Below are 72,089 nucleotides of genomic sequence, written 5' to 3'. Positions count from 1 at the left end.
TCCAGCCAGTCAATGAGCGAGAGGAAGGCAGGGAGGCATCAGAGAATCAGGTGTTTTTTGCATCTTTATAATTTTTTCAACAATTATTTTATTTAATTCACTATTTCAATTCATTTTCTACTTTTATTTTCACTTAGTTTGTCCTCATTGCACCTGATTCTCTGTGATCTTTTGCCTCTGCACACAATACATCATTAACACCGTAATTATGCATTTGAATAAACACATGAACAGTGCAGTTAGTACTGTAAGTGCACATAGAATAACAACATAGTTAGTCATGCTCATTATTCATCACCTCAAACATGCACATAGTTCAACAACCCCCTTGTTTTCTGCACAGTCCGGTCTTCATCAAATACTTCAAAAATCACTATATCTACCACCTGGAGGAATTTCTACGCGAATTTTCAACCACCCGAGTTAGGATTTTCACCTGTACAGGATTTTCAGCCACTCTTCTGGCAAAACCTTGAATAAATGCACCTAACCGGGAATTTCACGCGTCGTCGCTTCTCGACTCACCTCCAGGCCCAGAGCTGCTTCTCAACTCTCTTTAATAACATTCAGTCACTTCTTGACTCTTTAAACAATATTTCTTAAATAACCCCACCTTAATTTGTTTGAAATCTGGAACTCGTTTCTATTTCAGCCAATTAGTTCGAATTATTCTATGTTCGGACTGGCAAAAGTCTCAGGAAGCCACTTACTGGGACCGCTACCACAGATCACGCAAAAACACCTTAAGCAAAGATGCTTACCTCAGTTTTGGCGCCGGTGTTTCTGTGCGATTCGTGCAGCCGTCCCACCAGCGACCTCTGTCCCCTTGACCTCAGTGCCAACCCTGCTCGTAGCGCCAAAGATATGTCGTGGAAGATTGCGATGATTTTCTCTAAGTTGAAGAAAACTCTCAGAGTCTTGAGTTCCAGATGCCAAAGTTCAGTTTATTGAGAATCAACAAGCATGAGTCCAGTCAGCTGTCTGTCCTGACTCTATCCTCCTAAGTTCTCAGTTATATACCTTTTTGTTATCTCTTTGCCCATTATCTCTGACCAATAGAATAATTACCCTTGTCTCTTTCCCTCGCCACCAATATAGTTTATTTCCTCAGCTAATTAAATATTGGTGGCAAATCCTCATCTAATTATTTTTAAAAAACATACATCAACTGGTAACTCCACTTATTTTTGACATATGTCATAGTTCATGGTAAGAGTGCATTAATTTTAGAAACACCTGTGTATGAGAAAAACAGCCATGTCCCCTTCACATACCTTTTACCTTTGCCCTACATTTCAGTATACCCTCATAATGAGGCGGCCTTGTTTGTTCATACACAGTATCATTTAATTAATGAAAGAAAATACAAGCTTCAATGATTCTCAACTCATCAAGGCAAAACACCATGCCAGAAAACATATCATATAAGAGATATCTAACTTATTAAAAGTATTTTTGTAAGAAGTGCATCCTGTGTTTTAATGAGACACACCATATATTTTAGAGATACGTGTCGGTATAAAGGAAATACATCAAGAATATATGTCAAAATACTACTAATTAACAGAAACAGCAAAACACCAGCTGCAAGAATACAAGACACCATTCATATAATAACTGATTAAAGAAGTACACCCTGTATTTCAAGGTTGTATACCATTCTTTGTGTTTTCTGCAGCATCAACACTTTTAGTAACCTCATATGCTCTCTCCTGGCTCACACAAAGGCCTACAAACTCATATAAGTATTTTGATATATAAAAACACACTAGAAGATTTTGAAAAATATACAATAAGAGGAACAAACAGTCAGGAGTTTGTGTTTATGTACAGTGCTAAGACGCTTCTGTCTCTCTGCTTCCTCATTAGCTGATTTAGTAATCTGTTCTAAGATTAAGTCATCAGTCACTGTCAAGTCAGAGATGTAAAGCTTAATGTCCATTCTGATATTACCATTTTTCTCATTTAGCCCCTGATACAGTGTATGAAGAAATACTCCCTGCACCAGACTTTTGTCATAGTTAAACTCTGACCCACCATGTTGTGATGCCGAGATAATTTTCTGTTTCAACCCCATTAGTCTATAGACAAACTGCTGTGGAGTTTCTTTATCTTGCTGCTTAGCATTGCTAAGCTCCTGAAACAATTCAGTGCTACTTCGTTCTCTCATATGCGACTTTAAGAACCGTTTCAGTTCTGCAACAGTGAGATCATCTTTGTTGGTCAACATGTCTTTAAAGTTACCTGGTTTAATCATTCTTAACACTGTGCGGATGATTTCAGCTTCAGAGAATTTTTCTTTCAAACCCTCATCAATTTGTTTGCATACACTGTTGTAACTCATGTCTGAACTAGCATCTGAAATTACACCACCATGCATTTTGAAATCTCTGCGGGGCAACAAAGCAGCAACGTCAGTCAGTCTAACCAACCCAGATGCCTGTTCTGTTAGTGATGACCCACCACTAACATCTTTACCATTGTTTGCAGTGTCCATGTATGATTCACTCTTCTTGCTGGATTTTAGATCATCAATCTTGTCTTTGATGATCAGCAAAGAAGACATACCTTCATCTTCAAGCGTTCTAAGCTGATCGCTTTTCATGTAGTCCACGATGAATTCGAAAAGTTCAGGTTCATTGGTACCTGTCACTTCAGGAACCTCCAAGCCTCTCTCATCTTCCAGTGACGAAGCAAGACTATACACCTGTTCTTCACTCAGGAGATGAAGCTGTTTTTGGATATCCCATAGCAACGCACGAAGAGGAGCTGAAGACGCCATCTTGACTGGAACCCAGAAGACTTGCACTCACAAGGTGAACACACTCACAGCATTCCTTGTAGCTCAATCCAGAGGGTCACACTGGTCTCCTACGTCATCAGTCTCGCAGCTGATACCAAGATCCTAGATCCCGGACGAGCCCCCAAAATGTTACCGGTCTCAAACAGGGAAGGATGAGATGTAGTAACTGTAGAAAATGATGAGAAACACACATTAGTGTCTGCAGCGTTCTGGCGCTTTCTTTTAATGACTTTGCCCTTTTTTTTTAACCTTTTCAGGTAACAGGTTAGTATAACTCATTCAAAACAGGTCATGCATACATAATTCAACTCACAGCATTTAAATGTGTCAATCGAGTCAGCTAATGTAATATATTTGACCATTTCTATTCTATATTATACTTTTACGCAACTTCAATAACATCTGGATACAACTTTACATGTTTTTTTTTGTCTTGTACCATCACACTGTGTTTCCACTCAACACTTTCAAGTTTTGCTTTATCTATTTTATAGATATATTGAAGTTCTGAACAAAGAGAAATCAGGATACATTCTATGAAACAAACAGAATGACTTCGATGGAATAACCAATCAATAATGATTAACAGTCTCACTTGATGTAAATATGTTTTCTTCACTTACTAGTGTTCGTTTTTAAAGAAAAACATCATTTTGAATTTCACTTTTCCACATAAACAAAATGGTGTGACTAACACAATATAGCACATTATACAGCTCAACCTGGAAAATCTATCAAGATTACACAGGAAATAGAGTTGTTGTTGAATAATTGCTTCAATTCTCTCACTTGCACATCACATTTTCTACGAGCATCGTGAATTTGGACTGTTTACTCAGCTGGAGATTGCATCGACGAAATCACAAATAAAATAATCATCTGAACACTTACAATCAGTAAAACTGAACAAACAGAGTCTAAAAGCATTTATGAATGTCTCAAGTATCACTACTGATCGATATTGATCCACACAAAACATTTTACAAACCTGTAGAAAATGATGAGAAACACACATTAGTGTCTGCAGCGTTCTGGCGCTTTCTTTTAATGACTTTGCCCTTTGACCAGAACGTCATTTCTCATCACTCTAGTGCAATGCGCCATCTACAGGCCTATTTCAGAATAACCTTAAATCTATATAACATTAGAATAACTTTTTTTTTTAGACTCTTGTAAATACTTAAACTACGGAGCCCCCGAAGTGACCTGTGCAAAAAAAAAAATCTAAGAGACTTTCGCGTGCGTACGAGATACTTTCGCGTGCGTACGAGCTTATCGCGTCGCGTACGAGAAACTTTCGCGTGCGCACGAGATACTTTCGCGTGCGCACGAGAAACGTGAAACGAAAGTCTCTTAGATTTTTTTTTTTGCACAGGTCACTTCGGGGGCTCCGTACAATGGAGTTGTCGCAACTCTCTCTTATATGGCTCTGGTGCAGTCATAATGTTGTGTTCATCCTTTTTTATATTGTTTACGAGTTGACTGACAGGCGATGTCTGAATGTAAAATGTGATTGGATCTCTTACCTTTAAGGCGGGACTTTCTTTTCTACATCTAGACCGTTGGTTGTTTAAATTTAAACTGCTGTTCCCGCCGAATGTGGATCGAAACTACACAGGCTTGTGCGTCTGATGCTGCGTTCACACCGGACGCGAATAGCGCGTCAAATTCGCGCCTACCGCGTCTAGTTATACGCTTGACCACTTCGAATCCATTCGCGCGTCAAGAGCGAAATTGACGCGCGTAAAAAACAAAAGTTTGAAGCGAAATTTACGCGCGTGACGCGCGTCAGAGGCGAAATCCGTTGACGGCCATCTTTTTACAAGATGGCTGATGTTGATCGAGCATTCGTGGAGAGAGTCACCGCTCTGTATTTGCTCTGGAGAGCAGAACAGCGGCGTATGGGTCGTCGTCGCCGCCGTACTTGGGTCCACCAGACCCTCCGGAGGCGTTCCCAGTTCGGCGAATTTCATCATTTGCTCCAGGATCTGCGCCTGGATGACGGCCGCTTTCAGCGGTACTTCCGCTTGTCCCGCGCCCAGTTTGATGACCTGTTGTCCCGCATCGGAGCGAGGATACAGGCGCTCTATCCCAGCTGCGGAGCGCCTGTCCATCTGTCTTCGGTTAGTAAATGTATATAAAATGTTAAATACAGTATATTAAATATATGTTAATTTACGCTATGCTAGCAATGTTTTTCAAACTGTGTGAGTACGGATACCACTGTTGGTGCTCTTTCTAGTGATACTCAGTTAACTGCTGTAACGTTAACCAAAAAAAATATTATTTTGGCAGACGTGATAATGTCTCTATCTGTAAGCAATATGTAGTGCTCTTTCTAGTGATAACGTTACTCGGTTAACTGCTATAACCTAAAAATGATACTGTCATGTCTCTATCTGTAAGCAATTGTAGTAACGTTACTCTTTCTTTTGATAATCAGTTGGTTATTGGCACACTAGTGATTTAAACCATATACACATATACCCTTTTGTTTTGAAGATTCAAAACTTTGTTAAATTGCTTGCAAAATTGCTAGCAAACAAACAAATATGGTGCATTAAAGTAAAACAGACTGGTTATTGTATATAGTTGAATATGTAACTACAAGTGTACTTATAAAAATATTTTCTAGGTTTCTTGCCACAGGGGACTCATTCAGGACCATAGCGTCCAGCTTCAGGGTTGGTGTCTCAACAGTGAGCCAGATCGTCCACCAGGTTGTGACTGCAATCTGGGACTGTCTTGTGGAGGAGTACATGGCTGTGCCCACCACTGATGACTGGCGTGTCTTCAATTACCGCCTCTCCAGAGCCAGGCGCGGGACATGCTGGAGAGGAGCCACTGCCAGGTCTGGGTCGGGTTGCGGCCAACAACTCCTCCAGAGAGGCACTCCGGGTGAGGGATGTCTTCATGGCACACTTCTCGGCGGAGGGAGCAGTACCATGGCAGCCGACGGAGTAGCGTTTGAAGTCCTCCTCATGACTTCCCCACAACGGCTCTTTTAAGAGCCACCCACAAACCTATAAAGAGCTAAACTATCTAAAAATAGTCCATTATTATTATATATATATTTTTTTTCCCAGGTTGTCAGCCCCAGTTCCAGGATGTCAGGTCCACAACATGCACATTTATTAAGTTGAGACTTTTTAAAAACGTCAGGTTTTCCATGGTAGTATATCAGGTTAAATTATTTATTTATTTTTGTTTTGATGATAAATGGAGCCAGCCTCAAAAGTAATTAACCTGTCCTGTGTTTTTTCCTTATTCAACACTGTCCAGACACTAATGTTGGTTGTCTTTACATTACAATAATAATGTTTCATATAATCTAGATTTAGATATGGAATAAATAGCAATCAATACAAAATCAAAATGTCTCATATATTGAAATCAAGTTATGTGATAAAAGATTTGCTTTGTTTGTGCATTAGAACCACACCAGGCATTTAGTCATATTACAAAATAATTTATTGAGGCCAAACATATGAAGTAATTTTAGGTATAACTTAAAAAACATATTTAGGCAAAACGTAAAAAAAATTATTTAGGCAAAACATAAAATAACAATATGAACTGAAAAAAAATGAACAATATGTGCAAACTATTTACATTAAGAGACAGGAACAAAAAGGACCTCGCTTGGAAGGTGGAAGAGCCACAGGGAATGGCATAGGAGAAGAGGAAGGAGGGCAGCAGGCAGCTAGGCTCCTGATTGGTTAACGCGGCGCGAATTGACGCCAAAGTTCAGATTTTTCAACTCGGGCGGCAGACGCGAATTCGCGTCAAACGCGTGAATGCACAAAATGCACCATTCGCGCGTAACGCGCGTAACGCGCCAGACGCTCAATTCGCGCGAACTTGACGCGCGAATGAGGCGTATTCGCGTCTACCGCGCCGCGCTCTACGCCTCATTCGCGCCGCAGGAATTTTTTACGCGCGTAACGCGTCTTTGCATTGACTTAACATTGAAATCACTCGCGCCTGACGCGCTATTCGCGTCCGGTGTGAACGTAGCATGAGTGCCTCTTTTTTCTTCCATGAGTGCTGCGAGGTGAGCTATGTTTCTATGACGACACTGCACTGCGACATTATCCTGGTGTCTTCTTGTAAGTTGATATTTCTGTTGTCACGAAATCACACAAGGCCTACTAAACAAATTAATTAAAAAGCTACTAATTTATTGCGGTGTAATATATAATGTAATCATAATGAAACAGTAATCGATTTTATTATTCATATGTAATCTGTTGCACCCAACACTGACCATAAGTAACTTTATCTCACATTTCCAGTGATGTAATTGTTATAATTTACAGTGTTTTATTGTGTATCTTATTTTTAGCAGGTTCTGATAATGCAGAATGATTTCAAAATAACAAGTGCAGAAATGTATTTATGTTTTAGTATGCATCTATGTAGTACTCCGGACATTATTGTGATTATAATTATGATTCATAAGGATCAGTGTCTTAAAACAAAACAGTTTAGTGATATTTTTTTTTTTTATGTATATCTTTCAGTTTTTGGGCTCAATGAAAATTCACTTTGGTATGGAGAGTAATTGGACTTCTAATAACAGGACCAACATGAGAGGACAATCATTAAACAAAGTTTAATATAATGTACATATGAATGTACTGTATGTGTCCACCTAACAAAATAGAAGTCGTCAAGGTGATTAAAAATTAGGAAGAATCTGGAGAAGGATGCACACCGTGCTAGAATATTCACAATGCAATCTTATCTGTTTATGTTGAGCTAATCAAGTGATATATCTGTGTATTCACCAGTAAACATGTCTTGTCCCACACATGTAGAATAATATCTTACCTTGATATATCGTAAAGACATACTGTATAATTTCACGTTATGTCAGAGTTCTGTCAAATTGATTAATCTGAAATGTTGCCTGTGCAAAACAATTGACTGTATGGGATGTGACGGACTGAAAATATTACAGGGAAAGAAAATAGTATTGAATTATAATAGGTACCCCCAAAATTATTATTTTTCTCTCTGTCTTCAGTTTAAGTATTTACAAGAGTCTAAAAAAAAAAGTTATTCTAATGTTATATAGATTTAAGGTTATTCTGAAATAGGCCTGTAGATGGCGCATTGCACTAGAGTGATGAGAAATGACGTTCTGGTCAAAGGGCAAAGTCATTAAAAGAAAGCGCCAGAACGCTGCAGACACTAATGTGTGTTTCTCATCATTTTCTACAGGTTTGTAAAATGTTTTGTGTGGATCAATATCGATCAGTAGTGATACTTGAGACATTCATAAATGCTTTTAGACTCTGTTTGTTCAGTTTTACTGATTGTAAGTGTTCAGATGATTATTTTATTTGTGATTTCGTCGATGCAATCTCCAGCTGAGTAAACAGTCCAAATTCACGATGCTCGTAGAAAATGTGATGTGCAAGTGAGAGAATTGAAGCAATTATTCAACAACAACTCTATTTCCTGTGTAATCTTGATAGATTTTCCAGGTTGAGCTGTATAATGTGCTATATTGTGTTAGTCACACCATTTTGTTTATGTGGAAAAGTGAAATTCAAAATGATGTTTTTCTTTAAAAACGAACACTAGTAAGTGAAGAAAACATATTTACATCAAGTGAGACTGTTAATCATTATTGATTGGTTATTCCATCGAAGTCATTCTGTTTGTTTCATAGAATGTATCCTGATTTCTCTTTGTTCAGAACTTCAATATATCTATAAAATAGATAAAGCAAAACTTGAAAGTGTTGAGTGGAAACACAGTGTGATGGTACAAGACAAAAAAAAACATGTAAAGTTGTATCCAGATGTTATTGAAGTTGCGTAAAAGTATAATATAGAATAGAAATGGTCAAATATATTACATTAGCTGACTCGATTGACACATTTAAATGCTGTGAGTTGAATTATGTATGCATGACCTGTTTTGAATGAGTTATACTAACCTGTTACCTGAAAAGGTTAAAAAAAGGGCAAAGTCATTAAAAGAAAGCGCCAGAACGCTGCAGACACTAATGTGTGTTTCTCATCATTTTCTACAGTTACTACATCTCATCCTTCCCTGTTTGAGACCGGTAACATTTTGGGGGCTCGTCCGGGATCTAGGATCTTGGTATCAGCTGCTGAGACTGATGACGTAGGAGACCAGTGTGACCCTCTGGATTGAGCTACAAGGAATGCTGTGAGTGTGTTCACCTTGTGAGTGCAAGTCTTCTGGGTTCCAGTCAAGATGGCGTCTTCAGCTCCTCTTCGTGCGTTGCTATGGGATATCCAAAAACAGCTTCATCTCCTGAGTGAAGAACAGCTGTATAGTCTTGCTTCGTCACTGGAAGATGAGAGAGGCTTGGAGGTTCCTGAAGTGACAGGTACCAATGAACCTGAACTTTTCGAATTCATCGTGGACTACATGAAAAGCGATCAGCTTAGAACGCTTGAAGATGAAGGTATGTCTTCTTTGCTGATCATCAAAGACAAGATTGATGATCTAAAATCCAGCAAGAAGAGTGAATCAGACATGGACACTGCAAACAATGGTAAAGATGTTAGTGGTGGGTCATCACTAACAGAACAGGCATCTGGGTTGGTTAGACTGACTGACGTTGCTGCTTTGTTGCCCCGCAGAGATTTCAAAATGCATGGTGGTGTAATTTCAGATGCTAGTTCAGACATGAGTTACAACAGTGTATGCAAACAAATTGATGAGGGTTTGAAAGAAAAATTCTCTGAAGCTGAAATCATCCGCACAGTGTTAAGAATGATTAAACCAGGTAACTTTAAAGACATGTTGACCAACAAAGATGATCTCACTGTTGCAGAACTGAAACGGTTCTTAAAGTCGCATATGAGAGAACGAAGTAGCACTGAATTGTTTCAGGAGCTTAGCAATGCTAAGCAGCAAGATAAAGAAACTCCACAGCAGTTTGTCTATTGACTAATGGGGTTGAAACAGAAAATTATCTCGGCATCACAACATGGTGGGTCAGAGTTTAACTATGACAAAAGTCTGGTGCAGGGAGTATTTCTTCATACACTGTATCAGGGGCTAAATGAGAAAAATGGTAATATCAGAATGGACATTAAGCTTTACATCTCTGACTTGACAGTGACTGATGACTTAATCTTAGAACAGATTACTAAATCAGCTAATGAGGAAGCAGAGAGACAGAAGCGTCTTAGCACTGTACATAAACACAAACTCCTGACTGTTTGTTCCTCTCAGTCCCAAGAGGATACTGAGAAAATCTATGACACATTGCAAAAGAGAGTGGAAGGTGAAGCTCGAGCAAATCGCACTGCCTTAATGGAACTGACAGCTCAGGTTTCTGCTCTCACTAAAAACCTTGAAAAGATGATGAGACCCTCTGCTGCAATTGAAAGCCAAACTGCCGCACCATTAATGAATGTTAAAGTTTCAGACAAACCTGAAAGCAAGCGTAGATGTGACGACTGCATCCAGCGAGGAAACCAGGACTGCTGCCATTGTTTCCGCTGCGGCCAGGAAGGACACAGAGTGGTTGGCTGCCTAAAGAAGGAACGAAGGTGGGAAGCGGAGACGGTCACTGGTACGGGACAACCAGTGACCCCATCAAGCAGTCCGTCCCATGTAAAGGTAAACCGTCCACACCATCCTGAAAATTTAATTTGGAAAAATCGTCAGTCAAAAAAGAACAAGCAGCACAACTGATTGGCAGAAAATGTATGCTGTCATGTTGGTTAAATGGGGTTCTTACTGAAATGCTGTTGGACACGGGGGCTCAAGTAAGCATGGTAGGAAAGACATGGGTAGAAAAGTTCCTTCCAAATGTGCCTATTAAGCCTATAGAAGACTTACTTTCCGACCAGCAGCTTTACATTACTGCTGCCAATGGCTGTGTGATTCCATTTGTTGGATGGATTGAAGTACTCTTTGAACTCAAAAGTAGTGGATCTGGAACCTTTTCCATTCATGTACCAATGCTAGTAAGCGACTGCTGTAACGAAAATCCACTTCTGGGTTTTAATGTCATTGAAGAATTGATCAGAGAAAGCAGTGACCGGCCGAACAGCACGGAAAATCTAACCATTCTGCTGAGTAAAGCTATGAACGTAAGGCAGAGTATAGCTAACAATATTGTCAATGATGTCGTTCAATTAGCAGATTCAGAGGAAATGTTGGACAGTTGTGTGGTAAAAGTTGGGAAGAAAGGACTCACAGTTAAAAAAGGCGAACTTTGCGAAGTCAAATGCAGAATTAGAGGGGGGCCTGAAGGATTAGTCATGCCATTCGAACCACTTCCAGAATGGCCAGTCCAAGATGGCCTTGAACTATTCCCTACTGTGGTTGATGTGCCAAATGGTGTGTCTAAAGTAGTGAAGATTCCTGTCCTGAATTCCACTCAACATGACATTTACCTCCCTGCAAGGACAGTGTTGGGTACTATCACTCCGATATCTGAAGTCCTACCCCTCGTTCTAAGTGGTGGTGTTAGAACAGAAAACAACCAGGAGGAAAGTGAGGTTCATGTAAATCAGTTGAGCCAAGTGGATAAGGGAAGTCAGTTACCCATAAACAAAACAATTAAGTGGCACCCACCTGTCGAGTTGGAACACCTGTCTAAATCAGAGCAGGAGATAGTTAGGCGAATGCTTTACGAAGAATCCGATGTCTTTGCTCACGATGATGGAGATATAGGATGCATTCCAAATCTGAAGTTGAAGATAAATTTAAAAGATGACACTCCAGTTCAGAAATGCTACAATTCCATTCCAAAACCCCTATACAAGGAAGTTAAAGAGTACGTACAAAAACTCCTCGAGCGTGGCTGGATTAAGAAATCGTCCTCTGCATATTCCTCACCAGTGGTCTGTGTCCGGAAGAAGGACAGTAGCTTACGGCTATGTGTTGACTTTCGAGAGTTGAACCGGAAGACTATTCCAGATAGACACCCACTACCGAGGATACAAGATTTGCTGGACAGTCTAGGAGGATTCACATGGTTCTCAATTCTTGACCAGGGTAGTGCATATCATCAAGGATTTGTAGATGAGGAGTCAAGGCAGATGACGGCATTTAGCACTCCCTGGGGACTCTGTGAGTGGAAGCGTATCCCTTTTGGATTAACTAATGCCCCAGCAGCCTTCCAGAGGTGTATGGAGAGTGTTCTAGAGGGCATAAGAGACAAATGCTGTTCTCCTTACCTGGATGATGTTCTTTGCTATTCAAAAACCTTTCACGAGCATGTCGAAGACCTTAGGCAAGTGCTCTGCCGAATGCGTGAGTATGGCATCAAACTCCGACCAAAGAAATGTGAACTTTTCAAGACGCAAGTCAGATACCTTGGTCGGATGGTGTCAGGAGAAGGCATTGAGATTGACCCGAAGGATCTTGAGGCTGTATTGCAATTGAAAAAGAAGGAACCAAAAACAGTGGGGGAAGTTAGAACTCTATTAGGGTTTCTAAGTTACTACATGAGCTCCTGCAGAACCCTAAGGAAAAGACTGTGTTGAAAGTAGCAAAGACCAGCCAAAGTAAACAGAAGGTGAGGAAGGAGACCAAAGCACAAATGCCATCGAGAACCCCTATTCAGTGGACATCGGAACATCGGGCCATTGTGTCAAAATTCATAGGGATTCTTACCAATCCACCAATTCTGGCATACCCTGATTTTGACTTGCCTTTCGTGTTGCACACCGATGCATCAAATGAGGGTTTAGGAGCGGTACTTTACCAGCGACAAGCCGGTAAACTTCGTGTCATCGGATTTGGCTCAAGAACGTTGACTCCAGCAGAGCGCAGTTACCATTTACATTCAGGTAAACTTGAGTTTCTAGCTCTCAAGTGGGCGATCTGTGACAAATTCAGGGATTATTTGTACTATGCGCCAACATTTACAGTGTACACAGACAATAATCCATTGACTTATGTCTTGAGTACCGCCAGATTAAATGCTGTGGGTCATCGTTGGGTCGGTGAGTTGTCCGATTTCCATTTCGATATAAAGTACAGACCAGGTAAACAGAACGCAGACGCAGATACACTCTCACGATTTCCAGTAGACATCACAGGTCACCTGAGTGATTACACGGAGACTGTGCCATCTTAGGTTGTGTCAGCCATGTGGCAAGGGAGTGAAGCTGTCGTTGAAGAAGAGGTACCGTGGGTGGCTTCACTGGCTCTTTACTCAGCAAGTGTTGGGGAAGAGGAAATGTTGAAAGGGCAGATGGTATCTCCAATAGCCCAGGTGGATATCAGAGCTGCACAACAGGATGACATAAGTATCAAGGAAGTGATCAAGCTTAAAGAAAGCAGCTGGATCCCAAATAGCAAAGAAAAAAGGTCATGACCAGAGGAACCAGACGTTTGGTTCAGGAGTGGAACAAGCTAGTAGTGGAGGAAGGAATTCTGTACCGACACTCTGGTAATCGGAAACAACTAGTCCTGCCTGAAAAACTGAAGCCATTGGTCTTGAAGAACCTTCACGACAACATGGGTCACATTGGTGCTGACAAGGTAACCCATTTAGCACGTGATAGATATTACTGGCCTTTCATGCAGAAGGAAATTGATGATTATGTGATCAAAAAGTGCAACTGTATCAAACAGAAGCGTCCGAATGTTCCTGAGAGAGCCCCATGGGTTCGATTACCACCAGTTCACCCTTCGAATTGGTCTCCATTGATTATCTGCATTTGGAGCCAAGCAGAGGAGGGCACGAATACATACTTGTCCTTGTGGATCATTTCACGCGCTTTGCACAGGCATATTCAACAAAGAATAAATCAGGGAAAACGGCAGCAGAGAAGATATTTCAGGATTTCATACCACGCTTCGGATATCCAGAGAGACTACACCATGATCAAGGACGGGAGTTCGAAAATAATTTGTTCCAGACACTGCAACAACTGGCAGGGATTTCTCATTCAAGGACTACTCCTTACCACCCACAGGGTAACCCAGTTGAAAGGCTAAACCGTACCTTGTTGCAAATGCTTCGCACTCTGGAGGAGGAGAAAAAGGCTGATTGGAAAGAACACCTTCCACATCTGGTTCATGTGTACAACTGTACCAGACACGAAGCTACTGGATACTCACCGTTCTTTTTACTGTATGGGAGGTCCCCCAGGTTGCCAATTGACCTGATGCTTAATCTAAAACCGGAAAAAGAGACTCAAAGCCACCTGACGTTTGCTGAGAAGTGGGCATCCAGAATGCAAGAAGCTTACAAGATTGCATCCGAAAATAGCCAAAAGTCATCTGCGAAAGGAAAGAAGTACTATGACAGGAAGGTGAAAGGAGTACCTCTCCAGCCAGGTGATCGGGTTTTAGTAAGGAACCTTTCTGAGAGAGGAGGTCCAGGCAAGCTTCGTCCCTACTGGGAGAAGGAAGTGCACAAAGTAGTGGAGAGGATCAAAGAGGGGCCCGTGTACAAGATCCAACCTGAAACTGGTAAAAAGACAATTCGAGTATTACACAGAAACCTTTTACTACCAGTGAATGATTTACCTGTTGAAGATCACACTCATGAGGTACCTGTAAAGAAAAGACAACTGAATAAGAGGAAAGTAACAGAGCCGAGTGTGGATCAGAAAGAGGATAGCTCGGAGGATGGTACTATGGTACTATCCTTACTTACCAATGACTGCAGGAAATCATGACCACGTTGAACTACTACAAAGGTCCCAGACTGAAAAGAGATCTCAGTTAAGACCGATGGCGAGAGAGTTTTACCCTTCTGCAACTCCATTGTCAGAACCCGTTACCATACAGGACAATCAAGCAGAAGGCGAGGAGCAGGTTCTAGAAGAAGAGGATATTGTCGGGTACAGCCCAGAAGAGTTACCTCCGTCAAGTCAAGGATCACCTGTAAGGCAAAATGAGCAATGTGAGAGTGTTGATGAAGGGGATCAAGAGACTTTGCGAAGATCAAACAGACAAGCAAAGCCAAAAGCAATGCTGACTTATGACATATTAGGTCAACCGACTTACAGACAAAGTCATTTAAATGCAGTCCAGCCTTACATGATTCCGAGAAGTCCAATGACTTACCAGGTAATTAATGCAGTTCCTTGGTGGCAACCAATACCTATCTGGACTTGTTAGATGAATGACTGAGAGGAAATAGACTGACTTAGTATTGATGTCAGGAGTCATATAAAAAAAATAGGGGAGAGTGTGACGGACTGAAAATATTACAGGGAAAGAAAATAGTATTGAATTATAATAGGTACCCCCAAAATTATTATTTTTCTCTCTGTCTTCAGTTTAAGTATTTACAAGAGTCTAAAAAAAAAAGTTATTCTAATGTTATATAGATTTAAGGTTATTCTGAAATAGGCCTGTAGATGGCGCATTGCACTAGAGTGATGAGAAATGACGTTCTGGTCAAAGGGCAAAGTCATTAAAAGAAAGCGCCAGAACGCTGCAGACACTAATGTGTGCTTCTCATCATTTTCTACAGGTTTGTAAAATGTTTTGTGTGGATCAATATCGATCAGTAGTGATACTTGAGACATTCATAAATGCTTTTAGACTCTGTTTGTTCAGTTTTACTGATTGTAAGTGTTCAGATGATTATTTTATTTGTGATTTCGTCGATGCAATCTCCAGCTGAGTAAACAGTCCAAATTCACGATGCTCGTAGAAAATGTGATGTGCAAGTGAGAGAATTGAAGCAATTATTCAACAACAACTCTATTTCCTGTGTAATCTTGATAGATTTTCCAGGTTGAGCTGTATAATGTGCTATATTGTGTTAGTCACACCATTTTGTTTATGTGGAAAAGTGAAATTCAAAATGATGTTTTTCTTTAAAAACGAACACTAGTAAGTGAAGAAAACATATTTACATCAAGTGAGACTGTTAATCATTATTGATTGGTTATTCCATCGAAGTCATTCTGTTTGTTTCATAGAATGTATCCTGATTTCTCTTTGTTCAGAACTTCAATATATCTATAAAATAGATAAAGCAAAACTTGAAAGTGTTGAGTGGAAACACAGTGTGATGGTACAAGACAAAAAAAAACATGTAAAGTTGTATCCAGATGTTATTGAAGTTGCGTAAAAGTATAATATAGAATAGAAATGGTCAAATATATTACATTAGCTGACTCGATTGACACATTTAAATGCTGTGAGTTGAATTATGTATGCATGACCTGTTTTGAATGAGTTATACTAACCTGTTACCTGAAAAGTTTAAAAAAAGGGCAAAGTCATTAAAAGAAAGCGCCAGAACGCTGCAGACACTAATGTGTGTTTCTCATCATTTTCTACAGTTACTACATCTCATCCTTCCCTGTTTGAGACCGGTAACAGGGACGGTCCTTTTTTTTGTAGATAATTACAATGAAGCACGGTTGAAGTGACCAGATGATGTTGAACACACAGACCTTGGGACAGAGGATTCTCCAATAGAAGTCAAAAAAAGAAGAATGTAAGTTATCTTTATTTTTTTGTATGAGAAAATGTGCGATATCCAACCAAAATGTAATAAAGTGCTTCATTAGACTGAAGAACATCCTTTTTCCTGGTGAAGTTGAAGTCGAAAATGACTTCTCTAAAGGTAATCAAAGTAAAATGTTGGTTTCTGTAGCTTTTCTGGGTAAAATTTTCTGTAAACAATATTAAAACATCAATATTATATTTGCGTCTCTCTCTCATTATACAGATCACAAGAACTGCCTAGTGCACCAAACATCTTTTGCTCATTTATTCCTCACTCCCAAGAGTATTTGTTCACCCTTGAAGTCTGTCTTGGCAAAAATTAAGCCAAAGAAAATGTCAGTTTTGTCTAAGGTGTATGTAAACTTCTGACTTCAACTGTAATTTCCAGCATTAGCTTGGAGAGAATATATTTTATATGGAAGAGAAATGGACATTATAACTGAAATATGTTCATATGAATCGAAATTTGAATGCAGTCGAATCGAGAGCTTGTGGATCGGAATTGAATCGTATCTGGAAATCTGAATCAATACTCAGCCCTAATCATTCATAAACTTACACGCATTCCTCCCTTTGCGTGTTTATGAAATGTTTTTGCTAATTTGATAATGCTTTCATCGCCAATAGAGTGTTATACTTGGGTTTCACAAACTACCTCACAATGCAACATGTATGTCACGATTCAATACATCACAATTAATCTACAGGTTGCACCGAACAGCTGACATCACGGTTAGTTAGTTTTGATAGTAGTTGATGTGATTGTCTCATGCATCACTGGATTTAAAATTTTATGTAATGAAAATGGTAGAAAGTTATGTTTTTTTTGTTTTTCATTGTGATATAATCTTCAAAACAATTAAGCACATTTCCCCCCAATTTCTCATTACTGTAATAAAAAGGCCTTTAATTAAAAAACAAAAAATAAACAAAATAAACATCCGGATGCATTTTGATAATGAGAGTTTGAAGGGAGAATGTGCTTAATGGTCATGAAATTAATGTCAAAATGCAAAAAATATATAAATAAAAAAAAGTCCTTAATGTCCAAATAAGTTTCAGTTTCTTTGTGCAAAATAGAATTGCTTATTTTAAGTTTTCTGTTGACTTTGGGGTAAAATGTGATCTGGGCATATTTTTGTAGGATTCTCCATTAAAATATTAATTTCTGCAGATTTGTTTGCATATGACATTTGCAATATACTTGTATCACATAACACTTTTTCACTCTTGTTTTAAAATTATCTGTAAATTTAATCCTGTAGTAATAAGAATTACATGTTTGCTTTTATAGATGTATTTTACTTTATTTTTATCTGTTAACTGTTGTTTTGTTTATGTATTTAAAACAAAGTCAGGTGACTTGAAAACACTTTAAATTGTATCTCTGACACTATTGCCCGCTGCCATATCACCCTGCAGCTATTGCTTGGTTGCCCACTAAAGCTAAGCAGGGTTGAGCCTAGCTTATCCAGTAAATGGATGGGAGACCTCCTGGGGAAAAACCATGGTTGCTGCTGGAAGTGGTATTAGGGAGGCCAGCAGGGGTGCTCACCCTACGGTCTCTGTGGGTCCTAATGCCCCAGTATAGTGACGGGGACACTATACTGTAAAAAGCACCGTCTTTCGGATGGGATGTTAAAACGAGGTCCTGACTCTCTGTGGTCATTAAAAATCCCTAGGGCACTTTCTTGTAAAGAGTAGGGGTTTAACCCCGGTGTCCTAGCCAAATTGGTCCCTATCTATCATGGCCTCCTAATAATCTCCATCCCTGAATTGGCTACATCACTCTACCATCTCCTCTCCACCAATAGCTGGTGTGTGTGTGTGTGTGTGTGTGTGGTGTGTGGTGTGTGGTGTGTGGTGGGCGTTCTGGCGACTATGGCTGCCGTCGCATCATCCAGGTGGATGCTGCACACTGGTGGTGGTGGTGGTGGTGGTGGTTGAGGAGATTCCCCTATACTATGTAAAAGCGCTTTGAGTTAAAGCTGGACTTCTAGAAAAGCGCTAATATATATATATATATATGTTGTTGTTGTCTGAAATATGTTCTGATGTTGTGGGCTTCTGCTTGTGTTTCTCTGTTCATGTTCTCCTGAAGTTACATTGATGACGTTACTCACATGAGATATTCTCATTTCTTCAACCACAATTATTTATTTTTCAACCATGAATAAAAGTGTGATTTCATTATTTGTATTTTAACAGCAGAAAAGACAAGTGAAGGAATTAATAGACAAAACAAACTTATTCTGACTTTGTGCTTTAGAGACTCATTTAAGACTTTCTTTTTTCTTTTTTAGGAGTTCTCTGGTAAGATCAATAGAGAAGAAATGTCACGAACAACATTGAACAATAGAAGTATTCTCTTAATAAACGTGCGTGCATGTGTGTGTGTGTGTGTGTGTGTGTGTTATCTGTCACAGTCCAGCTCAACTGTTCTATCATATAATGATCAATAACAACCCGAGATCACATTATTAAGATGTTCAGTAAATCACTGATCTCACATATGAATTCACATCTTAGCCAGCATCATTAAAAAGCATTAAAACATGCAGGAATAAATGAATTAACAGCTGATGCTACAAAGACACATTTGATTAGTCTGTCTTCTACAGAAACTCAACTTTTGTAGATACAAGTTTAATCTGTAATTTCATTCTTAAGTCTTTTTTTCAGAGGAGTTCACTGGTAAGATCATCAGAGGAGAAATGTCACAATCAACACCGAACAATGGAAATATTCTCTCAGTAAACGTGTGTGTGAAAGTGTGTATGTGTGTGTTAGTGAGAGGATCAGAGAATGACAGTTTTCCTCTGTCACAGTCCAGCTGAACTCTGATTCTCTGGAGTTTCTCTTTCACTGAGACACGAGATGTTTGATCAGGTGAAATGAATGCATCATATTTACCATCATAAAACCAAACACACCAGAGTCCACTCCTGGACAATATGTTCTTCTTCCTCTGAGCAGATTCTGTCATCACACCCAAAAACCAGCGTGTACAGTCTCCAACCTGAACATCCCAACAGTGAATCCCTGAATTAAAACCCTCTGAACCCAAAACACACTTGTACACATCAAATCTCTCAGTATTATCAGGAAGCAGCTGTTTCTCTTCACTGAATCTCACACTGATCAGATCATCAGACACGATGAGATTACAGTGAGCAGTGTTTGGGTCCAAAGTCACTGGAGCTGAAGAGAGATGACAGATACACACTCAAACACACATCAAATAACACAAATGATCATTATGAATTCATTGTTCTATTCTCAACTCACTGTATTGAACATTTTCCTGCATCTTCTGTATCACAGTGAACTTCAGGTTGCTCAGATGTTTTGGGACATTGATCAGAACTCCTGAAATGTTCTCTGGATCTGCTGGTGTACACTGGGTTCTGAAAAACATTCAGGAGTCAGTCGTGTTGATTTGGGTTCAGAACCGAGAGAGAAACAGGAAACACAATACAAACCTTTCCATTGTGCTCTTCAAGTTCTGTAAAAAGAAAGAAACACAGATTATTCATCCAAACTGAATTTGCTTTTAATGTTTGAAACTGACATTTGTCTCCATTATAATGAATATTGAAGTTGTATAAATGTTCATTGTTTCCACCTGTAGGAATGAAAGATATTCAGCTGTCATCTGCTCCTCTATGACTCTGATTGTGTGTGAAAGAGATGAAATCTGTCTGTTCATCTTCTCAATCTTCTCCTTCATCATCTGACTCTTCTGCTCCTCTTCCTCTCTCAGTTCTGTTATTCTGGCGGCCTCTTCATCATGTAGAAACTGGTGAAGTTTCTCAAACTCCTCATTAATCTTCCTCTCTGTGTGTCGAGCCTGAAACTGAAACAAAAGACATTTCAGAGAAAGATCTGATGGTCAAACTGTATATCAATATACACTTCCAAAAATGGGATGTTTCACACTCTTTAATTACACAGTTTAATTCAAACCTTAATATGTTCTGCAGTTTGATCCAAATTCTGTTTAAACTCCTCAAATATTCTCAGTTTCTCCTGTAAGGGTTTTAGTACAGTTTTGAGTTTCTCCTGAAAGAAATGGACATGTTAATATAAAGAGTTCTTACTTTCCAGCCCTGTTCTGCTTTTAGATCATTATGAGTTTGACCAGAATAATCTTCATTTACTGTCTGTAATTATTTGTTCATATATGCAATCATAAAGTATGCTGCAAGTTGTGCTGTTTCAATAAATGTTTTGAATATACAGTCAGGTCCATAAATATTGGGACATCGACACAATTATAATCTTTTTGGCTCTATACACCACCACAATGGATTTGAAATGAAACGAACAAGATGTGCTTTAACTGCAGACTTTCAGCTTTAATTTGAGGGTATTTACATCCAAATCAGGTGAACGGTGTAGGAATTACAACAGTTTGTATATGTGCCTCCCACTTTTTAAGGGACCAAAAGTAATGGGACAGATTAACAATCATAAATCAAACTTTCACTTTTTAATACTTGGTTGCAAATCCTTTGCAGTCAATTACAGCCTGAAGTCTGGAAAGCATAGACATCACCAGACGCTGGGTTTCATCCCTGGTGACTGCAACTGTCTTCAGTTCCTGCTTGTTCTTGGGGCATTTTCCCTTCAGTTTTGTCTTCAGCAAGTGAAATGCATGCTCAATCGGATTCAGGTCAGGTGATTGACTTGGCCATTGCATAACATTCCACTTCTTTCCCTTAAAAAACTCTGTGGTTGCTTTCGCAGTATACTTCGGGTCATCGTCCATCTGTACTGTGAAGCGCCGTCCAATGAGTTCTGAAGCATTTGGCTGAATATGAGCAGATAATATTGCCCGAAACACTTCAGAATTCATCCTGCTGCTTTTGTCAGCAGTCACATCATCAATAAATACAAGAGAACCAGTTCCATTGGCAGCCATACATGCCCACGCCATGACACTACCACCAACATGCTTCACTGATGAGGTGGTATGCTTTGAATCATGAGCCGTTCCTTTCCTTCTCCATACTCTTCTCTTCCCATCACTCTGGTACAAGTTGATCTTTGTCTCATCTGTCCATAGGATGTTGTTCCAGAACTTTGAAGGCTTTTTTTAGATGTTGTTTGGCAAACTCTAATCTGGCCTTCCTGTTTTTGAGGCTCACCAATGGTTTACATCTTGTGGTGAACCCTCTGTATTCACTCTGGTGAAGTCTTCTCTTGATTGTTGACTTTGACACACATACCTCCTGGAGAGTGTTCTTGATCTGGCCAACTGTTGTGAAGGGTGTTTTCTTCACCAGGGAAAGAATTGTTCAGTCATCCACCACAGTTGTTTTCCGTGGTCTTCCGGGTCTTTTGGTGTTGCTGAGCTCACCGATGCGTTCTTTCTTTTAAGAATGTTGCAAACGGTTGATTTGGCCACACCTAATGTTTTTGCTATCTCTCTGATGATTTTTCAGCCTAATGATGGCTTGCTTCACTAATAGTGACAGCTCTTTGGATCTCATATTGAGAGTTGACAGCAACAGATTCCAAATGCAAATAGCACACTTGAAATGAACTCTGGACCTTTTATCTGCTCCTTGTAAATGGGATAATGAGGGAATAACACACACCTGGCCATGGAACAGCTGAGCAGCCAATTGTCCCATTACTTTTGGTCCCTTAAAAAGTGGGAGGCACATATACAAACTGTTGTAATTCCTACACCGTTCACCTGATTTGGATGTAAATACCCTCAAATTAAAGCTGAAAGTCTGCAGTTAAAGCACATCTTGTTCGTTTCATTTCAAATCCATTGTGGTGGTGTATAGAGCCAAAAAGATTAGAATTGTGTCGATGTCCCAATATTTATGGACATGAATATAATTGATCTGACCTTATTATCGATGACAGCTTCATCTAAAGGACAGAATTTGTGATTTGTGTGTGTTCTGGAATCTCGACACACCAAACACACCGGCTGTTGATCATCGAGACAGAAGAGTTTGAGTTTCTCTTCATGAAGACTGCAGACTGCTTCACATCCTGATGAAGATCTTTGACTTCTCTCCTGTAAGAAAGTCTCACACAGGTTCTTCAAAACCCGATTTAATGGAGGATGATCTAATGTTGATCTACTTCTGCAAACTGGACATTCTTTCGATCCTTTACTTTCCCAAAACTTCTGAATACACTCTTCACACACACTGTGACTACAGGACAGGACAACAGGATTTTTAAAAACATCACAGCACACAGGACAAGAGAAATCCTCCTCAGAAAAAGATTTAGATGACATTTTCTGAGCCACACGTCCAAATCCTTCTTCAAAGTTTCACTTTCAGTTTACTAATACCGTTTTAACACTCAGTATTCTGTTTTTAAATCAGAGAGTTTCACATTCACAGCAGAGCATTTCACTAATGTGCATCCCAAATATTACTGTCCTAATACTGATCAAATTATTCAGTGTTCTTCAGTCGAATGAGCTTCAGGTCAGACGTGATCTAAAACTGTAGATCAACGTGTCAGTCTCAGCTTTCTTCCTGGTTAAGAAATGAAAGTGACACACCTTACAGTGTACAGACTGTCCGCTGGGGGCAGCAGAGACGACGTTGATGACACAATGACGTAAGAGCACACCTCCGTCAGCTGACCAGTGAGCCGCTGCGGAATTAACGCTATATTTTCATTAATAACACCGACAGAACGATCATGAGGCGATAAATATCCGCTCCGGTGAGTAAAACACACAACGACATTTAATCTGACGCGACCGGACACTCATATAGATGTGCTGTCATATAATAATAATAATAAACACAGAGATGAACGGGCCGGTGGTCAATATACACACACACACACACATCACTATTTCATACTGGCATACGTTATACACTAATTATCTACTCACGTAAACCATACACTCTTTTCAATATAACAAACAAACCAGATACTTTGGACAAGAGAGAGGAAAAGACAGAAAGAAACAAATGCAGTCATCAATGCTCTATAAATGAAAACTCATGACAAAGGAGAATTTATGGGTTTTCATTATCATGATTATCAATGTCACTGCATAAGATTATACTACGTATATTTGGAAACATAGGCCCTGGTATAGGATGTGCATTATATGCAGATGATGGCCCTATATGGAAGAGGGGTGGAAACATCTCGCAGGTCATCTCTTGCGTGCAGGCAGCCATTAAAAAACTGGAACAGTGGACTATAGACTGGAGATTTAAAATGTCAGCAAGTAAATCACGTGGTATGTTCTGTACTCGCAAAATAATCCCAGAACATTATGAATTAATATAATATGATAAAGCTTTAGAATGAGTGAAAACATTGAAATGTCTGGTTTGATAGCAGATATACATGGAAAAAACATATAGATGAAATTGATAATAAATGTAGAAAGTCCTTAAATGTGATGAGGGCAATAGCTGGCAAAGAGTGGGCAGCAGAAAGAAAAGGATTGTTGATGATATATCAAGCTATGATTAGATCGGTGTTGGATTATGTCTGTATGATATATGGAGCCGCATCATTAACATTATTATTAATTTGCGTTAGAGCTGCACGACTTGGACAAAAAGTCTTATTGCGATTATTTTGAAAAATATTGCGATTGCGATTTGAACTCTGATTATGATGGTGATGTTTTCCACATGTTCAACTGTAAAAAGGCTACTGGGGTTTTCACACTTGAGCCCTCTTAAAAAGAACCAAACTGAGACCTTTTTTCAGTTCACCCACAAACAAATAAATATATAAACAGTAAAACAATGTCTTCTTCAAATCCAAATGTTACCATCCACTATGTACCTGTTTTTGTCCATTTTGTGACCGGATCTCAGTAATCATCATCATTAGTTTTTGAAACACAGTCAACTTGAATATTAGGGATGCTCCAATCAGGATTTTAACATCCGATACCGATCTCCAATTCTCTTTTCATCTCATCAATCAATGATGATCATGTAACTTTTTATCAGCAGCTCTGTCAAAACTGGTTTATGTAAGATTTCTGCTCAATGACACTGTTAACTACATTTCCCTGTTGGTAGAACCATTGTTGTTGCCTAGTTTTTGCTGTCAGTCAATTATTCAGTATACACAAAATGTAAATGTTACCTTTATTTTAGGTCTTAATAACTAGTGATCTTTACTGTATATAAGATACACCTAAAGAATGAGGCTTAATGTCAAACTGAAGTTGAACTGATAAACTAATACACATTTTCACTTTAAATTGAATTACACCAATGGGTTGTCACCATTTCATTTAAATATTTGTATTCATTATTTTACTATATTTAATTTAGCAATGCACTATAGGCCTATTATAGTAACTAAATATTTGATATAGATGTATTATATGTATGTTCCTTCCTTTTCATTTTGTTGGATGTTGGTATTATTAGTTCCGCTTTCACTTGTTTCCGCAGGGAGTGTAATAAGTGCGACACGCTCTCTCGTGAGAGGTAAACAACTGACAGGAGAATGAAGAGCGCATGTTTCTGGACTCTGTTAATGCTGTTTGCTCAGCAATCATTTAATAAAGATGTTTGAATTATACCCCATCTTGTATTCTGCGTTGTTATTATGATATCTGTGCCTTGCGGAGACTGAGATGCTGCTAACGCAGATAATAATAAAAAACGCTTCACGCAGGACGCGCCAGTTTAGTGTAAATAAAAGCGTTTAGCGGAAGTAATCAAACGGAACCGAACTCAAGAGCACTTCTGTTACTGTAAGCATGAGAGGGAGTTGTGGAGCACAGAACCGCTCTGAAAACACTGTAACAATGCTCTAACTTAATATAGACTGAACAGAGCAGCGCAAATACACTGTGAAGGGACAAGACTATTTATTTAATTAATTAAATTGTAGCCCTTTGCAATTTAATAATCGCACAAGGTCATATCGCAGTTTCGATTTTATTTCGATTAGGACCTAATTGTGCAGCTCTAATTTGCGTAGAGTAAAATGATCACTGATATACTAGAAATATATGAAGAGTTATGTTGGAAATCACATTGGTACTGAGGTATTAAATAACTGTTGGGAATATGTGAACAAAAAAGAAAGGGGATTTGGATGGAGCGTTAGCCCCTTAACAGAAAAATATCAGATTGCAGAGACTGAGTGTAATATGTCACCTGTATGGGGAGAGATACCTTCATGGACTTTTCCTGAGGTTGAAATTTATCTGGAAATATTAGAAAAGAAAAGGGATTGGGAGGAAATGGCCACAATAACATCTGATGTAAAAAAGCATGTTCAGGGAAAATGTGATGAAAGTCTACAAATATATACAGATGGATCAAAACATCCAACAACAAGAATTACAGGAATAGGACTGTATATTCCAGTAGTAGGACCTAAGTGTAGACATGTCAAAAAGATATTTAATTGATCTATGTATTCTAGATAACCGCCATCATAATAAGTTTAACTTGGGTAGAGGAAACAAGACCTGACAGAGTTATAAGTTCTGATTCAGCGTCAGTATTAACATCATTAGCTACCGGAAGATCATCCAGAGAAGATTTGATAAATGAAATATTCAAGCTTTTATGTCGTATTCAAAGGAAAGGATGGACAGTCGGATTCTGTTGGGTACCAGCACATAAAGGGATTCATGGAAATGAAGCTGCTGATGAGGATATTAGAGGACCACTAGGTATGGGGGGAATAAAATCTACTATTTAGAAAGAATGGCAAGAAATATGGGATAAGGACAAGAAGGGAAGACATTTATGTAAAAATAAAAAACAGGAAGGAAGAGGTGATAATTACTAGATTAAGGTTTGGTCATAAAGGATTGAACTCTTCATTGGCTTTAATAGGAATCCAAGGAAATTATTTAAGTGAACATTGTAGAGAAAAAGAAACTAGCGTGTCATATTTGATTGTAGAAGGTATAAACAGGAGAGACGGGAATTAATGCAATATTTAAACAATAATGGGCATAAAGATAGGGAGTTGGAGTATCTAGGAATAGAGGTTAATAGAGATTCCCCTCTAAAGGAAACGCCGCAGGAAGAGGGGGAATCGTGGTGGTATTCTTGTGAGGATTAGGAGGGCAGTGAGTGTTTCACTTCTGCAAACAATTTATTGAGGTCTTCATTTGACTCGTCTTTCGCTGGATTTTAGATACTCATGCCATCTGCTCATTATTCGACTCGTCCACCTGTTCTCTCTGCTCCTCCACGGCCACGTATGCGAGGTGGAGGAATAAATCTGTCAAATATTCGTCCACTTGAGTTTGTGGGTTGGCTTCAGGCTCCGGTACCTCATTCCCGTTTAACCCTTGTGCATCCTTGTGGACATTTTTGGCTTTTTCAGTTTTGTTTTTTTGATAACTTTGTCTGTGTTAACGCTAACTGCATAAAATTTTCCACAGGTGTGAATTTTTATTGGAATTTTAATATTTCACCGTATTTTCTTTATAAAATATATTTTTTGCACTAGTTACACAAAATACTCCCTCTTAGCGTCGTTTTGGACAAAAATGGCACATTGAAACCCATTAAAACTGCTTTCATTATGTTGGCAAGGCTTCAAAATTTACATTTTAAATATTTTTTACCAGATCGTGCCATTTTTTCAGGTTTGGCATATCATCGCTTTTGTTGTTGTTTTCTGCTGTTTTTGGCTTATGCATATTATAGAGCCAATTAGATACATTATGAATATATAATTGTGTGAGTGTGTTGGTATGGATTTCAGAGTGTGGATTGTATGTGTCTGAGGCTCTAATAATAAAAATAAAAAAAATTCTGTTTAGCATTTATTAAATTGAAAATAATTATAATTATTATATTTTTTATAAAAAACAACAGTGGCATTATGTAAACAAACCGGCGTTTAAAGTGTTAAAATTCTGAAAATAAATGAATGTTTGGTAATTATGATTAGAACTGATTCTGGTTAAAATATAAGTCAGTGAAAGTAGAAAAAATATTATTTTTAAATAAATATTAATTAATAAATATTAATATTATTCTATAATATTTTTATGACACTTTTTGACATGGCCATTTTTGTCCATTATGGACCTGAGTGGTAGCTTTTTTAAATCTGATAAATAAAAAATATGAAAGCATCAAAATGAATGTTGTTGTTAATCATTGACATATCCGAGGCTCTAATAATCAAAAAAAAAAAAAAAAAATCTGCTTAGCATCTATTAAATTGAAAATTATTACTATTTTTCATTTTTTCCTAAAAAAAACAACAGTGGCATTATGTAAACAAACCAGCGTTTAAAGGGTTAAAATTCTAAAAATGAATGAATGTTTGGTCATTATGATTAAAGCTGATGGTTAAAAAATTATGTCAGTGAAAGTGGAAAAAATATAAATCTATAATATTTTTATGACAGTTTTTGGACATGGCCATTTTTGTCCATAATGAACCTATGTGTAACTTTTTTAATTGATGCACAAGGGTTAAAGCTGACGCTGGTAAACTCCAGGTCGGCATCCAATAAGACTTTCATTTTAAATGACTTTTTTATCAGTCGGGATTTGGACTTTCTATTCCTGACGGAGACGTGGGATTCTCCTGGTGAGTCAGCAATTTTTTATTAAATTTGTCAGTTTTATAAGTTCCCCTAGGAGTGTTGGAAAGGGTGGCGGTGTGGCTGTGGTTTTTAAGAACTTGTTTAAACTTCAAACAGTTTCTGTCGGGTCATTCTCTACATTCGAGCTGGAGTGTGTCCTAATGGAGTCTGCCTCTATTATTTGTGCTCTGATCTACAGACCTCCTAAGCTGGACAAAGACTTTATAATTCTCTGAATTCTTATCTCTTATAGTCCCACTGTATGACCGTATGTTGCTGCTGGGGGATTTTAATATTCACGTGTGTTGTCCCGGTAGACCTTTGGTTACCGGATTTAATAATGTTTTGGACTGCTTTGGTTTTAACCAGCATATAACGAGCGCCACTCATGTTCTTGGACATACTCTTGATCTTATTTTGTCTTATGCAATTCCCGTTGATAGTATTGTTATAGAAGATGCATGTTTTTCAGATCATAAGCCCATTGTTTTCAATATTACTGCTTACAGTCCTCTCTCTACTGTCAAGCCTGTTGGCCATTATTCCCGTTTTATTCATTCTTCCACTATTTGCTTTTGAAACGTTATTATTAACTCCTGCTCAAATCACATCTAGCCCTGGTGAGTTAATTTGATTGTTTTATTCATTCTGCTTAACGATATTAGATTGTATTGCACCTCTGAAGTACAAACAATCAAAAACAAAAAAATGATCTCTATTGGCTAAATCAGGGGTCGGGAACCTTTTTTCACTAAGGAGCCAATTTTAAAAAATTTTGGTTGATGCATTTTTTCAAAAGAGCCATACCACAAACGAATAATTTACTATTTCCAAAAACAAAGTTTTTCGATCAAATAAAATGTTTATCTTGCCCATAGACTATTCAAAAACAAACAAATATGCATATATTAATAGGTAACATGTAGCAATATGGAAGTGAGAACACGTGTTTGTGCGGGTCTCCATAAAATTACTTCATTTTACATCATGAAAAATGTAACTTCACTTTTGGGCTTGACGATATGTAAAAAAACATTTGACTGATTATCGCATTTAAAATATCAATATTCGATTATATGATCAATCTCCAAGTTCGGTGAATATTTTTGCTTTATTGATTTTGCTTTAAAAATGTTATTAATTTATTGAAAAACGAAAAACTCAAGAAAAGACATTTCTAAATTCAAATTGCACTTTATACGAAACGAAAAAGCAATAGAAATAACAAAGTGATAAAAACATCCTCTATATAACCACCTCCCCAAATCCAAACATTTACAGTCTTGCCTCATTTTGCCATAACGCAAGTATCAGTAACAGCAACAGGTGAAAATTACTAGCATACAACTTAAGAACTAAAGACAATTATAAATGTAAAGATAATTATAATAATTCATAATAAATAAGCCTAAAAAGTTATTGTGTTCCCAAAAATGTTTTGTTCTTATGTGTTTGCATTCCGTTGTGGTCATATTTATGCTGCCTTAAAGAAAACAAAATAGAAGTCAGTTTTAGGTTCAAGGCAAACATGTTTTGTATTACCTTGTGATTTAATCACTTTCGTCTTTGTTTATTTAATACAAATTAACTGTATATGACTGAACCTGCAGAGTTGCGTTCACAATGTGTAAGAGTGAACTAAACTCGCAGCACCTCACGAGATGATCCGAGATCATGTGCAGAATTCTCATAGATTACATTATTCTTGCAAACAGTTTTCAGTTGAATGAAACAGTAAAAAAATGAGTGAAAACTCTTTACATGCGCTTGTTTCCCGAGACAGGGTCCCGTTCCACCTATGACGTTAAATGTTGGACAAAACAGCGCAAGTGCAAAAACACAGCGCGCAAGTTAATTTCAACAGTGTTAGCACCATGACACAGCTTATATATATATATATAAAAACGCACAAAACATCTTACAGTTAAAATAAATTATGGAGGAATTTAGAAAGAAACCATAACCTCTTTACTGTCTGCCATCTTCCGATTCCCAATCTTCCCAGTTCCCTCCTTTGTAAAAATAAAACCCATTATATTAGGAAATCACAGTTAGTGAAAGAGAATGATAAGGGTGGTATCAATGCCTTGGACTTTGAATACATTTTGGGGGCATTTACGTGTAAATGGTTGAAATCATTACTCTATGTGATAGATCTCTAGATTTCTATTTAATAAAATAGGTGGGCCTGAATTTCTTTTAAAATGTGATTGAGGTATCTAAGATTCCTACTAAATTATCAAACTTCCACAAACAACTTCTCCAATACTGTAAAATTATATTTACCCACAACTTTTCTCCCCATGGATCCACCCTATGGAATAACAGGGTCATTATAATTAATATGAAATCATTGTTTAAAAGTGATTGAGAAGGGTATTGTGTTTGTGAATGATAAATTAGATGATAATGGTAACTTTTTGGAACATTTTGCATTTTTGCTCAAGTATAATCTTAACCGCACTTATAGAGAATATAATAAAATGTGTAAATCAATACCGTTATTACCGTTAATCCAAAACACATTGATTTATGTGAGAAAAGGACTTTCACCAACCTTATCAAATCTAGTAATTAATGAATGTAATTTACATTACAGAAAATGTTATAACAAATGTATTTATATAACAAAATGTTTTGGGATTATAATAGAGGATTGTGTGTACAAATTCCAAATATGAATGACTTGTCCATAGATAAACCACATTTCAAATTCATCAAATGGCCCATTTCCCCTAAAGTCAAAGAGACTCACTTTAAAATGATTTATAACTTTCTTAGAAAGAGGTTTAAATTGGAAGTAGATCCGTGTGTATTTTGTGAAGCAGCTGATGAGACTCTGGAACACTTGTTCTTTGTATGTCCTATGGCCAAAAGCTTTTGGTCTGATTTACATTATTGGCTGTCATTTAAGATTGATGACATCCTGATGTTTGACTTATCACAAATTCTCTTTTATATGGATCCATAATGTAGATTCATCCCTTTCTGATTTGGTTAATATGATTGTCCTCGTGGGTAAATATCATTCATTATAGTAAGTGGAGATATTCGAAGCCTTCTTTTTCATGGTTTATGAACGATTAAAAATCGTATTTTCCTCACTGAAATAAGTAAAGTCTAGTAAAATTGCAAGAAAGATGTGTAGTGATATATCCAGACAATTGTTTCGATAAATATCCACTTGCTACCTCTTTTAAAGGATGCTTTTATTTAAATGTTTTCTTTAATATTTAAATTATTTCTCAAGCCTTTTGATCTCGAGACTTTTGACCCCTTTGTTGTTTGCTTTTTGTTGTTCAGTATTGTGTAGGGGACGCTTTTCTTTCATTTACACTGACAATAATTGTATTGTTCCAATTGATGTATATTTCTTATTTCTCCACTAAGAGAGTTTTGATTGTTTTTTCTTGTCAAAAATAAAAAGTTCCCGCTTTCTGTCTGTTCTCGTCCAACAACAGCCAATCATGAGAGATTCGAAGAGATGCAGCCAATCAATACAGTATTTGGTCAGCAGCCAATAGCATTTGTTAACAGAAAGGATTGGGCCCCGCCCCTGAGTGTCAAAACCGACTTTTTTTTTTACTTTTTTTTGACGGAAACGTTTTTTTTTTTATTATTAAAGATTCATATCAAACATACAACAAGGCACATTGCAATCATATTCAATCAATCTTACAACATGAATTGAATATGGAGTACAACATTGATACATTTTCCAAAAAACAAAACCAAACAAACAAAAATAAATAAAGGGAAAAGAGACCAAGGGACTCAGCAGTAGACACTAAGGATTCATAAGGATACATAAGTATTCATGAACAATTAGGGCTTTTTTTGTTTTGCAACATTTCAGGGATTGTTTATACAGAATTATATAATTTAGAAAGGCATTAAAGACAGGGGATGTTTTAAGAAATCGACATTTGTGTATGAAATATTTGGCCATTAAAATCAGATTATTCACTCCAAACTCAGTTGTTCTGTTCTCCATTTGAAGTCCAAATTTAACGTATTCATATGTTAAGATTGGGATATTTTGTGTATCGTACATGATCCAGTACTGGAAAGCATCCCAGAAGGTCTGGGTTACACTACAAGAGAAGAAGAGATGTTCTGCGGTTTCAATGTCAGAATCACAGAAAGTACAAACATTCACATCCATATTAAATCTTTGATGCGAGAAGTTGTTACATGGATAAATCTCATTCATCACTTTGAAGTGAACTTCTTTTACCTGTGGTGAAATAGGAAAAGAAAGGTAACTGGTTCTTATCTTCACTAAACAATTGCTGGTACATTTCTTGAAGATATGTTTTCTCTTCAATGGTGAAGGGAAGCAGATCGAAGTGAGGACATTTCTAAAAAATGTGTTATTACATTTATTTTTATCTAAGAAATTATATGCATCTATGATTAACGTGGGCTCTCGAGGAATAACCACAGAGTATGTTAACATGCCTTTTACTAAAATGAAGATCAGAGCTTGTGGGATTGCCTGAATTACAGTTTTAAATTGCCTCTCAGTGCACATCAAACTGTATTTCCGGATAAAGACGTCATATGTTAAGAAGTTACCACAATTATCTAATAAATGAACAATCGACCAGACACCCTTTTCCATCCATTCACTGTAGAAAAAAGATTTTCTCTTAATTAATATACTTCTGTTACTCCATATTGGGACCTTGTGAGGAGTAAAGTTATGTTTGTATATGAGTTTCCAGTATTGGAGAACCTGTTGATGGAAAGTTGAAAGCTTATTCGGTAGTTTGGAAATGTTGAAGTCACATCTTAATAAGAAATGCCACCAAACATTTTGAAGATTTTGAAGGGGAAATCAAACCAGAAATTATCACCTTTTATAATACAATTTTGTAACCATTTTAATTTGATGGTACCATTCATTGGGTCAAAGTCAATGGCATTTAACCCCCCTTCTTTGGCAGGTTTCACTGTATCGCTTTTATTTACATAATGATATTTTTCCATATAAAATTGAAATTATCTTGATTGATCTTCTTAATTCATTTGTCGGGTATATCCACTGAGTAGGCTGGGAAAGTAAGTCTGGACAAGCTTTGCATTTTAGTAAGTAAAACAGATAAGTCTCTTTGAAGCCAACTGTTAAGAATAGTTCTATTTATCTGAATGATATTTTCTATGTTGGATGTTTCTCTAACCTTTTTATCTTTAGAAATTATAATACCTAAGTATCTGACTTCATTTTTAACTGGGATATTATACATATTAATCATGTCATGGTCTTGAATAGTTAAAATTTGAGGGAGGAGCAAGATGGCGGAGTGAGCAGTCGTGAAAGTTGCAGGGTCCGACAGAAAAAGTGATTTTGACATCCAAAACAGTTAATTTTGAACAACAGGCCCCCTCAAGTCATTGTGAGTAGACATCACTCTTAAAAGACTATTGTGAGACACTTTTGGACAAAATGGACAGTGAATCAGACACGAGCATTGACGGCTTTTCTTTTGTCTGTACTTAAACATATAATAAAGTGTGTTTCTTCAAACACGTCAGCATTTCTTGTCATGTGTCACTCTGAGACATATTTCGCAGGTAGATGAGCAAAATGACTCGTGCATGAAATGCATTTGGAGAGGAGCTCGCGAACTGGATTGAGTCTCGTCGCATTTTGCGGGTGTAATATCACACATAATATGCACATAAATATAACAAACGTTCATAAAATAGCTCGTAGAAAATGCTTTTAACAGCTAAGATCAATAGTTATTGAGAAACGGGGCCCAGATCTCTCTGAATGTTCGTGTGTTGGAGAAGCGCATTGCACTCAGAGATCACTGCACACATCAAATCAGACCCGCATCGGCGGATTTTCTTTCATCTGGTCTTCAAAATATAATCACGTTTCGTCAAACTCGAGTCTTTCTGTCTAATTTATTGTAATATATCACTCCAAGAAGTCTCTTTACTTTAGTAATTCTCTCATCATTTCCTCAACCGTATGTCATCTCAAACTCCCATGACTTTCTTCCATAGAGTTCAAACAAAAATATTTTAATTACACTTCATAGTGCTTAATGCATGCCAGAATGCTAGATGGTGCCAGGAAGTGTAATCAAACTTGAAATCTAGGGCTAGGAGACTGCTTCTGTCAAGATTTATAGTGAAAAAGGAGTGTAAAATTGTTTTATTTGTTTGTTCTAATCAAAAAACGATTAGTCTTACTCATACCTTTTGACGCCTTTATGCCTTGTTGCATTGTATGGAGATAAACCGATCATATATCTAAAATATGTTATTTGTGCTCCGTGGAAGGAAGTCGTACAAGTTTGAGACCACTTAAGGGTGAGTAAATGAAGAGTAAATTATAATTATTGGATGAGCTATTCCTTTAAAACCATACTGAATGTCTTTATGCTGTCAGAGCCTTTTTATATCAAAATGTCATGCATCTTTGTAAGACCAACATTCTCTTCTAAATCATTTTTAGGAGCCAAAGAAGCCACCCACCCTCCTCATGGACTGCACCAGATTTGCCAGTTCTTGCTCCAAGGCACTTGCAAGTTCCCGGACATTTCTGAGGGGAATGGCCCTAGCCCTCACCCTCCGATCCAACAGGACCCAGACGTGCACAATAGGATTGAGATTCGGGCCCTTCGCTGGCCATGGCAGAACACTGACATTCCTGTCTTCTAGGAAATCACGCACAGAACGAGCAGTATGGCTGGTGGCATTGCCATGCGGAAGGGTACCACATGAGGGAGGAGGTCTTCCCTGTAATGCACAGCGTTGAGATTGCCTGCAATGACTGCAAGCTCAGTCCGATGATGCTGTGACACATCGCCCCAGACCATGATGGACCCTCCAACTCGATCTCGCTCCTGAGTACAGGCCCGGTGTAACGCTCTTTCCTTCGGCGATAAACACGAGTCCGACTATCACTCCTGGTGAGACAAAACCACAACTCGTCAGTGAAGAGCACTTCTTGCCAGTCCTGTCTGGTCCAGTGAAGGTGGGTTTCTGCCCACAGGTGACGTTGGTGCCGGGGATGTCTGTCAAGGACCTACCTTACAACAGACCTACAAGCCCTCAGTCCAGCCTCTCTCAGCCTATTGCAGACAGTCTTATCACTGATGGAGGGATTATGCGTTCCTGGTGTACCTCGGGCAGTTGTTTTTGCCATCCTGTACCTGTCCCGCAGGTGTGCTACTCGGATGTACCGATCCTGTGCAGGTGTTGTTACTCGTGGTCTGCCACTGCGAGGACGATCAGCGGTCCTTCCTGTCTCCCTGTAGTGCTGTCTTAGGCGTCTCACAGTACAGACATTGCAATTTATTGCCCTGGCCACATCTGCAGTCCTCATGCCTCCATGCAGTATGCCTAAGGCACGTTCACGCAGATGAGCAGGGACCCCGGGCATCTTTCTTTTGGTGTTTTTCAGAGTCAGTAGAAAGGTCTCTTTAGTGTCCTAAGTTTTTATAACTGACCTTAATTGCCATAACTGTGACCTTACCATTTGTAAGCTGTTAGTGTCTCAATGACCGTTCCACAGGTGCATGTTCATTCATTGTTTATGGTTCATTGAACAAGCAAGGAAAACATTGTTTAAACCCTTTACAATAAAGATCTGAGAAGTTATTTGTATTTTTACAGTCCTGAAAAGGGGACGTTTCTTTTTTGCTGAGTTAATATACATACATACATACATATATATTTATATATATACAATAGTGTATGGTAATGTGTAATTCATTCTTCTGGACATTAAAAAAAAGTGATTTATATAAACATAAGATACACAAATGATCTACTGACATCTGTGTATTATTAACATCAATTTTGAAAACTGTATTTTATTAGTTTATCTTATGTAGACAATATACATTCAACTGTAAACTAAAAACTGAAGTGTAAGTTTTTAAATATCCTGTAAGAAATTTTTCAGGAGTTCAATGGATCTATTCTTCATTTATTTAGTTTACAGCTAAATGTATTTTGCCTTAATAACGTCTTACCGATTGGTGGTGTCGACGAGCCAACAACGCTTCAAAGTTGTGTAAAATAAAATTTTCTTCACAAGAAAATCTAATTCACCAGAAACAAGATGGAGTCCATTTTTGCATCAAGTTTGCCTTCGGCCTCGGATGGAGTCCAGCTCAACTCTATATTTTACTTTAGTGTATCAGATTAAGTTATAAATGTGAGTGTTTGGAGTTAAAACAATAAAAAACATTTTTATGATACTTTTTATTTTACAAACACAAATTAAACTTCTTAAAAACTCTTGAAAAGTTTCCATGACTTGATGATTATATGTTTTATAAAATGGTCTTTAAAACAGCAGTTGGTCAGTGAATTTATAACTGATAATACAGATAAAACATCTAAATATACATCTTTACAATGAGTTGAGCAGTTGTATTATAATGATTATTTTGAGAACTTCACTGTTCCTAATATCTGTCATATAATGATCAATAACAACCCGAGATCACATTATTAAGATGTTCAGTAAATCACTGATCTCACATATGAATTCACATCTTAGCCAGCATCATTAAAAAGCTTTAAAACATGTCAGAATAAATGAATTAACAGCTGATGCTACAAAGACACATTTGATTAGTCTGTCTTCTACAGAAACTCAACTTTTGCAGATACAAGTTTAATCTGTAATTTCATTCTTAAGTCTTTTTTTCAGAGGAGTTCACTGGTAAGATCATCAGAGGAGAAATGTCACGATAAACACAGAACCATGGAAATATTCTCTCAGTAAACGTGTGTGTGAAAGTGTGTATGTGTGTGTTAGTGAGAGGATCAGAGAATGACAGTTTTCCTCTGTCACAGTCCAGCTGAACTCTGATTCTCTGGAGTTTCTCTTTCACTGAGACACGAGATTCTTGATCAGGTGAAATGAATGCACCATATTCACCATCATAAAACCAAACACACCAGAGTCCACTCCTGGACAATATTTCATTCTTCCTCTGAGCAGATTCTGTCATCACACCCAAACACCAGTGTGTACAGTCTCCAACCTGAACATCCCAACAGTGAATCCCTGAATTAAAACCCTCTGAACCCAAAACACACTGATACACATCAAATCTCTCAGTATTATCAGGAAGCAGCTGATTCTCTTCTCTGAGTCTCACACTGATCAGATCATCAGACACGATGAGATTACAGTGAGCAGTGTTGGGGTCCAAAGTCACTGGAGCTGAAGAGAGAGGACAGATACACACTCAAACACACATCAAATAACACAAATGATCATTATGAATTCATTGTTGTATTCTCAACTCACTGTATTGAACATTTTCCTGCATCTTCTGTATCACAGTGAACTTCAGGTTGCTCAGATGTTTTGGGACATTGATCAGAACTCCTGAAATGTTCTCTGGATCTGCTGGTGTACACTGGGTTCTGAAAAACATTCAGGAGTCAGTCGTGTTGATTTGGGTTCAGAACCTAGAGAGAAACAGGAAACACAATACAAACCTTTCCATTGTGCTCTTCAAGTTCTGTAAAAAGAAAGAAACACAGATTATTCATCCAAACTGAATTTGCTTTTAATGTTTGAAACTGACATTTGTCTCCAGTATAATGAATATTGAAGTTGTATAAATGTTCATTGTTTCCACCTGTAGGAATGAAAGATCTTCAGCTGTCATCTGCTCCTCTATGACTCTGATTGTGTGTGAAAGAGATGAAATCTGTCTGCTCATCTTCTCAATCTTCTCCTTCATCATCTGACTCTTCTGCTCCTCTTCCTCTCTCAGTGCTGTTATTCTGGCGGCCTCTTCATCATGTAGAAACTGGTGAAGTTTCTCAAACTCCTCATTAATCTTCCTCTCTGTGTGTCGAGCCTGAAACTGAAACAAAAGACATTTCAGAGAAAGATCTGATGGTCAAACTGTATATCAATATACACTTCCAAAAATGGGATGTTTCACACTCTTTAATTACACAGTTTAATTCAAACCTTAATATGTTCTGCAGTTTGATCCAAATTCTGTTTAAACTCCTCAAATATTCTCAGTTTCTCCTGTAAGGGTTTTAGTGCAGTTTTGAGTTTCTCCTGAAAGAAATGGACATGTTAATATAAAGAGTTCTTACTTTCCAGCCCTGTTCTGCTTTTTAGATCATTATGAGTTTGACCAGAATAATCTTCATTTACTGTCTGTAATTATTTGTTCATATATGCAATCATAAAGTATGCTGCAAGTTGTGCTGATTCAATAAATGTTTTGAATATAATTGATCTGACCTTATTATCGATGACAGCTTCATCTACAGGACAGAATTTGTGATTTGTGTGTGTTCTGGAATCTCGACACACCAAACACACCGGCTGTTGATCATCGAGACAGAAGAGTTTGAGTTTCTCTTCATGAAGACTGCAGACTGCTTCACATCCTGATGAAGATCTTTGACTTCTCTCCTGTAAGAAAGTCTCACACAGATTCTTCAAAGACAGATTTAATGGAGGACGATCCCTTGATGATCTTCTTCTGCAAACTGGACATTCTTTCGATCCTTTACTTTCCCAAAACTTCTGAATACACTCTTCACACACACTGTGACTACAGGACAGGACAACAGGATTTTTAAAAACATCACAGCACACAGGACAAGAGAAATCCTCCTCAGAAAAAGATTTAGACGCCATTTTCTGAGTCACACGTCAAAATCCTTCTTCAAAGTTTCACTTTCAGTTTACTAATCCCGTTTTAACACTCAGTATTCTGTTTTTAAATCAAAGAGTTTCACATTCACAGCAGAGCATTTCAATAATGTGCATCCCAAATATTACTGTCCTAATCCTGATCAAATTATTCCGTGTTCTTCAGTCGAATGAGCTTCAGGTCAGACGTGATCTAAAACTGTAAATCAACTGGTGTGTCAGTCTCAGACTTCTTCCTGGTTAAGAAACGAAAGTGACACACCTTACAGTGTACAGACTGTCCGCTGGGGGCAGCAGAGACCACGTTGATGACGCAATGACGTAAGAGCACGCCTCCGTCAGCTGACCAGTGAGCCGCTGCGGAATTAACGCTATATTTTCATTAATAACACCGACAGAACGATCATGAGGCGATAAATATCCGCTCCGGTGAGTAAAACACACAACGACATTTAATCTGACACGACCGGACACTCATATAGATGTGCTGTCATATAATAATAATAATGATAAACACAGAGATGCACACACACACACACACACACTCACATCACTATTTCATACTGGCATACATTATACACTAATTATCTACTCACGTAAACTATACACTCTTTTCAATATATACACATAAAACATTGAGACACACTATGTGCACTATACCCACTATAAGTACACATATGTTATAAAAGAGTACCAAATTACATGCATATATGTACATATACACCATTGTATTACCATCTGATACCAGCACTTTACCATGATATCACTACAGTATTTTGCATGTTAGTCAAAGAATAGATTAAAACAGGGGTGTCAAACTCAGTCTCCGGCTGGGCCACATCAGGGTTTATTTGGGCCGTTGAAAATGTGGTACCAGCACCTGCTTTGGAAAACCCAATCCAATTGTTTCTAGTCATTATTATGTTGCTTGGCTGAAAAGTGAACATTGATTACAGTTGTTATGAATCATAATACAGGAATTGTTGTTATTTATGGCCATCTTAACATTTCAGTTAATGTTGAAGCAGAAACTAGTTAAAGGGTGGTTTTGTTGGATTGAATTGGATCAGCGCTTGCAGAATCACTCTATAGTACTTCCAGTCAAAATCTATGATGTCTATTTATCAATACATTACATACCAGACTGCTCTTTAATTAATAAGGGCTTTGATCCAATGCTGGTGTGATTTCATCTCATGTTGTAATTATATTCTGTACTTGTAGCTACGGGTGTAAATCATCAGGGTTTGGTAGTGTAACCTTACACAAGTAGAACTTACAGCGTTGTTTCTGTGTTGTTTTACCAGAAGGATATTGATTTTGAGGTTAACCTGTGACATGCACATCTGATGTTTGTCAATGATGGTTGGAATTAGGGTTGAACGATTAACCAAAATAAAATCACCATTGTATTCCCATCTGATACCAGTACCTTACCATGATATCACTACAGTATTTATACAGCATGTTAGTCAAAGAATAGATTAAAACAGGGGTGTAAAACTCGGTCTCAGGCTGGGCCACATCAGGGTTTATTTGGTCCCGTTGAAAATGTGGTACCAGCACCTGCTTTAGTTGCACCCATGCAAATAATATTACATGTTATGTGCATTGCAATGCACATTTGCCAGTACAGCATTGATATTGAGGTTGTGATGCCGATGCAAATTATGATATGAACACCAGTAACATCTCTGGGGGAAAATGAACACCTCATTTGTATATGGCTAAATTGAAATATCTGAATTCATTCGTTGTGGAAAAGTGTTGGTCAATGAATCTGTCCTCTCGTGCTGTGACCGTGTGTATGGATGAACAGTCATTGATTACTTTGAAAGGGTTTAATTTCAGAACATTTTCTGGGTTTGTTGAACGGTCGTTAAATTCTGACACTTTGGAAAACCCAATCCAATTGTTTCTAGTCATTATTATGTTGCTTGGCTGAAAAGTGAACATTGATTACAGTTGTTATGAATCATAATACAGGAATTGTTGTTATTTATGGCCATCTTAACATTTCAGTTAATGTCGAAGCAGAAACTAGTTAAAGGGTGGTTTTGTTGGATTGAATTGGATCAGCGCTTACAGAATCGTTCAATAGGGTTAGATTATTAAAATAATAATAATAATAAATGGTAATAGTGATAAAATATTACTATACAATAATATATTTCTATAATAATTTTTATTAAGTTTATTATTATTATTTTTATTGCAATAATATTCAAGTTGACAAAGTTTCAAAAAGCAATGATGAAAAGTGAACTGAACCTTTTATAAATACTGACAAAAATATTTTTACAAAGCAAATATTTCAATTGTGAAAACACTTTCTAGTATTTCTGGTCGGCAGTAAAGCACGGGCACATTTGTTTAAATTTTGGTTAAAATAAATCACATGTTAATCATATACGCAGTTCAAATCGCAATTGCAATCTTTTTTTTTTTTAAATAATCACAATTCGATTTTTTCCCCAAATCGTTCAGCCCTCTTCCTGAATCTCTAATGATCTGCGTTTCGCTCTATTTGGGAAAATGCTCTTATTTCATGTTTCACATATTGGCCAGTTATTATGTGGTTATTTTCCATATTGGATTTTTGTGTTAGCCGTCTGATCAGATAATGAGTCAAGAAGGATTCTTTGGTTCAGACATTACTATAATTATTATTATTACTATTAAATTTGCATACTGTGAACAGTGTAGGCTACATGCTATATAATAGCTATGAATAGTCATAAGTTAATTGATACAGTTTTCATTAATATCTGCAGTTTATTTGAATTTCAGAGCTTCAGTTTTTGTACTTTCTCATTTTTGTGTTTCTGGAATTTCGGAGACTGTGTTTTTTGTTGTTTGGGTAATTGACATTTCCTGTTGTGTCATGCTATCCTCCATCTAAAACTATTTTAAATTGCATTTTGCTAACTCTTTTATTAGCATGCATCGTTTATGAGCTCATATAAGTGAGAGGCTATGTGGAATGTATGTAGTCTATTTTAAAAATCACTTAAAAAATTACTTATTTATTTTTTATTTTAGCAGACCGCAGGACCAATTAAAGGAGTGTTCCGGTTGAGAGTTTAGCTCAGTTAACAGTGTTTTTGGCATAATATTAATTAACACAAAAATGTATTTCGACTCGTCCCTTTTTTAAAAAAAAGAATACAATTTTACAATGGAAGTGAATCTGGCTTTTCTTTTTTTTTCTTTTTTTTAAGTATAGCCACAAGATGTCATTATTATGCATCGTAACAACATGATTTTAGTGTAAAAACAATTATTACTTTCAATTAAGTTATTTCCAATAGTTGTTAAGTTTTTAAGTTGTTTACATACACTTAGTCATTAAAACAAATGTTTTAACCACTCCACAGATTTAATATATATAAAAAAAATTGTCGTTTAGGACATCTACTTTGTGCATGAGTAATTTTTCCAACAATTTGTTTTACAGGCCGATTGTTTCACTTTTAATTGACTATAATCACAATTCCAGTGGGTCAGATGTTTACATTCAGTAAGTTAACTGTGCCTTTAAGCAGCTTGGAAAATTCCAGAAAATTATGTCAAGCCTTTAGACAATTAGCCAATTAGCTTCTGATAGGAGGTGTACTGAATTGGAGGTGTACCTGTGGATGTATTTTAAGACCTTCAAACTCAGTGTCTCTTTGTTTGACATCATGGGAAAATCAAAATAATTCAGCCAAGACCTCAGAAATAACATTGTTGACCTCCACAAGTATGATTCATCCTTGGGAGCAATTTCCAAACGCTTGAAGGGACCACGTTCATCTGTACAAACAATAGTACACAAGTATAAACACCATGTGACCACACAGTCATCACACCACTCAGGAAGGAGATGCATTCTGTCTCCTAGAGATGAACGTAGTTTGTGTGAAAAGTGCAAATCAATCCCAGAACAACAGCAAAGGACCTTGTGAAGATGCTGGAGGAAACAGGTAGACGAGTATCTAGATCCACAGCAAAACGAGTCCTATATGGACATCACCTGAAAGGCTGTTCAGCAAGGAAGAAGCCGCTGCTCCAAACCACCATAAAAAAGCCAGAATACAGTTTGCAAGTGCACATGGGGAAAAAGATCTTACTTTTGGGGAAATGTCAATATGGTAAAAAGTGTCTCTAATAATACATATATCTAATATCTCTCTTATCTCTTCAGTATCACAGAAAACATGACAGGAAACAGTCTGGTATTACCCATCGTTCTGTGGGGCCGCAATGCTCCCACTCACTGTATCTCCAGTCTACTGGTGATGGACTTTCACCAACCTTACCAAATCTAGTAATTAATGAATTACAGAAAATTTTATAACAAATGTATTTATATAACAACATGTTTTGGGATTATAATAGAGGATTGTGTGTACAAATTCCAAATATGAATGCCTTGTCCATAGATAAACCACATTTCAAATTCATCAAATGGCCCATTTCCCCTAAAGTCAAAGAGACTCACTTTAAAATGATTTATAACTTTCTTAGAAAGAGGTTTAAATTGGAAGTAGATCCCTGTGTATTTTGTGAGGCAGCTGATGAGACTCTGGAACACTTGTTCTTTGTATGTCCTATGGCCAAAAGCTTTTGGGCTGATTTACATAATTGGCTGTCATTTAAGATTGATGACATCCTGATGTTTGACTTATCACAAATTCTCTTTTATATGAATCCATAATGTAGATTCATCCCTTTCTGATGTGGTTAATATTGATTGTCCTCGTGGGTGAATATCATTCATTATAGTAAGTGGAGATATTCGAAGCCTTCTTTTTCATGGTTTATGAACGATTATAAATCATATTTTCCTCACTGAAATAAGTAAAATCTAGTAAAATTGCAAGAAAGATGTGTAGTGATATATCCAGACAATTGTTTCGATAAATATCCACTTGCTACGTCTTTTAAAGGATGCTTTTATTTAAATGTTTTCTTTAATATTTAAATTATTTCTCAAGCCTTTTGATCTCCAGACTTTTGACCCCCTTGTTGTTTGCTTTTTGTTGTTCAGTATTGTGTAGGGGACGCTTTTCTTTCATTTACACTGACAATAATTGTATTGTTCCAATTGATGTATATTTCTTATTTCTCCACTAAGAGAGTTTTGTAAGTTTTTTCTTGTCAAAAATAAAAAGTTCCCGCTTTCTGTCTGTTCTCGTCCAACAACAGCCAATCACGAGAGATTCGAAGAGATGCAGCCAATCAATACAGTATTTGGTCAGCAGCCAATAGCATTTGTTAACAGAAAGGATTGGGCCCCGCCCTGAGTGTCAAAACCAACTTTTTGTTTTTTTGACGGAAACTTTTTTTTTTATTATTAAAGATTCATATCAAACATACAACAAGGCACATTGCAATCATATTCAATCAATCTTACAACATGAATTGAATATGGAGTACAACATTGATACATTTTCCAAAAAACAAAACCAAACAAACAAAAATAAATGAAGGGAAAAGAGACCAAGGGACTCAGCAGTAGACACTAAGGATTCATAAGGATACATAAGTATTCATGAACAATTAGGGCTTTTTTTTGTTTTGCAACATTTCAGGGATTGTTTATACAGAATTATATCATTTAGAAAGGCATTAAAGACGGGGGATGTTTTAAGAAATCGACATTTGTGTATGAAATATTTGGCCATTAAAATCAGATTATTCACTCCAAACTCAGTTGTTCTGTTCTCCATTTGAAGTCCAAATATTCATATGTTAAGATTGGGATATTTTGTGTATCGTACATGATCCAGTACTGGAAAGCATCCCAGAAGGTCTGGGTTACACTACAAGAGAAGAAGAGATGTTCTGCGGTTTCAATGTCAGAATCACAGAAAGTACAAACATTCACATCCATATTAAATCTTTGATGCGAGAAGTTGTTACATGGATAAATCTCATTCATCACTTTGAAGTGAACTTCTTTTACCTTCGGTGAAATAGGAAAAGAAAGGTAACTGGTTCTTATCTTCACTAAACAATTGCTGGTACATTTCTGGAAGATATGTTTTCTCTTGAATGGTGAAGGGAAGCAGATCGAAGTGAGGACATTTCTAAAAAATGTGTTATTACATTTATTTTTAATCTAAGAAATTATATGCATCTATGATTAACGTGGGCTCTCGAGGAATAACCACAGAGTATGTTAACATGCCTTTTACTAAAATGAAGATCAGAGCTTGTGGGATTGCCTGAATTACAGTTTTAAATTGCCTCTCAGTGCACATCAAACTGTATTTCGGATAAAGACGTCATATGTTAAGAAGTTACCACAATTATCTAATAAATGAACAATCGACCAGACACCCTTTCCCATCCATTCACTGTAGAAAAAAGATTTTCTCTTAATTAATATACTTCTGTTATTCCATATTGGGACCGTGTGAAGAGTAAAGTTATGTTTGTGTATGAGTTTCCAGTATTGGAGAACCTGTTGATGGAAAGTTGAAAGCTTATTCGGTAGTTTGGAAATGTTGAAGTCACATCTTAATAAGAAATGTATGCCACCAAACATTTTGAAGATTTTGAAGGGGAAATCAAACCAGAAATTATCACCTTTTATAATACAATTTTGTAACCATTTTAATTTGATGGTACCATTCATTGGGTCAAAGTCAATGGCATTTAACCCCCCTTCTTTGGCAGGTTTCACTGTATCGCTTTTATTTACATAATGATATTTTTCCATATAAAATTGAAATTATCTTGATTGATCTTCTTAATTCATTTGTCGGGTATATCCAATGAGTAGGCTGGGAAGGTAAGTCTGGACAAGCTTTGCATTTTAGTAAGTAAAATGCGTCCAAAAACAGATAAGTCTCTTTGAAGCCAACTGTTAAGAATAGTTCTATTTTTCTGAATGATATTTTCTATGTTGGATGTTTCTCTAACCTTTTTATCTTTAGAAATTATAATACCTAAGTATCTGACTTCATTTTTAACTGGGATATTATACATATTAATCATGTCATGGTCTTGAATAGTTAAAATTTGAGGGAGGAGCAAGATGGCGGAGTGAGCAGTCGTAAAAGTTGCAGGGTCCGACAGAAAAAGTGATTTTGACATCCAAAACAGTTAATTTTGAACAACAGGCCCCCTCAAGTCATTGTGAGTAGACATCACTCATAAAAGACTATTGTGAGACACTTTTGGACAAAATGGACAGTGAATCAGACACGAGCATTGACGGCTTTTCTTTTGTCTGTACTTAAACATATAATAAAGTGTGTTTCTTCAAACACGTCAGCATTTCTTGTCATGTGTCACTCTGAGACATATTTCGCAGGTAGATGAGCAAAATGACTCGTGCATGAAATGCATTTGGAGAGGAGCTCGCGAACTGGATTGAGTCTCGTCGCATTTTGCGGGTGTAATATCACACATAATATGCACATAAAAAATAACAAACGTTCATAAAATCGCTCGTAGAAAATGCTTTTAACAGCTAAGATCAATAGTTATTGAGAAACGGGGCCCAGATCTCTCTGAATGTTCGTGTGTTGGAGAAGCGCATTGCACTCAGAGATCACTGCACACATCAAATCAGACCCGCATCGGCGGATTTTCTTTCATCTGGTCTTCAAAATATAATCACGTTTCGTCAAACTCGAGTCTTTCTGTCTAATTTATTGTAATATATCACTCCAAGAAGTCTCTTTACTTTAGTAATTCTCTCATCATTTCCTCAACCGTATGTCATCTCAAACTCCCATGACTTTCTTCCATAGAATTCAAACGAAGATATTTTAATTACACTTCATAGTGCTTAATGCATGCCAGAATGCTAGATGGTGCCAGGAAGTGTAATCAAACTTGAAATCTAGGGCTAGGAGACTGCTTCTGTCAAGATTTATAGTGAAAAAGGAGTGTAAAATTGTTTTATTTGTTTGTTCTAATCAAAAAAACGATTAGTCTTACTCATACCTTTTTGACGCCTTTATGCCTTGTTGCATTGTATGGAGATAAACCGATCATATATCTAAAATATGTTATTTGTGCTCTGTGGAAGGAAGTCGTACAAGTTTGAGACCACTTAAGGGTGAGTAAATGAAGAGTAAATTATAATTATTGGATGAGCTATTCCTTTAAAACCATACTGAATGTCTTTATGTTGTCAGAGCCTTTTTATATGAAAATATCATGCATCTCTGTAAGACATATCATTCTCTTCTAAATCATTTTTAGGAGATAAGGAAGCCACCCACCCTCCTCATGGACTGCACCAGATTTGCCAGTTCTTGCTCCAAGGCACTTGCAAGTTCCCGGACATTTCTGAGGGGAATGGCCCTAGCCCTCACCCTCCGATCCAACAGGACCCAGACGTGCACAATAGGATTGAGATTCGGGCCCTTCGCTGGCCATGGCAGAACACTGACATTCCTGTCTTCTAGGAAATCACGCACAGAACGAGCAGTATGGCTGGTGGCATTGCCATGCGGAAGGGTCATGTCAGGATGAGCCTGCAGGAAGGGTACCACATGAGGGAGGAGGTTTTCCCTGTAATGCACAGCGTTGAGATTGCCTGCAATGACTGCGAGCTCAGTCCGATGATGCTGTGACACATCGCCCCAGACCATGATGGACCCTCCAACTCGATCCCGCTCCAGAGTACAGGGCCCGGTGTAACGCTCATTCCTTCGGCGATAAACACGAGTCCGACTATCACTCCTGGTGAGACAAAACCACAACTCGTCAGTGAAGAGCACTTCTTGCCAGTCCTGTCTGGTCCAGTGAAGGTGGGTTTGTGCCCACAGGCCACGTTGGTGCCGGTGATGTCTGTCAAGGACCTACCTTACAACAGACCTACAAGCCCTCAGTCCAGCCTCTCTCAGCCTATTGCAGACAGTCTGATCACTGACGGAGGGATTATGCGTTCCTGGTGTACCTCGGGCAGTTGTGTTTGCCATCCTGTACCTGTCCCGCAGGTGTGCTACTCGGATGTACCGATCCTGTGCAGGTGTTGTTACTCGTGGTCTGCCACTGCGAGGACAATCAGCGGTCCTTCCTGTCTCCCTGTAACGCTGTCTTAGGCGTCTCACAGTACAGACATTGCAATTTATTGCCCTGGCCACATCTGCAGTCCTCATGCCTCCATGCAGCATGCCTAAGGCACGTTCACGCAGATGAGCAGGGACCCCGGGCATCTTTCTTTTGGTGTTTTTCAGAGTAGAAAGGTCTCTTTAGTGTCCTAAGTTTTTATAACTGACCTTAATTACCATAACTGTGACCTTACCATTTGTAAGCTGTTAGTGTCTCAATGACCGTTCCACAGGTGCATGTTCATTCATTGTTTATGGTTCATTGAACAAGCATGGAAAACATTGTTTAAATCCTTTACAATAAAGATCTGAAAAGTTATTTGTATTTATACAAAATACTTTAAAATACAGAGTCCTGAAAAGGGATGTTTCTTTTTGCTGAGTTAATAAACATACATATATATTTATACACAATAGTGTATGGTAATGTGTAATCCATTCTTCTGGACATTAAAAAAGTTATTTATATAAACATAAGATACACAAATGATCTAAATACAAAATACATTCAACTGTAAACTAAAAACTGAAGTCTAAGTTTTTAAATATCCTGTAAGAAATTTTCCAGGAGTTCAATGGATCTATTCTTAATTTATTTAGTTTACAGCTAAATGTATTTTGCCTTAATAACGTCTTACCGATTGGTGGTGTCGACGAGCCAACAACGCTTCAAAGTTGTGTAAAATACAATTTTCTTCACAAGAAAATCAAATTCACCAGAAACAAGATGGAGTCCATTTTTGCATCAAGTTTGCCTTCGGACTCGGATGGAGGACACCGATAAGAAGAACCCAGCTGAAAATGTGCGCTTGTGCACTTGGGTTGGTTTTTGTTGGTAGTTTACTTTTCTACAATTTGTTTTAATAATAAGATATATAGTAGCGTACAACAGCGTTTTCATTAATTGTATCTTTAATAACACAGATTAAATGTTTATATTATCTTTTCATGAAAAATAAAATATAAGCATGACAAATTGAAATAATTTCTCTATCATTAATGTAATCTGTGACTGGGCCTGTGTGTAAGTAATCACTCTGAGAGCAGGTGGATGGTCACTCAAGGCTTCTCTTTTATTGGACCTGGGACAAACAACCAAAGGCTGGTAAATACAGTGGTTCAATGTTGCTCAGTCATCTTTAAAATGAAATAAAAACACTTTCCGTTCACAAATAAGTTAATTACACACATCTTGGGTTTATCTCTGCAAATATTACATATTTGACCCGACTGACAGGATCAGAATGATCACAGATTAATCAGATACATTCTTGTGACTTAAACGTCGAACTTGTGTCTGCAGATGAACATAATTCATTTTAATAACAGAGCAATCGTCAGAGCAATTTACCAACAGCGAGAGATATGAGGCTCTGCTGTGGATCACGTAGCACCACCCCACTATGTAACCTATGCAAATACATGCAAATGTGCATCAACCAATGGCGAGATGTCCCAATCTTAGCATGAATTTAACAGTAATTTCAACACCGTTACACATATCAAATGAACAGTTGTGAAAAGATTAACTCTATTATGATCATTGAATTATGATTATTTTTTTTATTAATGCTAAAATAAAATATTGAATTGCCTATTATACTATTATATATATATATATAAAGATTAGAGAGATTATCAAATTCATGAAGCCACACAGATGAAATGTTCATGGCAAATGTCTGCGACAGCTCCCGGGTGTTCTCTGTCGCATGGAATTTACGTCAGTGTCTGAAATCGTTCACTCATTTCGTTCACTCACTGCTGAAATATAGTGCACTCACAGCCATTCACTATATAGGAAATAGTGAACGAGTGGGTGATTTCAGACACAGCATTGGACTCACCTTTCCCTCTACTGCAGTAGAAAACTACTTTTCTGTGTGTTACTTACCTGTTATCAACACACACACACACACACATAAACACACACTCGCGCGCACACACACATATTATGTGTTTGTAACACTGTGAAATTATTCACCTTAATGTCGCGATCAACACTGAACAATGGAAATACTCTTAATAAACGTGTGTGTTAGTTATCTGTCACAGTCCAGCTCAACTCTATATTTTACTTTAGTGTATCAGATTAAGTTATAAATGTGAGTGTTTGGAGTTAAAACAATAAAACACATTTTTATGGTACTTTTTATTTTACAAACACAAATTAAACTTCTTAAAAACTCTTGAAAAGTTTCCATGACTTGATGATGATATGTTTTATAAAATAGTCTTTAAAACACCAGTTGGTAAGTGAATTTATAACTGAAAATACAGATAAAACATCTAAATATACATCTTTACAATGAGTTGAGGAGTTGTATTATAATGATTATTTTGAGAATTTAATTGTTCATAATATCTGTCATATAATGATCAATAACAACCCGAGATAACATTATTAAGATGTACAGTAAATCACTGATCTCACATATGAATTCACATCTTAGCCAGCATCATTAAAAAGCATTAAAACATGTCAGATTAAATTAATTAACAGCTGATGCTACAAAGACACTTTTGATTAGTCTGTCTTCTACAGAAACTCAACTTTTGTAGATACAAGTTTAATCTGTAATTTCATTCTTAAGTCTTTTTTCAGAGGAGTTCACTGGTAAGATCATCAGAGGAGAAATTTTACATTTAACACTGAACAATGGAAATATTCTCTCAGTAAACGTGTGTGTGAAAGTGTGTATGTGTGTGTTAGTGAGAGGATCAGAGAATGACAGTTTTCCTCTGTCACAGTCCAGCTGAACTCTGATTCTCTGGAGTTTCTCTTTCACTGAGACACGAGGTGTTTGATCAGGTGAAATGAATGCATCATATTTACCATCATAAAACCCCACACACCAGAATCCACTCCTGGATAATATGTTCTTCTTCCTCTGAGCAGATTCTGTCATCACACCCAAATACCAGCTTGTACAGTCTCCAACCTGAACATCCCAACAGTGAATCCCTGAATTAAAACCCTCTGAACCCAAAACACACTTATACATATCAAATCTCTCAGTATTATCAGGAAGCAGCTGTTCCTCTTCACTGAATCTCACACTGATCAGATCATCAGACACGATGAGATTACAGTGAGCAGTGTTTGGGTCCAAAGTCACTGGAGCTGAAGAGAGAGGACAGATACACACTCAAACACACATCAAATAACACAAATGATCATTATGAATTCATTGTTGTATTCTCAACTCACTGTATTGAACATTTTCCTGCATCTTCTGTATCACAGTGAACTTCAGGTTGCTCAGATGTTTTGGGACATTGATCAGAACTCCTGAAATGTTCTCTGGATCTGCTGGTGTACACTGGGTTCTGAAAAACATTCAGGAGTCAGTCGTGTTGATTTGGGTTCAGAACCGAGAGAGAAACAGGAAACACAATACAAACCTTTCCATTGTGCTCTTCAAGTTCTGTACAAAGAAAGAAACACAGATTATTCATCCAAACTGAATTTGCTTTTAATGTTTGAAACTGACATTTGTCTCCAGTATAATGAATATTGAAGTTGTATAAATGTTCATTGTTTCCACCTGTAGGAATGAAAGATCTTCAGCTGTCATCTGCTCCTCTATGACTCTGATTGTGTGTGAAAGAGATGAAATCTGTCTGCTCATCTTCTCAATCTTCTCCTTCATCATCTGACTCTTCTGCTCCTCTTCCTCTCTCAGTGCTGTTATTCTGGCGGCCTCTTCATCATGTAGAAACTGGTGAAGTTTCTCAAACTCCTCATTAATCTTCCTCTCTGTGTGTCGAGCCTGAAACTGAAACAAAAGACATTTCAGAGAAAGATCTGATGGTCAAACTGTATATCGATATACACTTCCAAAAATGGGATGTTTCCACTGATCTATATATATAACTGGATAGCTCATGACGTCACAACAGTGAAGCTACTGCGCCGCCATCTTGGTATTCCCTAACGTTCTGTATTCCTATGGGTCTCAATGGGAAATCGTCTGTTTTGGTGAGTAATTTTTACCTATCCAGTCACATAAAAAAAATGTTTTATGTCTGCATACACTGCATCACAATGCAATCTTCCTAAATATGTAATTCATTATTTATTTTGACTGTCATTTTTCCCCCTGCTTATTCTAAATGTGAGCGTGTTATGTTACTCTTTATTGCAGCAGCATTACGTTCAGCGGCGACGTGTTACCTCAATAGAAACAAGTTTAAGAAACTGAGGTAAGATATCAGTAGACTTTTTCAAACATGTTTTTAGCAGGCTTTAAAGTTTTTATTCTGAATACATAATTATGTTTTGTAGCTTTTGTTTACGTTGAACGTGCATTGTGGTTATTTTCTTATGATAAATGAATATTAGCTATGCAGCTAACGTTAACTTAGGAAAATAACCACAATGAATAACAGTATAACTCACCAAGTTAGCTTTTTTGGTCAAGTTGAATATCTAATTGCGGATCAACACCGGTTACATATGATAAATATAATGCCTTCATTAATTCTCTGTGTGTGATTTGTACTTTTTGCAGTGCAGGCCTGAATACGGACCAGCTCACGGGCATTTATAAAGTGATCAATTGGAATAGACGAGGAGCAGGGCTGGACTGGTAATCTGGCCTACCGGACATTTTTCCGGTGGACCGACGCACTTTGAGGCCGATCAGGGTGGACTGGCCATCGGGAGAACCGAGCGGGCCGCAGACAGTGTCGGCCGCGATAATCTAAAACGAGCCGCCGCGTTAGCGGGAAAACCACCACCCCCCCAACAAATTTTGGGCCAGTTATGTCAAATCCCGTTCCGATTTCTCTTCCCAGTCCAGCCCTGACAGGGAGCACATGGATATTGTTGAAGTTAAACAAGGTGAGTTTGCCGTTTGGATTTCAATAAACATCCCACTGAATGTTAGATAAAGCTGGAATTGGTTTGCAACAGGAGGAAAAGCTGTATGAGGAGACAGCCTGGCTTCACTGAAGAGCTGTTTTAACAGAGTAAAAAATATTATACTATCTGTTTTTATTTGCAATGAAGATACTTTTGCAACATGCAGTATAAGTGTCATAAAATTACTGTGTTTCAGATAGTATAACATATATAACATTTAATATTAATAGAAAAGTTGACCCAAATATGTAAATTCTGTCATCATATACTCAACCTCATGTCCTTCCAAATCCATGTGACTTTCCCCCAAAAATTTATTTTGTATTCCATATAAGGAAAGTAAATGGTGAGCAAAATAGCTTGTTTTGGTCACCAATGGCATTCATTATATGGACAAAACATTCTTTAACATGTCATCTTTTCTGTTTCACAGAAAAAGTCATACAGGTTTGGAAGGACATGAGGTTGAGTAAATAGCTGTGTGTAAGGTCTTAAGTTGGGGTATAAAGTTCAAGGCTTCAGTAACTACTAGTTAGTTTGCAATTAAGTCTGTGCTTAATTTGGTTGCTCCACCTGTTCTTAAAGTCTTAACTAGTAAGTCGTAAACTCTCCATAAAGTGATGCGTAGTCGCATAATATGAAGTTTATCTGCATTGATCCAATAAGCACCTTCATATTTGTACACAGAAGTATTAAAAATCCATGAACTTCAATTTGATTTTGTTACGGTTGATGTTCAAACCTTGTTTGCTTACGTAACCGTCACTGCGGACGTCACAAGAGCAGCTCTCTTGAGAGACATATTTTGATAATTAAGATATTATTTTAATTATTTAACATTTTATACTTTTATATTTGACTGTCATTCATATGATTTTGAAGCCTGAAAAGGAAATCATACCCTTATTTTATTATATGACTCAAGCTTGTAAAAATTTGTATTAAATGAATTAGTGAGTTTGTATGGTAATAAATCATCATATTTATGAAACACCTAAAACAGGCAATTAATTGTCATAATCACAATTATTTGATTGATGCCTGATATGCAAAACATGAGCTTATTGATGTCATAAAATATCAGTCTGCTTTTTTATTCCATCAGTTACACCTGCTCAGAGTCTTCCGTAAATATTTAGTTTATACTTAGGGTTACATTCTACCGAAGTTTAATGGTGCAATGCTCAAATATTTAGTAGTGCGTAAATTGTGACTTCGTGCCCATTTACATCACAACTAGGCTAAGTTTAAACTTTTGTATAGCTGGTGCAACCGGCTCCTGATCTTTATATCAAACTTTTCTTTTTTCTTCTATTTTGCAGTACAAGCTTGCCCACAGTTTTCCTAAGCCATTTGGAGTGTGATGCAGCACATGTTTCCTTGGCAATGAAGTGGAGGCTGATGTTTGTGCAGCTTTCTGCAATGCACTGAGTATGAAGATGTGATTGTTGTATGGTTCTAGGTTGAACATGTTTGCCTCAAGTTCCTTGAATGCAGAACCACCATGGAGATCCAGAACCTTTGTGGGGACAGAGATGGGCCTTGTGATTGTGTGCTGTTGAAGAAATCTCTCAGCTGTCTTGCAGACTTTCAGGACGCTGTCTGACGGTCTTATAAATCCACCTCAGGGCTTCATGTCGATCAGTGTGTTCATCTTGGGAAGAGCTCTCGACACTCTGTGCTGATTAACAGGTAGTGCACAGAATCATCTTCATAGTTGTTTTAACTGCAAAGCCTGCTATGTACCCCACCACAGCCTCTTTGAACATGGACAAGCTGGGAAGAGATACAGTGATGTTTTTCTCTGTGTCTTCTGTTTCAGGCTGAACGTCACTGCCTGAAATGCCAGCATATCAGAAGATGCTGCCTCCAGTGTCACTGTGCTATCCGGTGGAGAACTGTTGCCACTAGCTCTGATGGCATGTCTTGCTATCATTCTTTTGAAAGCTGAATAATGTGGGATTGTTGTTAAATCCATTAGCAGATTTGTTCCCACATATCTGCAAATTTGTATTGTATTGTTCAGTTTAAGTCAATTTTTTGGTGTACTTGGAAGCTTTTGTTATTGAACAAATAAAATATGTATGATTTCCTTGTGTGCATATGTCAATAAACTTATTTCTAATTATGATTTAAAAGATCAGGGGATTGTTGAAATTATTAAATGCTCACAAGCTGGTATGTACATATTCCAGAAATGAATGCAAATGGATAATTCCATTATGTAAAGGTAAATTAATTTATGTGTGTGTGTGTGTGTGTGTATATATACACATACTGTATATGAACTTGTGTGTATACTACGTTTTTATATTTGGTTCTTCTGGATTTATTCTTAAGATGTACTGTCTAGTTACAATATCAACACAAAGCTAGTCGCTTTTATTAACAACTTTAAAATGTGTTGATGTGCATGCCCCCTAAATTAGTTCACATTTACTATATAATCTAGTAAAAATGGTTAATAATGTTGGCAAATTATGCAGTTGTATAATTTGTCAACATTATGAACTAATGAGCATCAACAGATTTAAACTATGAAGGCAGAGAAACATTGCATCCTGCAACAATCTGCAGATGGATAACTTTGCTTTAAAAAGGGGTATTAATACACTTTGGTGTTGTATTTTTACTGTTGATTATTAAAGATTATGATCGTTATGCCCACTCTACATGGGGATAACGACTAATGTGTGCTTAATATGTACATAGTCATAAACTACAACCTGTGGGCACTTTAGCCGCATCCTTAAGTGAGTGTTGTTTCGCGGTTAAACGCTGCACATGCCGCGATGCTCTCTGTCGGTAGGGAATAGTAAAATGGCCGCCAGAGCACTTCCGGTAGCTTCACCTAATGCTGGCAGTTTAGAATTCTATGAGCTATCCAGTTATATATGTATATATAGATCAGTGGATGTTTCACACTCTTTAATTACACAGTTTAATTCAAACCTTAATATGTTCTGCAGTTTGATCCAAATTCTGTTTAAACTTCTCAAATATTCTCAGTTTCTCCTGTAAGGGTTTTAGTGCAGTTTTGAGTTTCTCCTGAAAGAAATGGACATGTTAATATAAAGAGTTCTTACTTTCCAGCCCTGTTCTGCTTTTAGATAGAGATGGGCAGATCGAGGCTTCGTGAAGCAATGAAACAGTCGAAGCAAATGTGCCATTTTGTTTCGAGGCTTCGAATCAATCCGAAACCCGTCTCCACGGTGACACCTAGTGGTCACTTGCAGGTGTTGATCTGAAACAACCTTTACAAAGAGCTAATAAAAAAATGTGTTGTTTTTTTTTTTTTATTGTATTTTTGTAATATATGAAGCTTGTAACCTGTAGTCTCTTCACATTGCATAATGTGATTTTGGTCATGAAAAATGAATATTAATAAAAATAAATCGAGCCACAATGTCTCCCTTTCTTATAGATTTTTATTCAAAAATATTAATTTCTCTGCTGTTGAAGGACTCAGCCTACTTCTTTTTACAGATAATTTCTCCAGCCTTTGAAAAATTATCTCACAAGGGACACTTGTTGCTGGCATACAAAGATATTTTTTAGCTAGGACATACAAATGAGGAAAGATTACTGCTCTCTCTTTCCAGCAAGTTAGAGGATCATGAGTTCTGGGCAAAAACGCATCGCTGAGGTATTTTTTCACTTCCACTGTGGCATCAGCTGTAGGATTGTGTATCATCTGGGTCTCACGGATACGATTGTCAAAATGTTCCCATAAACTGTCTTGTGTTTCAACTGGTGTTGATGATGGGCCTGATGTTGACATTTGTGGTTCTGAATTAAAAGAAAACGGCAATTAGTAACAAATCATAAACTGACAACACATATGAAGTATAAATTTCATGAATCACATTACATAAGATAACATAGACTGAAACTCACCAGGAGTTGTGTTTGAACGCATCAGTGAAGCACACTCCAGTGTGATGTGCTTTTCAGCATCCAGGGCTTTGGCAGGATTTCCAAAAGCCACATTTTTAAACCTTGGGTCCAGCAGTGTAGCCAGTGCCAAGGCTCTAAAAGTCTCGTACCCTCCACATCTGGAGTGCAGACCTTCTTGTAGATGTGAGCCTATGAGCCAACACAAGAGAAAACCATATTAATTAAAATAATGACAACAATATGAGAGTTATGGCCAATTACACGTATGGTCATAGTGTCCTACCTAATTGTACAGTTGATTCCTGCGTTGCATTTCCTTTTTCTGTGCAAGCTTGTGCTGCAACATCCTGTACAATGGTATGAGCTTTGAAGCAGACACTCTCTGTTCCTCTGACATCTCTGTTGTTGCTAGTTTGAATGGTTGAAGAAGTGTCAATGACTGTTGAATAATGTCATACTCAAGACTTGTCAGGGGAGCAGTATCACTGTTTAAATTGGCAAGTGCAGCAGCCACTGGCTCACGTTGCTCATACAAGCGTTGTAGCATGTCGAATGTGCTGTTCCATCTCGTTTCAACCTCCTGTATCATTTTCAGACTTGGTCTGCCCATCAAGCTCTGCATCTCCACAAGCTTGTCCTTTGCTTTGCAGCTGGATCTGAACAACCCCACTATCTTTCTGGCTTTCTGGCTGAATTTCATTGATGACTGGGGTTTGATCCAGGGCCTTTTTCACTATCAAATTCAAATTATGAGCAAAACATGGGACATGGCGAAGGTTGAGTAGCTGGGCACTTAGGATCATGTTGGATGCATTGTCAGTCACCATGCAGTGAACTTTGGAGGTTATTCCCCACTCAGCCATTAGCAAGGCTTTAGCCTCCATGAGATGCTGGGCTGTGTGGGTTTGGTAAAACCTCCTTACACCCAGTAAAACAGTTGCCATTGTTGCCTCTGGTGTTATGTAATGGCATGTTACACCAAGATATCCATCCATATTAATGGAAGACCACATGTCAGCCGTGAAGGCTAACAAATTCCGCCTTTTGTAGGTCCTCCATTGTCTTCTCCTTGGTTGTGTTGTACCTTTCAGCTGACCATTGTTTTAAGCACCTTCCGGGATGGGAGGACATAGCTTGGATCAAGCTTGTTCACAAAGGCCCTGAAACCCTCATCCTCCACGATGGTGAAGGGCTGCAGATCCTTCACCACCATGTTCAGAAGAGCCTCATCCAATTCCCTCTGTCTGCCTTTTAAAAGAGAAGATAAAACATACTTTCAGACAAATATATTGGAAAAATGGTAGCCTACCGTGAAAGTAGTCTACTGGTTCATTTGGAAACCTTCCTAAACAAAGTTATGTTATGAATATTTATGCTCAGTGTGCAGAGAAAGATAAAGTGCATTATAGAAATACAACAATTACAAAAAAACAAAATGATGTCTTGGCTGTAGATTGGGTACTCATATGTAGACATATAAAATGTATATTCACAAAGTATAATATTATATTGACAACATTTGTTTTTAAAGTGATTGGCAGTTGTGATTGGGATGTTAGGCATGTCTTAGTCCATGGCCTTTCTAAACAATGGCCCAACACTTAGTTATTATATTTCACTTATAATTAGCCTATATTTCAAACAATGCATACCTTGCTTAGATGGCCCAGCAGTGTCAGTAGCAGGCCTTGGTACAGGGGAACACTACCATCCTCTGCACCCTGCAGAATGGCAGGATGAATGCTCCTCAAATGGCGATCATGGATGATGTATTGTTGCAGTAGGTGAGCTGCCGATCACAATACACACATCTCACTTTATTTGGGGTTTCCAAATGGAAATGCTCCCACACCACAGATGTACGGCATCTCTTCTGTGGAGCCTCCATTTCTATCTATCTATCTATCTATTTTATATGTAGCCTATCTATCTAATAATCTATATGTATCTGTAATATATGTATCTATCTATTAATCTATATATATATATATATATATATATATATATATATATATATATATATATATATATATATATATATATATATATATCTATATATTTCTATCAATGCATCTATTCATGTGTCACTATATGTACTCTGTGTGTCTCTAAGTCAATGTGTAAATGTAAATTAAATCCTAAATATAACTAAACAAATCGCACTATAAATGTCACTATATCACCAAAAATCCACTATCTCAAAACCAAACTCCTCTCACAAAAACCCACGATATGAAAATGCGTTGACAAAACTTTTATACTGTGTGATTGTGTGATTTGTTCCCGAACCGACCAATCAATGAAACCCTGATTCGGCGGAGCACTCCACCTGATGAAACACTTAGACGCTTCATTTAGCCGTTGTCACGTGACGTGGGTGTTTTGAATCACGCTTCGGATCAGTGTTTCGAATCATCTTTGCTTCGGGATCTCGCAAAGCTTCGGAACGTCTGTTTCGCGCCAGCCATCCTTACTTTTAGATCATTATGAGTTTGACCAGAATAATCTTCATTTACTGTCTGTAATTATTTGTTCATATATACAATCATAAAGTATGCTGCAAGTTGTGCTGTTTCAATAAATGTTTTGAATATAATTGATCTGACCTTATTATCGATGACAGCTTCATCTACAGGACAGAATTTGTGATTTGTGTGTGTTCTGGAATCTCGACACACCAAACACACCGGCTGTTGATCATCGAGACAGAAGAGTTTGAGTTTCTCTTCATGAAGACTGCAGACTGCTTCACATCCTGATGAAGATCTTTGAATTCTCTCCTGTAAGAAAGTCTCACACAGGTTCTTCAAAACCCGATTTAATGTTGGCATGTCCCTTGATGATCTTTTTCTGCAAACTGGACATTCTTTCGATCCTTTACTTTCCCAAAACTTCTGAATACACTCTTCACACACACTGTGACTACAGGACAGGACAACAGGATTTTTAAAAACATCACAGCACACAGGACAAGAGAAATCCTCCTCAGAAAAAGATTTAGACGCCATTTTCTGAGCCACACGTCAAAATCCTTCTTCACAGTTTCACTTCAGTTTACTAATCCCGTTTTAACACTCAGTATTCTGTTTTTAAATCAAAGAGTTTCACATTCACAGCAGATCATTTCAATAATGTGCATCCCAAATATTACTGTCCTAATCCTGATCAAATTATTCCGTGTTCTTCAGTCGAATGAGCTTCAGGTCAGACGTGATCTAAAACTGTAGATCAACAACTGGAACTGGGGGCAGCAGAGACCACGTTGATGACGCCACTCATATGACGCAATGACGTAAGAGCACGCCTCCGTCAGCTGACCAGTGAGCCGTTGCGGAATTAACGCTATATTTTCATAAATAACACCGACAGAACGATCATGAGGCGATAAATATCCGCTCCGGTGAGTAAAACACACAACGACATTTAATCTGACGCGACCGGACACTCATATAGATGTGCTGTCATATAATAATAATAATAATGATAAACACAGAGATGAACGGGCCGGTGGTCAATACACACACTCACACACACGTCACTATTTCATACTGGCATACATTATACACTAATTATCTACTCACGTAAACCATACACTCTTTTCAATATATACACATAAAAACATTGAGACACACACTATCTGCACTATACCCACTATAAGTACACATATGTTACAAAAGAGTACCAAATGACATGCATATATGTACATATACACCATTGTGTTACCATCTGATACCAGCACTTTACCATGATATCACTACAGTATTTTGCATGTTAGTCAAAGAATAGATTAAAACAGGGGTGTCAAACTCGGTCTCAGGCTGGGCCACATCAGGGTTTATTTGGGCCTGTTGAAAATGTGGCACCAGCACCTGCTTTAGTTGCACCCATGCAAATAATATTACATGTTATGTGCATTGCAATGCACATTTGCCAGTACAGCATTGATATTGAGGTTGTGATGCCGATGCAAATTATGATATGAACACCAGTAACATCTCTGGGGGAAAATGAACACCTAATTTATGGCTAAATTGAAATATCTGAATTCATTCGTTGTGGAAAAGTGTTGGTCAATGAATCTGTCCTCTCGTGCTGTGACCGTGTGTATGGATGAACAGTCATTGATTACTTTGAAAGGGTTTAATTTCAGAACATTTTCTGGTTGGTAAATTCGGACACTTTGGAAAATCCAATCCAATTGTTTCTAGTCATTATTATGTTGCTTGGCTGAAAAGTGAACATTGATTACAGTTGTTATGAATCATAATACAGGAATTGTTGTTATTTATGGCCATCTTAACATTTCAGTTAATGTCGAAGCAGAAACTAGTTAAAGGGTGTTTTTGTTGGATTGAATTGGATCAGCGCTTACAGAATCGTTCAATAGGGTTAGATTATTAAAATAATAATAATAATAAATGGTAATAGTGATAAAATATTACTATACAATAATATATTTCTATAATAATTTTTATTAAGTTTATTATTATTATTTTTATTGCAATAATATTCAAGTTGACAAAGTTTCAAAAAGCAATGATGAAAAGTGAACTGAACCTTTTATAAATACGACAAAAATATTTTTACAAAGCAAATATTTCAATTGTGAAAACACTTTCTAGTATTTCTGGTCGGCAGTAAAGCACGGGCACATTTGTTTAAATTTTGGTTAAAATAAATCACATGTTAATCATATCGCAGTTCAAATCGCAATTGCAATACTTTTTTTTTTTTTAAATAATCACAATTCGATTTTTTCCCCAAATCGTTCAGCCCTCTTCCTGAATCTCTAATGATCTGCGTTTCGCTCTATTTGGGAAAATGCTCTTATTTCATGTTTCACATATTGGCCAGTTATTATGTGGTTATTTTCCGTATTGGATTTTTGTGTTAGCCGTCTGATCAGATAATGAGTCAAGAAGGATTCTTTGGTTCAGACATTAATTATTATTATTACTATTAAATTTACATACTGTGAACAGTGTAGGCTACATGCTATATAATAGCTATGAATAGTCATAAGTTAATTGATACAGTTTTCATTAATTTCTGCAGATTATTTGAATTTCAGAGCTTCAGTTTTTGTACTTTCTCATTTTTGTGTTTCTGGAATTTCGGAGACTGTGTTTTTTGTTGTTTGGGTAATTGACATTTCCTGTTGTGTCATGCTATCCTCCAACTAAAACTATTTTAAATTGCATTTTGCTAACTATTTTATTAGCATGCATCGTTTATGAGCTCATATAAGTGAGAGGCTATGTGGAATGTATGTAGTCTATTTTAAAAACCACTTAAAAAATTACTTATTTATTTTTTATTTTAGCAGACCGCAGGACCAATTAAAGGAGTGTTCCGGTTGAGAGTTTAGCTCAATTAACAGTGTTTTTGGCATAATATTAATTAACGCAAAAATGTATTTCGACTCGTCCCTTTTTTAAAAAAAGAATACAATTTTACAATGGAAGTGAATCTGGCTTTTCTTTTTTTTTTTTTTTTAAGTATAGTCACAAGATGTCATTATTATGCATCGTAACAACATGATTTTAGTGTAAAAACAATTATTACTTTCAATTAAGTTATTTCCAATAGTTGTTAAGTTTTTAAGTTGTTTAAATACACTTTGTCATTAAAACAAATGTTTAACCACTCCACAGATTTAATATATAAAAAAAAATTGTCGTTTAGGACATCTACTTTGTGCATGAGTAATTTTTCCAACAATTTGTTTTACAGGCCGATTGTTTCACTTTTAATTGACTATAATCACAATTCCAGTGGATCAGAAGTTTACATACACTAAGTTAACTGTCCCTTTAAGCAGCTTGGAAAATTCCAGAAAGATATGTCAAGCCTTTAGACAATTAGCCAATTAGCTTCTGATAGGAGGTGTTCTGAATTGGAGGAATACCTGTGGATGTATTTTAAGACATTCAAACTCAGTGTCTCTTTGTTTGACATCATGGGAAAATCAAAATAATTCAGCCAAGACCTCAGAAAAAACATTGTTGACCTCCACAAGTCTGATTCATCCTTGGGAGCAATTTCCAAACACTTGAAGGTGTCACGTTCATCTGTACAAACAATAGTACACAAGTATAAACACCATGTGACCACACAGTCATCACACCGCTCAGGAAGGAGACGCATTCTGTCTCCTAGAGATGAACGTAGTTTGTGTGAAAAGTGCAAATCAATCCCAGAACAACAGCAAAGGACCTTGTGAAGATGCTGGAGGAAACAGGTAGACGAGTATCTAGATCCACAGCAAAACGAGTCCTATATCGACATAACCTGAAAGGCTGATCAGCAAGGAAGAAGCCACTGCTCTAAAACCACCATAAAAAAGCTAGAATACAGTTTGCAAGCGCACATGGGGACAAAGATCTTACTTTTGGGGAAATGTCAATATGGTAAAAAGTGTCTCTAATAATACATATATCTAATATCTCTCTATCTCTTCAGTATCACAGAAAACATGACAGGAAACAGTCTGGTATTACCCATCGTTCTGTGGGGCCGTAATGCTCCCACTCACTGTATCTCCAGTCTACTGGTGATGGACTTTCACCAACCTTACCAAATCTAGTAATTAATGAATGTAATTTACATTACAGAAAATGTTATAACAAATGTATTTATATAACATAATGTTTTGGGATTATAATAGAGGATTGTGTGTACAAATTCCAAATATGAATGCCTTGTCCATAGATAAACCACATTTCAAATTCATCAAATGGCCCATTTCCCCTAAAGTCAAAGAGACTCACTTTAAAATGATTTATAACTTTCTTAGAAAGAGGTTTAAATTGGAAGTAGATCCCTGTGTATTTTGTGAGGCAGCTGATGAGACTCTGGAACACTTGTTCTTTGTATGTCCTATGGCCAAAAGCTTCTGGTCTGATTTACATTATTGGCTGTCATTTAAGATTGATGACATCCTGATGTTTGACTTCTCACACATATTCTCTTTTATATGGATCCATAATGTAGATTCATCCCTTTCTGATGTGGTTAATATTGATTGTCCTCGTGGGTGAATATCATTCATTATAGTAAGTGGAGATATTCGAAGCCTTCTTTTTCATGGTTTATGAACGATTATAAATTGTATTTTCCTCACTGAAATAAGTAAAGTCTAGTAAAATTGCAAGAAAGATGTGTAGTGATATATCCAGACAATTGTTTCGATAAATATGCACTTGCTACGTCTAAAGGATGCTTTTATTTAAATGTTTTCTTTAATATTTAAATTATTTCTCAAGCCTTTTGATCTCGAGACTTTTGACCCCTTTGTTGTTTGCTTTTTGTTGTTCAGTATTGTGTAGGGGACGCTTTTCTTTCATTTACACTGACAATAATTGTATTGTTCCAATTGATGTATATTTCTTATTTCTCCACTAAGAGAGTTTTGATTGTTTTTTCTTGTCAAAAATAAAAAGTTCCCGCTTTCTGTCTGTTCTCGTCCAACAACAGCCAATCACGAGAGATTCGAAGAGATGCAGCCAATCAATACAGTATTTGGTCAGCAGCCAATAGCATTTGTTAACAGAAAGGATTGGGCCCCGCCCCTGAGTGTCAAAACCGACTTTTTTTTTTTTGACGGAAACTTTTTTTTTTATTATTATTAAAGATTCATATCAAACATACAACAAGGCACATTGCAATCATATTCAATCAATCTTACAACATGAATTGAACATGGAGTACAACATTGATACATTTTCCAAAAAACAAAACCAAACAAACAAAAATAAATAAAGGGAAAAGAGACCAAGGGACTCAGCAGTAGACACTAAGGATTCATAAGGATACATAAGTATTCATGAACAATTAGGGCTTTTTTTGTTTTGCAACATTTCAGGGATTGTTTATACAGAATTATATCATTTAGAAAGGCATTAAAGACAGGGGATGTTTTAAGAAATCGACATTTGTGTATGAAATATTTGGCCATTAAAATCAGATTATTCACTCCAAACTCAGTTGTTCTGTTCTCCATTTGAAGTCCAAATTTAATGTATTCATATGTTAAGATTGGGATATTTTGTGTATCGTACATGATCCAGTACTGGAAAGCATCCCAGAAGGTCTGGGTTACACTACAAGAGAAGAAGAGATGTTCTGCGGTTTCAATGTCAGAATCACAGAAAGTACAAACATTCACATCCATATTAAATCTTTGATGCGAGAAGTTGTTACATGGATAAATCTCATTCATCACTTTGAAGTGAACTTCTTTTACCTTCGGTGAAATAGGAAAAGAAAGGTAACTGGTTCTTATCTTCACTAAACAATTGCTGGTACATTTCTTGAAGATATGTTTTCTCTTCAATGGTGAAGGGAAGCAGATCGAAGTGAGGACATTTCTAAAAAATGTGTTATTACATTTATTTTTATCTAAGAAATTATATGCATCTATGATTAACGTGGGCTGTCGAGGAGTAACCACAGAGTATGTTAACATGCCTTTTACTAAAATGAAGATCAGAGCTTGTGGGATTGCCTGAATTACAGTTTTAAATTGCCTCTCAGTGCACATCAAACTGTATTTCCGGATAAAGACGTCATATGTTAAGAAGTTACCACAATTATCTAATAAATGAACAATCGACCAGACACCCTTTTCCATCCATTCACTGTAGAAAAAAGATTTTCTCTTAATTAATATACTTCTGTTATTCCATATTGGGACCGTGTGAGGAGTAAAGTTATGTTTGTATATGAGTTTCCAGTATTGGAGAACCTGTTGATGGAAAGTTGAAAGCTTATTCGGTAGTTTGGAAATGTTGAAGTCACATCTTAATAAGAAATGTATGCCACCAAACATTTTTAAGATTTTGAAGGGGAAATCAAACCAGAAATTATCACCTTTTATAATACAATTTTGTAACCATTTTAATTTGATGGTACCATTCATTGGGTCAAAGTCAATGGCATTTAACCCCCCTTTTTTGGCAGGTTTCACTGTATCGCTTTTATTTACATAATGATATTTTTCCATATAAAATTTAAATTATCTTGATTGATCTTCTTAATTAATTTGTCGGTATATCAAATGAGTAGGCTGGGAAGGTAAGTCTTGACAAGCTTTGCATTTTAGTCAGAGCCGGCCCAAGGCATAAGCGAACTAAGCAGCTGCTTAGGGCCCGTGGCCACCAGGGGGCCCCCAAGAGCACATGAAATGACAGCTTGATTTTTTTTTTTTTTTTTGTGATTATACTGTCAATGGACAATGGTAATTATACAAAAACGCAATATTAAATGCAATATTATGTTAACGGGCTGCAGGATGCAAACACATTCAGACAGCAAAACAGCAATGTCACAAAAAAGGACATAACCTCTGGTGCAGAGAAAAGGAAAAAGAAGAAAACAGAGGAAGAGATAAACAGCACGATAAAGGTATGTTAAGTAGCTAGGCTATGTTAGGAGCTAACATTAGCTGGCTAGTTAGTTAACATAGCCAATGTAGCATATCTTATTTTTTAGGAAAGTTTGATTAAACATCTGTAAATAGCCTTGACATCTTATTATATTATAGTACAACATATTACTTAGCAAGTTTTAGATTAAAGTTTTTGTCTTCTGTGTAAAAATAACTTTCCTGGGTATATATTTCTGTAATAAAAATAAGCTTCTGTTCCATAAACTTAGTACTGATAACAACTTAACATTATTTACATTAGTCTACAATTTTGGGGTCTTTGCTATTATATTCCAATATCATTCTGCCTCAGTTAGCTGTTATAGATTAAGAGTTGTTGTTTTAGGTGTACAGATGACTTGCTGCTGTGCATAATAATTTGTGTTGAGAAAATAACATTCTGTTCTGTCAAATATGTTCTCTTATGAAACTTCCCTAGGAGCACTGTTGAGGAGGAGGGGCACAACCAACGCCACCTGCCCCAAGTTCCAGTGCTACATATGATGATGATTTTTCAACAATCCCAGATCAATATATTTATATGGATAAACCATGCCTTTGTTTTTGACAGACAGTTGCATTACCTTCTAATATGACATCTAACATGGCTAGCTTTTATTATTATTATTTTCATCTGCAGACGAGGAGCACTTCCCAGCACGTGCATCCACTGATCCTACTGTTCCTTCCATGTCTGTTTCAACCTCAGCGGATTTGGTAAGTTAATAGCACAGCAGCCTTTGTATTTGCTCAGTTTACTGTAGAATATCCTGAGATTAATATTTCTAATTAAAATTATTAATGTAATTTCCTTATAGGTCCTTCTACTTCTGTGGTCATTGGGATCGAGCACCGAGGGGCCCCCAAATCAAATCCTGCTTAGGGCCCCATAAAGGCTTGGGCCGGCCCTGATTTTAGTAAGTAAAATGCGTCCAAAAACAGATAAGTCTCTTTGAAGCCAACTGTTAAGAATAGTTCTATTTTTCTGAATGATATTTTCTATGTTGGATGTTTCTCTAACCTTTTTATCTTTAGAAATTATAATACCTAAGTATCTGACTTCATTTTTAACTGGGATATTATACATATTAATCATGTCATGGTCTTGAATAGTTAAAATTTGAGGGAGGAGCAAGATGGCGGAGTGAGCAGTCGTAGAAGTTGCAGGGTCCGACAGAAAAAGTGATTTTGACATCCAAAACAGTTAATTTTGAACAACAGGCCCCCTCAAGTCATTGTGAGTAGACATCACTCTTAAAAGACTATTGTGAGACACTTTTGGACAAAATGGACAGTGAATCAGACACGAGCATTGACGGCTTTTCTTTTGTCTGTACTTAAACATATAATAAAGTGTGTTTCTTCAAACACGTCAGCATTTCTTGTCATGTGTCACTCCAAGACATATTTTGCAGGTAGATGATGAGCAAAATGACTCGTGCATGAAATGCATTTTGAGAGGAGCTTGTGAACAGAATTGAGTCTCGTCGCATTTTGCGGGTGTAATATCACACCCTGGTTGCACATAAAAAATAACAAACGTTCATAAAATAGCTCGTAGAAAATGCTCTTAACAGTTAAGATCGGGACATTCTAAAATGCTTAACGTGGCTTACTGCACTAAGACAGTGATATTAAAAGACCAAGCTCAGTACACATCATATTAATAAATATGATTATATGTTTATATAATATTTATAAATATATATATATATACAGTGAGGAAAATAAGTATTTGAACACCCTGCTATTTTGCAAGTTCTCCCACTTAGAAATCATGGAGGGGTCTGAAATTGTCATCGTAGGTGCATGTCCACTGTGAGAGACATAATCTAAAAAAAAAATCCAGAAATCACAATATATGATTTTTTAACTATTTATTTGTATGATACAGCTGCAAATAAGTATTTGAACACCTGTCTATCAGCTAGAATTCTGACCCTCAAAGACCTTTTAGTCTGCCTTTAAAATGTCCACCTCCACTCCATTTATTATCCTAAATTAGATGCACCTGTTTGAGGTCGTTAGCTGCATAAAGACACCTGTCCACCCCATACAATCAGTAAGAATCCAACTACTAACATGGCCAAGACCAAAGAGCTGTCCAAAGACACTAGAGACAAAATTGTACACCTCCACAAGGCTGGAAAGGGCTACGGGAAATTGCCAAGCAGCTTGGTGAAAAAAGGTCCACTGTTGGAGCAATCATTAGAAAATGGAAGAAGCTACACATGACTGTCAATCTCCCTCGGACTGGGGCTCCATGCAAGATCTCACCTCGTGGGGTCTCAATGATCCTAAGAAAGGTGAGAAATCAGCCCGAACTACACGGAAGGAGCTGGTCAATGACCTGAAAAGAGCTGGGACCACCGTTTCCAAGGTTACTGTTGGTAATACACTAAGACGTCATGGTTTGAAATCATGCATGGCACGGAAGGTTCCCCTGCTTAAACCAGCACATGTCAAGGCCCGTCTTAAGTTTGCCAATGACCATTTGGATGATCCAGAGGAGTCATGGGAGAAAGTCATGTGGTCAGATGAGACCAAAATATAACTTTTTGGTCATAATTCCACTGACCGTGTTTGGAGGAAGAAGAATGATGAGTACCATCCCAAGAACACCATCCCTACTGTGAAGCATGGGGGTGGTAGCATCATGCTTTGGGGGTGTTTTTCTGCACATGGGACAGGGCGACTGCACTGCATTAAGGAGAGGATGACAGGGGCCATGTTTTGCGAGATTTTGGGGAACAACCTCCTTCCCTCAGTTAGAGCATTGAAGATGGGTCGAGGCTGGGTCTTCCAACATGACAATGACCCGAAGCACACAGCCAGGATAACCAAGGAGTGGCTCTGTAAGAAGCATATCAAGGTTCTGGCGTGGCCTAGCCAGTCTCCAGACCTAAACCCAATAGAGAATCTTTGGAAGGAGCTCAAACTCCGTGTTTCTCAGCGACAGCCCAGAAACCTGACTGATCTAGAGAAGATCTGTGTGGAGGAGTGGGCCAAAATCCCTCCTGCAGTGTGTGCAAACCTGGTGAAAAACTACAGGAAACGTTTGACCTCTGTAATTGCAAACAAAGGCTACTGTACCAAATATTAACATTGATTTTCTCAGGTGTTCAAATACTTATTTGCAGCTGTATCATACAAATAAATAGTTAAAAAATCATACATTGTGATTTCTGGATTTTTTTTTTTAAGTGGGAGAACTTGCAAAATAGCAGGGTGTTCAAATACTTATTTTCCTCACTGTATATATATATTTGGAATAATATAATATATATTTTATAGTATATTTTTTCTTTTTCTTTTATTTGCAACAGTTCACTATCAATTTTATTGATCATGAAACCTGCACTATTTCATTCACAGTGTTAACACATTTCATTGTGATGTTTCAAATTTGTTGTCTCAGGAACAGCACATAAGACATTTATGATAATCAGTGCAAGCAACAACTAACCGGTCAGCTGATGGTGTGCATTTAAGGTGGAACCACCGTCTGCAAATAATGCACAAGATATAGTCATCTCTGTGCTTTGGGTCACCCTTACACGTTGAGGTTAAACAGAGAGTCCAGTCTTTGCTGTTTGGGTGTAGTCTTTTCAAGGTACCAGTGTAATCTGCTTTGCTTACATGTACTGTTTGTGTGACTGCCTCATATGTCTGTACTTCTTTTTAAAGCATTGCAGTTTTTCGTGTGAGAGTCCCGCCCTTCTGACCTTTGGAGGCTCATACTGTTCAATAAGGGTATGAATCCACATTCTTGCCTTGACACTGTTGACTGGACCTAATGGTGTGTTGTCAATGATAGCACAAGCATTCACTACAGCGAAGACAACGCAGTCATACCCATTTCCTTGTTGTGGAGTATTCACCACATCTGAAGTTTTCCAGTCAGAAGCCTGAAAGTTTTCTGTTGCTGAAGTGTACATGCAAGCTACTACTTTCATTTGTTTTGGAGCAGCATGCTTCAAAGTTTTAAGACTGTGGATTGAATTGAACACTGAGATCTCTCACTCTCTGAAATTTACAGTGGCAAGAACCCAGTGATAACCACGGCCAGTAATGACATTGTTGAAGGGTATTATGATTAGATCATAATTTAGAGCATTTTTTGCAGCACAAAACTGCAAAATTGGAGTAAAGTCTTCTAGTGCAGCTAGCTGGTAAAGGTATGTGGGTACACATAGAATTGAGTCTGACTTTTTTTGTTGGTGAATGAAGACATTAATTGCCTGCTCAATTGTTTCCCCTTCAAGCCAGGTCATTGGAGAAAGACAGCGGCTTTTGGGAGAGACCTTTGCCTCTAGAACCACATCTTTCCAGAGTATCCACACCAAACAGTGCAGGGGATTCATTTGCTCCTTGGATGGGCATCAATGACATTCATTACTGGGCAAAGGTCTCTCCTGAGGCAACAAATTTGAAACAACACAATGAAATGTGTTAACACTGTGAATGAAATAGTGCAGGTTTCATGATCAATAAAATTGATAGTGAACTGTTGCAAATACCCCAGAAAGAAAAAAGAAAAAATATACTATAAAATATATATTATATTATAAATATTATATTTATATTTATAAATATTATATAAACATATAATCATATTTATTAATATGATGTGTACTGAGTTTGGTCTTTTAATATCACTGTATTAGTACAGTAGGAAGCGTTTTCTTATAACGGATTTCTATGGGAAGAAAATGCTTAACGTGTAATTAAACGCGTTGCGTTCATATTTTGGACTCATCTTATTTTTTTATACATAGTATGGTTTATTAATATGATGTGTACTGAGTTTGGTCTTTTAATATCACTGTCTTAGTGCAGTAAGCCACGTTAAGCGTTTTTCATGTTAAGCGTTTTACAATGTCCCCTAAGATCAATAGTTATTGAGAAACGGGGCCCAGATCTCTCTGAATGTTCGTGTGTTGGAGAAGCGCATTGCACTCAGAGATCACTGCACACATCAAATCAGACCCGCATCGGCGGCTTTTCTTTCATCTGGTCTTCAAAATATAATCACATTTCGTCAAACGCGCGTCTTTCTGTCTAATTTATTGTAATATATCACTCCGAGAAGCCTCTTTACTTTAGTAATTCTCTCATCATTTCCTCAACCGTATTCATTCATTGTTTATGGTTCATTGAACAAGCAAGGAAAACATTGTTTAAACCCTTTACAATAAAGATCTGAAAAGTTATTTGTATTTATACAAAACACTTTAAAATACAGAGTCCTGAAAAGGGGACGTTTCTTTTTTGCTGAGTTAATAAACATACATATATATTTATATATATACTATAGTGTATGGTAATGTGTAATCCATTCTTCTGGACATTAAAAAAAAGTTATTTATATAAACATAAGATACACAAATGATCTACTGACATCTGTGTATTATTAATGTAACCCTGGTGATTTTCCCCTAAAAGTTAAGCGGGAGTTATTTAAGACCCTTTCTAATAATGTTTTTGGGTACTAAGTTTATATTTCTTTACGATGTGTAAATGGGATCTGCGCCTTTAAGAGCATCGTTCTGTAGAGTTTGGTTGTAATGTACATGTGCAAAACGTGGGTTCTACAAACAAGTTAGGGTTTGTCCTTTATTCATTGGAGCATAATTTGCTAAGCCCGCCTGATACCTATGTAATGTATGTAAGATTGGGTCTTGGAAGTTGGGAAGGGAAAAAAGAGAGGAGAGAGGATGGATGGATAAAGGTGTGTGTTGAAACGCGCCGTGCTGAATGTGTGAGAGAATCGTGATTAATCCGACCAGGATTGGTTGATTTTATTTCTGATTATTATATTCAGCAGAGATTTTGTTTAACCAAGGGTTCGCTGGCTGTAAGTTATCTTTTAGTTTGTATACACTTGTGTGAGTTCCATACGAGTTGGTGCTAACTACAAACGAAGTAGTGACTTGAGTATCTAAATAATAAAGCAGACTTTATCAACGTGAATAACGGTGATAAGGAGGAGCTGCACGACTGCACATCCAGGTAGCGCCCTGTCAGGGGCGTAGCACCAAATTTTGGGCCCTGGGTACAAACCATCTTGCTGGGCCCCCGTACCAAATATGTATGTATAGAAAACTGACTTCTAAGGGGCCCCCCCTGCCTCGGGCCCTGGGTACTCGGTACCCTTTACCCCCCCAGTCCGATGCCCCTGCGCCCTGAATCGCCGAGGGGTTCAGGGTTTCCCTGGCAACGAGGGATCGTAAAGAGTCCAGGACGCGCATATCAGGGACGAAGTGAGTGATTGGAGATTCCTAACACGGGAGGACTCATTACTTACGGATTGAAGGTATCCCATTTAATGTTTATTTGGCTCTTCGGAGTGAAGCGGCCAATTATCTCTTTATTTTGTGGCCACAACGCA

The 72,089-nt window shown here is 37.3% G+C and overlaps 3 protein-coding genes across 3 annotated transcripts; all 3 read right to left on the bottom strand.

Annotated features, from left to right (window-relative positions):
* Positions 1 to 18,316: 18,316 nt before the first annotated feature.
* Positions 18,317 to 22,723, bottom strand: LOC127628625 (E3 ubiquitin-protein ligase TRIM39-like). The gene is made up of 6 exons (XM_052105403.1): positions 22,101 to 22,723; positions 20,201 to 20,296; positions 19,860 to 20,090; positions 19,717 to 19,739; positions 19,523 to 19,641; positions 18,317 to 19,435 (listed from the first exon to the last, which is right to left on the bottom strand). Exons 1-6 carry the CDS (start codon positions 22,500 to 22,502, stop codon positions 18,900 to 18,902), a joined length of 1,407 nt encoding a protein of 468 aa, XP_051961363.1. The 5' UTR covers positions 22,503 to 22,723; the 3' UTR covers positions 18,317 to 18,899.
* A 13,345-nt stretch (positions 22,724 to 36,068) lies between these two features.
* On the bottom strand, positions 36,069 to 38,664 carry LOC127628619 (E3 ubiquitin-protein ligase TRIM39-like). Its single transcript, XM_052105396.1, has 6 exons — positions 38,032 to 38,664; positions 37,747 to 37,842; positions 37,406 to 37,636; positions 37,263 to 37,285; positions 37,069 to 37,187; positions 36,069 to 36,981 (listed from the first exon to the last, which is right to left on the bottom strand). The coding sequence occupies exons 1-6, from the start codon at positions 38,431 to 38,433 to the stop codon at positions 36,446 to 36,448; spliced, it is 1,407 nt and encodes a 468-aa protein (XP_051961356.1). The 5' UTR covers positions 38,434 to 38,664; the 3' UTR covers positions 36,069 to 36,445.
* Positions 38,665 to 49,713: 11,049 nt separating this feature from the next.
* Positions 49,714 to 59,491, bottom strand: LOC127628617 (E3 ubiquitin-protein ligase TRIM39-like). Its single transcript, XM_052105394.1, has 6 exons — positions 58,878 to 59,491; positions 55,327 to 55,422; positions 51,056 to 51,286; positions 50,913 to 50,935; positions 50,719 to 50,837; positions 49,714 to 50,631 (listed from the first exon to the last, which is right to left on the bottom strand). The coding sequence occupies exons 1-6, from the start codon at positions 59,277 to 59,279 to the stop codon at positions 50,078 to 50,080; spliced, it is 1,425 nt and encodes a 474-aa protein (XP_051961354.1). The 5' UTR covers positions 59,280 to 59,491; the 3' UTR covers positions 49,714 to 50,077.
* Positions 59,492 to 72,089: the final 12,598 nt, after the last annotated feature.

The sequence above is a fragment of the Xyrauchen texanus genome, chromosome 35 (genome assembly GCF_025860055.1).
Source record: "Xyrauchen texanus isolate HMW12.3.18 chromosome 35, RBS_HiC_50CHRs, whole genome shotgun sequence".
Classification (NCBI taxonomy): Eukaryota; Metazoa; Chordata; class Actinopteri; order Cypriniformes; family Catostomidae; genus Xyrauchen; species Xyrauchen texanus.
This window is presented reverse-complemented; position numbering and strand designations above follow the sequence as displayed.

Bases quoted from the DNA above. Each gene is read 5' to 3' on its own strand.
- LOC127628625 (XM_052105403.1), bottom strand. From the start codon at position 22,502: ATGTCATCTAAATCTTTTTCTGAGGAGGATTTCTCTTGTCCTGTGTGC. The intron at 20,091-20,200 runs GTTTGAATTAAA...CTTTTGTTTCAG, and splicing joins AAACTGCAGAACATATTAAG to TTTCAGGCTCGACACACAGA. The intron at 19,436-19,522 runs GTGAGTTGAGAA...ATCTCTCTTCAG, and splicing joins GCAGGAAAATGTTCAATACA to CTCCAGTGACTTTGGACCCA.
- LOC127628619 (XM_052105396.1), bottom strand. From the start codon at position 38,433: ATGGCGTCTAAATCTTTTTCTGAGGAGGATTTCTCTTGTCCTGTGTGC. The intron at 37,843-38,031 runs GTCAGATCAATT...CATTTCTTTCAG, and splicing joins AAGCTGTCATCGATAATAAG to GAGAAACTCAAAACTGCACT. The intron at 37,637-37,746 runs GTTTGAATTAAA...CTTTTGTTTCAG, and splicing joins AAACTGCAGAACATATTAAG to TTTCAGGCTCGACACACAGA.
- LOC127628617 (XM_052105394.1), bottom strand. From the start codon at position 59,279: ATGGCGTCTAAATCTTTTTCTGAGGAGGATTTCTCTTGTCCTGTGTGC. The intron at 55,423-58,877 runs GTCAGATCAATT...CATTTCTTTCAG, and splicing joins AAGCTGTCATCGATAATAAG to GAGAAACTCAAAACTGCACT. The intron at 50,936-51,055 runs GTGGAAACAATG...TTCTTTGTACAG, and splicing joins AAGATCTTTCATTCCTACAG to AACTTGAAGAGCACAATGGA.